The 71831-nt window shown below is 39.6% G+C and overlaps 4 protein-coding genes and 1 pseudogene across 4 annotated transcripts; 4 read left to right on the top strand and 1 right to left on the bottom strand.

The window, feature by feature from the left end:
- Window positions 1-13555: 13555 nt before the first annotated feature.
- Window positions 13556-19599, bottom strand: pck1 (phosphoenolpyruvate carboxykinase 1 (soluble)). The gene is made up of 10 exons (XM_063911684.1): window positions 19487-19599; window positions 18622-18904; window positions 17405-17589; window positions 16911-17114; window positions 16551-16738; window positions 16288-16450; window positions 15700-15924; window positions 15223-15354; window positions 15004-15099; window positions 13556-14787 (listed from the first exon to the last, which is right to left on the bottom strand). Exons 2-10 carry the CDS (start codon window positions 18843-18845, stop codon window positions 14327-14329), a joined length of 1878 nt encoding a protein of 625 aa, XP_063767754.1. The 5' UTR covers window positions 18846-18904; window positions 19487-19599; the 3' UTR covers window positions 13556-14326.
- Window positions 19600-27404: 7805 nt separating this feature from the next.
- On the top strand, window positions 27405-29235 carry LOC134883207 (rano class II histocompatibility antigen, A beta chain-like; annotated as a pseudogene).
- Window positions 29236-29506: 271 nt separating this feature from the next.
- LOC134882346 (ciliary microtubule inner protein 1-like) lies at window positions 29507-33105 on the top strand. The gene is made up of 4 exons (XM_063909986.1): window positions 29507-30712; window positions 31326-31407; window positions 31914-32012; window positions 32844-33105. Exons 1-4 carry the CDS (start codon window positions 30429-30431, stop codon window positions 32997-32999), a joined length of 621 nt encoding a protein of 206 aa, XP_063766056.1. The 5' UTR covers window positions 29507-30428; the 3' UTR covers window positions 33000-33105.
- A 3993-nt stretch (window positions 33106-37098) lies between these two features.
- On the top strand, window positions 37099-49359 carry LOC134882345 (charged multivesicular body protein 4c). Its single transcript, XM_063909985.1, has 5 exons — window positions 37099-37461; window positions 43551-43728; window positions 45736-45850; window positions 46273-46399; window positions 47188-49359. The coding sequence occupies exons 1-5, from the start codon at window positions 37278-37280 to the stop codon at window positions 47247-47249; spliced, it is 666 nt and encodes a 221-aa protein (XP_063766055.1). The 5' UTR covers window positions 37099-37277; the 3' UTR covers window positions 47250-49359.
- Window positions 49360-55426: 6067 nt separating this feature from the next.
- ahcy (adenosylhomocysteinase) lies at window positions 55427-70779 on the top strand. Its single transcript, XM_063910774.1, has 11 exons — window positions 55427-55605; window positions 58852-59042; window positions 61208-61283; window positions 62474-62626; window positions 63983-64095; window positions 64826-65033; window positions 66681-66768; window positions 66883-67000; window positions 67110-67232; window positions 67661-67732; window positions 69702-70779. Exons 1-11 carry the CDS (start codon window positions 55578-55580, stop codon window positions 69831-69833), a joined length of 1302 nt encoding a protein of 433 aa, XP_063766844.1. The 5' UTR covers window positions 55427-55577; the 3' UTR covers window positions 69834-70779.
- Window positions 70780-71831: the final 1052 nt, after the last annotated feature.

The following is a 71831-nucleotide window of genomic DNA, read 5'->3' as shown; positions in this document are numbered from 1 at the left end:
GATGAAAAGGATTCTGAGTTAATGCTGAGTCGTAAAATGACAAATGATGAGGTGATGAAAAGAATCTGGTGTGATAACCGCTGGTAACCTACTGTACCTGTGGGTTCAAATACTTTTGGTCATTTCCTACATTTCAACTTCACAATTTTGCTGACCATTTCCCAAAGCAGATCATTTCTCTATTTTTCTCTACTATTTTACTTTTTCACTTGGGACTCAAGTTTGTCTTTCATTTTTGAAATGTTGGCTTTATTCTCCAACATTTTTTCCTTCGATTGACTAACAGAGTAGTTGAAGCGTGAATGCAATTGTCAGAGGGCGCTAATGGTCTGAGTGATGACGTTTATTATTCTCAATTAGAAACTTGACACCCAAACATTACGTTTTTCTGTCATTTTAAATTTGTCAAAATGCAAAACAAAGTAAACTTCTGATTTCTATTAATACTGAAAAGTAAAACATCTAGACTTTATTCTCAAGGTTTTCTTTTAACATGTTGACCTTATACTACAGTAGAAATACAGGAAACATCTTCTTCCTTTTATTTTGTGTCCAATTTTTAATATTCCTACACTTGCGTAAACAGACATTACACATCTTTGCAAGCCACTTAAACCTAAAGGTCAGGTGTTGTCTTCAGTGTGACTTTCTTTAGATCAGAGATTAATCACAGTATTATCTTTCCTACATTCCTGAGTGTCACAAAAACCTTTTATGGTGCATTCAACGACGCATTGTACTGCATGAAATAATGTGTGCACAGCAGGATAATGTACATTTTGTTGTTTTGTGTTGGTCCTCAGGTTGTTTAGTGTCCTTGTACGTCTCTGTCCACATTGATAGGTGTCGAGCACTTTGGTTCACACTGGATATCTCAACAAATGTGTTATGGATTGCAATAAGCACGGATAAATGTGGACAGATGTAAATGCAGTAAAGCTGTATTTGCAAAATCCCATATTTTAATCACTCACTAATACTTGTAAAATACACACTATAAAAAGTGTGCTCTTATGTCATCCTTTTGCATCAGGAGGTTTTACCCCACATCACCTTAAATTCCTTATTAGCATCGACCAATCACAGAACAGCGTCACTGCTGATGTCAAATAGTGGGTGAGTATGCAACCGGAGCCTCCTTGATGTCACTGTGTCAACTCCTATAGCTGTGTAGCCCACTACGCAAGAACACACACACACACACACACACACACACACACACACACACACACACACACACACACACACACACACACACACACACACACACACACACACACCTGATAAGACCTTGCACAACATGACGCAGCTGCAGAGTATTGGTCATATTGGTAATATTTTCAGAGCGCTCTGTGCTTTATGTTGCAGTCTAAGCCCATTCAGTGAACACATTTCCCTTTAAAATAAACAATCATTTGTTTAATTTTGCATAATTAACATAAGATAAGATAAGAACTTTATTGATCTCCCAGAGAAATTCAGCAGCAACAGAATAAAAGTCAAACACAAGTCAGTGTAAATGTCACATGGCAGTATATTGTATTGATTGTATTGCCAATTTCTATGTGCATGTTTTATAATATTCTGTCTGATTTTATGGTGGAAGTGATGCATTGTGTGACTTAAATGGTTTTACTTCCCGTTACATGCTTTTATTTTGAAATGTTTAGACTGATTTTAACCTTTACTTCCACCATGCTGATTGACACTGAGTTGCCACAATTAGAAGCACATGGAGCCAATTTGCAGGTAAAGGCCCCGCCTACAAACACAAGGAGAAGAGCAGCGTGGAGCTCTGCACTTATTCAGTGAGTATCTGAACACTGAAGCAAAAGACCTGACCTGACCTGTTGATATACTGTGTATGATCAGTGACTGCTGCTTGTCTCCGTCATAGTGGGCGTGAAGTTGGAGGAAATTACGCCGTAAAAAAGAAGTGTGCCGGGTCAGGGGGCTGGAAGCACGGCTGCTGGGGCCCTGGCCTTGCGTCTTCTTCCATGAGGCCTGTGAGTCTGGTTTAGGCTCCGAGGACCTCCACAGAGGCAGAAGGCGGGACTGGAGCTGGGGAATGTTCGCAATCAGGAGTATTAGCAGGCTGGTTGCAAGCCTGCCTCAGGTTGGCAAGCTGGAAACCATGTGTCTGTCTGTAGGAAGTCTTTAGTCCAGCCAGGAAAGTATATTAAAACGCCTGACTTTTTGTCTGCTTCCTCCACTGCCAGAGCAGCCCCCTGTAATTGTGTTTTCCCTCCCCAATGTGATATCTCCATCGGATTTTGGAGAAAACTGCAGAAAATAACATTGGTGGCAAATAATAATAATTTCCACATAGATTTTTGAAGCAGAAACAAAAAAAAGTTAACGCTAGGCTATAAACGGATAGCATCACGGTCACATGTCTAGATAGAAGAATCGGAGGATGAAACCTTCTTTATTAGTCACATACATGCACACAGCAGAGCACACACAGTGAAATTGGTCCTCTGCATTTAACCCATCCTAGTACTAGGAGCAGTGGGCAGCTATTGTGCAGCGCCCGGGGAGCAATGGGGAGCAATGGGGAGCAATGGGGAGGGGGGATTGGAGGTGTCCGGTGCCTTGCTCAAGGGCACCACAGCAGGGCATAGGAGGTGAACTGGGACCTCTCCAAGTAGCAGTCCACTTTCCATATTTCAAGTCTGTTCGGGGACCGGCGACCCAATGATTCCCAGTCCAAGCCCCTACTGACTGAGCCACTGCTGGACTGACTGAGCCACTGCTGGACATGTCTGTGCATCATCTCGGCTAAGCTAAAGGCGGCTAATGTTCAGCGTGTTGAAGTTTAGCAGTCTCATTCAGACACTTGTCGTTTACATTCAGCAGCTTCAGATATTCAACAGTTCGGTATACTGAAGAATTGTATGTTGCAAAACAAAACATTAAAATCCTTTTCAGGTTTTTTTTAACCACAGATCTTATTTCAAGCCTTAAACCAAGACTTTGATGTTGAGACAAGCAAACCTTGTACTGCTTAAATGTTATCGTTCCTGCAGCACTAGCAACAATTCCATTTGAAAATCAGTAGGCAGGGATTAAGAAAATATTTAAAATAAAGGGTAATAAACTAAATTCTGAGGGAAAGGAGCAAGGAGATAGGAAAGGAATATATGGAGGGTGAATGGATAAAAGGACAAAAATAGCAAAGAATGAAAAAAAAAGGGAACACGGTACGCAGGAAAAATACCAACCCTAAATAAAGAAATAATACAACTTTGACCTTTTGTTATCAATTCTATTTCTTCAATGTTTAATTGACTGCCATTAGAACAGTACACTAACACCTTAACAGCGAGAACCGTTATCAACTAGACTGATAAATACTGCAGAGTCAGCAGCTACGCAGATAAAAGCGCCTGTTCTTCTTAGAAGAAGCTGGACATGTAGTGTGTGTTCAGAGCGACAAACAACTTCCACACTGATATTATCTGTGGGGTTAACAAAGAAACCTGACTAGCCTAGTGCTTTCATATCACGGACACATGGAGATCAGATGAACATGAGCTGTGTCACCACACTTCATATCTGTAGTTAGTTAATTGTATTAAAAAGAGACACTGCAGACAAAAACAATGTTTTCTGGTTTTGTTTTTCATGCAGTAGTATCATTTTAGTGTATCTGTTTTTGCTTCCATTACATAACGTTTAGCTAAGGCTTTTATTCAAATCCACTCACAATTATTGAATACACAGATCAGCCATAACATTGGGAGCCCTGACAGGTGAAGTGAGGATCAGAGATTATCTAGTTAGAATGGAACCTGTCAGTGGGGGGGATATGTTAGGGGGGAAGTGAACACTTTGTTCTCAAAGTTGATGTGATGAAAGCAGGCTGGCCCTTGTAGTCCGATCCAACAGAAGAGCTACTGCAGCTCAAATTGCTGAGACGGTTAAAGCTTGTTCTGTTAGAAAGGTATGATTTAAATCTCCTAACGATGTTGTCCATGTTAGAAATAGCCACGCTGTGCTTAGTGGCTCATTACATTTACAGCCTGAATAACGTTTGTTTTCTGGGCTCTATATGTGTCTGAGCTGTTTTCATTGTGATCACAATGAACCAGCCTGAATTCACCTCCTTCTCCCATGTTTAGAATATTATCATCGTTCCTTCAACCAGATACTGTGGTGCTTCAATGCAAGCGTATTTCAGCATGCGAGAGCTTTTGTTTTTCAACAACCCTGTCCCTCGCTCCAATGACCATTTCACCGTTTAGAAAGGTAAAAAGCTTCTCAGACGATCTAACTTTAACCGTTTCAAGAAAGAAAAACAAATGGTCCGTAGAAACACAGATTTGGCAGAGTTGGGGAGTAACTGATTACATGAAATTGGATAAAATAATCAGAAAACAAAACAAGCTAACTGTATTCCCTTACAGTTCTATAACACCAGATGTAATCAGATGACTTTTTTATTTCTAAATTTTATTTCTGGATTACCAGCAGGATTATTGATAACCTCTCTGAGCAGAGACTAAATATCTTTTAGAAAGTAATCATGTTACATAATTCTATATTTTGATTCTCAGTTATTGCTCAGATATTTGCTACAAAGGTAATTGCTCTAATATCCCCTACATGAAGTATTTTTAAAATTGTGCAAGTGTTTATTCTTTATAACAGTTTATTTATGTGCATATAGACTGGCTAATGTGCCATTAGCTGTATTGCTCTGCCTGTATCGTTTGTGTTGTAACAGTGTTCATGCTGCCCTCTTGGCCAGGTCACTCTTGAAAAAGAGATTTGAATCTCAATGAGACTTTTACCTGGTTAAATAAAGAATATATACAGTGGTATGCAAAAGTTTGGGCACCCCTTAGGAAAACCACTGCATCAGTTTGTCACTTGCTGAGCTTTTGAAGCAGCAACTTCATTTTAACATATGTTATACCTTATGGTAACAGAAACATCTCAGTAGTGAAATAACTTTTATTGGTCAAACAGAAACATGTTTATGTGCATTCAAACAAAAATAGGCCTGTGCATAAATTTGGGCACCCCTAAGAAATAATTCCATTAATATTTAGTATTGCCTCCTTTTGCTGCAATAACGGCCTGTAGACGCCTCCTGTAGCCACAGACAAGTCCCTTAAGCCTGGCAGGTGGTATTTTGGCCCATTCTTCCACACAAAACGTCTCCAGTTCAGTCAGGTTTCTTGGCCTCCGTGCATGGACAGCCTTCTTCAAATAAATCCATACATTTTCAATGATGTTAAGGTCTGGGGACTGGGATGGCCATTCCAGAACATTGTACCTGTGCTTCTGCATGAATTCCTTGGTGGATTTTGATCGGTGCTTAGGATCATTGTCCTGCTGAAAAATCCAACCCCGGCGTAGCTTCAACTTTGTGACTGACTCTAGAACATTCTTGTCAAGAATCTCCTGGTACTGTAAGGAATTCATGTGGCCCTCAACTTTAACAAGTTTTCCAGTACCTGTGCTAGCCACACAGCCCCATAACATGATAGATCCTCCACCAAATTTTACAGTGGGCAACAAGTTCTTTTCATTGAATGCAGTGTGTTTTTTTCGCCATGCATACCTGTTCATGTTATGACCAAATAACTCAATCTTGGTCTCATCTGACCACAGTATTTTGTTCCAAAATGCTTCTGGCTTGTCCAGATGTGCTTTTGCATACCTCATGCGACTCTTCTTGTGATTAACACTCAGGAAAGGCTTTTTGCACATCACCCTTCCAATGAGCTCTTCCTGGTGCAAAGTACGCTGGATTGTGGAACGGTGAACAACTACACCATCAGCAGCCAGATGTTGTTGTAGTTCTCTGGAGGTGGTCTGTGGCTTCTCTGTGACCATTTTCACCATCCTTCGCCTGTGCCTTTCCCCTATTTTTGTCGGCCTACCACATCTTTCCTTCACACGGACTGTTCCTGTGGCCTTCCATTTCACAACTACGTTTCTGACTGTGGAGACAGACAGTTTAAACCTGTCAGATAATTTTTTGTACCCTTCTCCTAATTTATAATGTTGGATTATCTTAGCTTTCAGGTCAGTGGAGAGTTGTTTTGAGGTCCCCATCTTGCCACTCCCTAAGAAAGAACCTAGGCCAGGCACAGCCAGCTATTACCTATGTTAAATAGCCTTTTTCATGATTGGTTCCACCTGTCTTTGTAATTGAAGGTCTAATGAGCTAATCAAAGCAATTTTGTGCAGCAACCTGTCAGCTATAAATCCGTACAGGTGTTGAAATGAATGCTATTTATAAGGGTGCCCAAACTTTTGCACATCCCATTTTTGCATTTTATTTTATTATAATAAAACTATGTAATGCTACCCTAAGAATTTTGGTCTGGAAAACACTAAAACGTCTACATCTTTGTAGGAAAACAAATGTTGTTGCTGTGATCTTCTATTATAAAGGAAAAGCAAATTGTCATGAAATCTCAGAGGGGTGCCCAAACTTTTGCATACCACTGTATATATATATATATATATAGCTTTTTATAGCTAAAAATATTTTGCAAGCAACTATTTGTTGTACTCTTAGCCTGATTTCCTAATGTTCATTGTATCTAATGCATGTTATATTGTATTATAAATATTATACAAATTACTTCCATGTAATAAAACAACCTTAAATATTACAAAAAAGGTTTCATACTGTATAAGCTGATGTCTGTAATGTATTTGTGAATGAGCAAACAGCCGTTACAGTTAGATAAAAGCAGAAGACGGGCAGTTTGAGACACAAAGTAATAATCTATTTCTGCATGAGGTAATTATTTCCACGCCGCTGAAAAACAAGAACATTCAGCAGCTCTGTGGAAAACACCAGGAGTAAATCATTATCTCACAGAGGAAGGATTTCTAACAACAGTCAGAAAAACAATCCTAAAAACAAGTTACATATGAGGGTTTCTTCACTGCAGTTACACATTGAGCGGAGAGCAGTTTACAGAAACATATTGTACGAGGTTGAAGCAGCAACACAGGGAACAAGACCTTCTGCCAACAGCAAGCGTGACATACCACAGCATAAACATATATTTAAAGAGGAAGTTTAGTTGTAAGGACTTCACGTCCCGTGATTCATAATGGGACTTCTATAGGAAACAGTTTACGCAAGTTCAAATATGTTTTACTTGATTTGTGAAGTTGAAATTTTCTTGATTTTCTAGACGTGAATTTAAAAAAAAATGTTTATCATATATTACGGTGGCCGACAGGTGAAAACGTGATAAAACCAATACTTACATTTTAGGTACGTCTACAACAACAGTGACTGTTGCCCAACTTTATAATCCCGAACGTCAACAAGGGGTACAGTCGTATAGTCCAACAATCAGCTCCCATCGACTATTCCTATGCTCTATTCCTTGACCTTTGCGTGAAACGTCACGGGGTTAAGGAATAGTGGATAGGATAAACAAAAGGAGTTAGGAAAGGAGACTGCGGTGCTTTGAGAATCCGCCTGCACTTACACTGTCCCACGTATTCATGATGAAGGACGTTATTAATGTGCGTCTGCAGTTGGAACTACAGTCATTATAAAGCGGACTGCTGAAAGTGCATCTACTCTGCACCGTGCTCTCTGATGATGCTGTTTTATGCTTTAAGAACGAGGACAACAGAGAGACATATATTCATTACCTAGGTTGGAATTGAAATAAAAACTTATGCTCGCGCAAGACACACACAACACAGTTAGTCACCCTCACCCTCCGGTCCACACGTATTAACCCAGATGAATCCCAATACGTATGATTATATGAAAATATTTAAATATAAATACAAATTTGTTTATTATAAACTAGTTATGCCTTGACCTATCACTTTGTATATCAATATTCAAGGTGGGCAGGCGGCCCGGGGGCAAGACAGAGGACGTGATGGGTGTCTCGGGAGGACGCCCCGGGGGCAAGGCAGAGGATGAGACAGAGCATGGACAGGAATTTTGGCTGGGGAACCGAGGGGGGCGGAGACATGGGCGTAGACCATGGCGAGGGAACTTTGGGGGCCTGAGACAGGGATGGAGACAGGGGCGTAGACCACGGCGAGGGAACTTTGGAGACGACCTTGAGAACAGTGGAATAGCTCCGGAAGGCGGCGAGACAGCTTCGGAGGACGACCTGGAAGCCGGCGAGACAGCTCCGGAGGATAGCCTGGAGGACGGCGAGACAGCTCCGGGGGTCGGCCTGGAAGGCGGCGAGATGCCTCTGGAGGACGGGTTGGAGGTCTTCGAGACGCCTCTGGACGACGGGCTGTGGGACGGCGAGACGCCTCTGAACGATGGGCTGGAGGACGGGTTGGAGGCCGACGGGCTGCAGGCCGACGGGCTGGAGGACGACAGGACCATGCTCGAGGATGGTGTAGGCAGTGGTGGGACCCCTCTGGAAGGTTGTGGGACCGCTCCGGAGGACCTGGAGCAGGAACAGGTGTTGGCGGGACCCCCATCGGAACAGGTGACGTCAGGTCCCCCAACGGAACAGGAGCAGACGTTGGCAGGACCCCCATCGGAACAGGTGACGGCGGGACCCCCGAAGAGGCAGGAGATGGCTTCTGCGGGAACCCGGGTGGAACTGGCATCGGTGGGGCCCCCAGTAGTACTGGCGTCAGTAGGACAGGAGTTTGAGACGGCGGGGTCCCCAACTGGAAAGGGACATGAATTGGCGGGACCCCCATCGGAACAGGTGAAGGCTTGACCCCCAACAGAGCAGGAACAGGCAAGACGGGAGGCGACGGGGCAAGAGTGGCTGGAGTGGGCTGGACTGCAAATGAGAGCGTGGCGGCCAGAGCTTGGCCTGGAAACATGGCTTCTAGGGCCGGGACTGCAGCCGGGAACGTGGCTGCCAGGGCCAAAACTTAAGCCGGAGGCGTGGCTGCAGGGGGCTTGGCTGCAGGGTGCTTGGCTGCAGGGGGCTCGGCTGCAGGGGGCTCGGCTGCTGGAAGCTTGGCTGCAAGCCTGGCCTTGCGTCCCTTTTGAGCCTGTTGAATGCTCCGCGGGCCTCCAAAGGCCAGGCGGGATCCCAAAAAGGGGTCCACAAGAGGGGCTTCGTTGGGAACGGCCAGAGGGCTAGCATGCCTGGAATCGGGTGTGGTCTCATAATCACCTATAAAGTCTTTTTCCCAATCTGGAAATGAGCCCCTTAACCAGGGCCTTGACGTCACTTCTTGGTGCGCCATGGCCAAGATACACTGCCTCTCCTCTTTACTTGAGGCATATCAAGACCAATTCTTTAGGCAAAGTAATCTGTATTTCACCTCATGTAGCTCAGCTGCTGGGTCCATCTTTGGTCAGTTCGTTCTGTCAGGGTTTGGGGAAATAGGGCCCAAGTGCAGCAAAAAGGGAGGCAGGTATGGGTACAAACAAAAGGCGAGCTTTATTCCAAAGCTGGAAAACAGGAAACAGACACAAAACAAGGATCATGACATTTCTCGTCACGATCGGCTGTTTCCGTGAACGACCGAATGTTGAGTTAAGGTAAATATTGCGGCCGCAAGGCATTGTGGGACAGCATTTTGTCTTTTCCTTTCGTAAAGGAAGGTCCAGTGTTTCCTAATTTAAAGGAGGTTATAAAGGAAGTTTCAGAGCTCCTTTCCTATCATAGAGAGAATTCAAACAGCTCTTATCATGGCGGCCACTGAGGGACTTAGGGTCATTTCGCTCCGTTAGGAACTGTCCTAAGATAAACTGACTATTCGACCGTACCCCTGGTCTCCGATCAAAGCTGTGTGCGTCACTTTTTAGTGTCCTCGCTTCCGTTGTGTTTTGAGCTTCTTGCAGCATTTTGTTTTTGCAGCATTGGTTTTATGCAGCATGTGTGCCATCAGGTATGTCTTCTAAACCTGCGCATGTTACAAGTTGGTGGAGATGTTTCTTCATTTACATTTGTTTTGGCACATTTGTATTGCATTTCTTTTGGGGTTTCTTTCACAATCACACACTGTGATATATTGACAGTTGGGGTTAATAGATCGTAAAACACATTGGTGGCTTAAAATGGGTAAGTACGATCTTTTGTCATTCACAGTAACCTGTTTTAAAGTCAAAGTCTCCATGCATAACAAATTCCTGCACTATCTGCCGCTGTGGTATTAATCAGTAAAGTGGAGTTGAGATCCTCCTCTGACGTAAACAGTTCCCAGCCTGAGTTTTTTGTTTTGTCGGCACAGCAGTGTTCTCTGCAGCTTTCAATAAAAACATTACAACAGTAACATGGTTCATGGTATAGGAACGCACCGCATCCTGGTTCCAGATAGTCAAAAACAAGTCAGTGATGATTAACTTCCTCTTTATCTGCACGTCTTACACAACCGCTGCAGTGGACCAGAGCACAAACACATGAGGCCTCAGCCACGTACAGACAGCGAACAGCAGCATTCAACGTAAATGTAATGTTTGTTTGGCATGTGTGGCACTTTTCGTGTATAAACTTATAATATATGTGTTAAAACTGAATTTAGTAGTTGAGGTAGCATTGTAGCCAGATGAGACATGTTAAACTATCAAACCAGAGGCTTAAAATGATCATATTTTGAGGAAACCTTTGAATGCGAACCATAACCACAAGATGAAATAGGTATGCTTTTGGGGGTTTTCCCTTTACTGTGGGTTATTTATGTTTGTGTGCATGTAATAGGTCTGCAAAAGCTAAAATCCCAAAGTTCAGGCCAGAGGGAGATTCTTTGCCATATCCCTCCCCCCTGCCTGAAACGCCTCGATTGATTCCTTTCTTTACTGCCTGGTTCAGTTCCGTATCAGACTGACATCACCGTGATACGGAAATGAATTCTAGCCAATAGCAGTGCGAACCGCTCCGTAAAGCCGACCCGAGCAGAGGAGCCATGGCAAGAAGAAGCTGCTACTTTCGCTGCAAACCAAAACATTCTTTGTTTGCCATACCTAAGGAAGAAGATGTGAAGAACAAGTGGCTTGCATTTATTTTTACCATTATTCCCTCGGAGCAAAAACCCAAATTATGGTTGTGTTCTCGACATTTCACTGAATTGTGGAGCTGTTGTTGCAAGCTAACGCTATCAACGCTATGCTACCAAGCTTTTAGGCTGTATTAGATCAGAAATACTTTATTTATCTCAAACTGGGAACATTTTTCTTTTTTGTAATGCACACTAACTTTACCTGAACTGTGCAGAAATACGGAGCTGGTTTTTCATTCACAACACGTTAACCTCTTGAGCCCAGACGCAGCAACCTGTAAGAAACAGTGTCTCAGGGCATGTTAACATTTATCAACCTATTAATGTGGCATACCCACTTAACGGGAAGAAACTCAGCTACCAGACCATATTAACCATTTTTACCAAAACAAAACACAATTCCAACACCAAGCGTCTAAATCAGCACTTATCGAAAACGAGCTAACGCTACATAGCAGCGAGTGATCTATGGCGATTTTTTAACTTCATGCGATCTGCACACACCACATATCATATGAAACCTTAGATTCCATAGATTCATCACTGTATAAACAAAACTCACTGAACTAGCAGCCAAGAAAGAGCAAGACAACTGCTTCACTTTACAGAGTCATAGCTATAAACAGTCTTTGCTGTTTGGGATCAAAAGTTGTGTTCAAGGTCATACAAACGCTGCTGAAGGTCATACAGACGCTGCTGAAGGTTAATCAGGTGTCTTAGCCTGGGTGCCAGCCGAACTTAGCCCCGCCCATAACATTTTCGGTTGGGAAGTTCGGTCTGGCTCTGCTCCGTTGGGGAAACATTATCTCCAATCTTGCGACAGTCGAACCAATCAGATTGCCAGGGCGGGCTTTATACGATGATGGACAGATGATCAACAGGGCGAGGATGTTTAGATTCTGCCATCGAGTCTGTTCTACAGGATCTCAACATTGCATTCATTTTGAAAGACGAACAGAGCAACGCGATAAAGGCTTTTATCGATAGAAAAGATGTTTTTGCCGTGCTTCCTACATGAGTTCCATTGACAACAAGTGTGTGTCGCTTAATCTACGTCACATACTACGTTGCTCTGATTGGTTGTAGGTCACTTTGACCTTGTAGGAGGTCCGCGCTCTATGAGTACCCTTTTAGTTTTTATTGTAATCTTATCATCGCTAAGGGGAAAAATTAGCTTCCCAAAGCCTTGAGTCCCTCACCTTGGTCGTCAAACTTCATCCAGGCGATGTCATCTCCCACACACTCCACCTTCCAGCCGGGCAGCGTGGGGTTGAGCATGGCCAGGTTGGTCTTCCCGCAGGCGCTTGGAAAGGCTGCTGCCATGTACTTTTTCTGCCCTGCGGGGTTGGTGACACCTAGGGTCATATAGCTATAAACAGTCTCTGCTGTTTGGGATCAAAAGTTGTGTTCAAGGTCATACAAACGCTGCTGAAGGTCATACAGACGCTGCTGAAGGTTAATCAGGTGTCTTAGCCTGGGTGCCAGCCGAACTTAGCCCCGCCCATAACATTTTCGGTTGGGAAGTTCGGTCTGGCTCTGCTCCGTTGGGGAAACATTATCTCCAATCTTGCGACAGTCGAACCAATCAGATTGCCAGGGCGGGCTTTATACGATGATGGACAGATGATCAACAGGGCGAGGATGTTTAGATTCTGCCATCGAGTCTGTTCTACAGGATCTCAACATTGCATTCATTTTGAAAGACGAACAGAGCAACGCGATAAAGGCTTTTATCGATAGAAAAGATGTTTTTGCCGTGCTTCCTACATGAGTTCCATTGACAACAAGTGTGTGTCGCTTAATCTACGTCACATACTACGTTGCTCTGATTGGTTGTAGGTCTATCCAATTGAGCGAAGAGGCATTTTTTTTCCTGGTTAGGTTGAAACACGCCCCATAATCAAAGCTCTATGGATCAGTTTCAGACTCACTTTCTGAATAGAATCGTGAGTATGACGTAGTCAGGCTACAGGTGTCTCTGTGTCACTGTGAAATGATTACTGATAATCCATCATTTTTTCAGGGGCGGGACATTTGACAAATCTCTCTGCGGTTGACCAATCACAGCAGAGTCGCCAGCTAACCAATCAGAGCAGAGTGCGCTTTTGCAAAGGTGGGGGCATGGGCTCTTCAGAGCGTTTTCAGACGGAGTGAAAAGTGATCATTTATGCACAGGCAGTGTGAGGAAAATAAAGCGCTTTTTCAACATTGAAGCATGTAAACATGTCATAGTGGAGCAACAAAAAACATATATGGGCCTGAAAAGTAGCATAATAGGGGACCTTTTTTGTTCAAAAAGCTCTTTATTTTTCTCATACTGCCTGTGCTGCAGCACCTTTTTTCACCCTCTGTCTGAAACCAGAGCCCAGTCTGCTCTGATTGGTTAGCTGGCCGGCTCTGTTGTGATTATTTAATACAAACTAAACTCAGCTGAGAAGAATGAGTGGATTAGGAGAACTCTGGGAGCAGGAAAAGAGTAACGAGGCTGATGTAGAGCAGGTGTGGAAGGGAAACGCAGCTCAGGAACACAATAGGAAGATCCGCAAAAAAAGTCGACAAAGCAGTTCAATCTTAACAAAATGTCTGACGTCAGCGACACATGAAATAATGACAACAGCAACATGACTTAATACTTGACAATACTTTTAATGTCTTCTAACTTCTTTGGGTCTCAAGATTGCAACAAAACAGAACCAAAATAAGCCAACAGTGTATAAAAATAAAATAAGAATAAAACAGGAACACAAAACATACATTTACCCTTTGTTAGAGGGTTTAACAACACTGGAGCTAACATGGACTCATTTCTCTATACAAGTCCTCATGGCAATGACAGTGTGATGTGCGCGCTCATAATAAGTTACTATTAAATAGTAGAATTCAGAAATACAGTAGGGCAATACATTAGAACAACAGTTTAAAACATAGAGCTGTTAAATCAGCAAATTAATCAATGGAGAGGAGACATTTCACTTGATTCTCTCATGCTGTTAGCATAGTGAGTACACTACAATTTCTGCAAGTTCATAGAATTTACCCTATCATCCCCATATCAACAAGTCCTTCTGTCTCCTGTCTACAACATTCGATGTACTGTAATGTTTCTGTGCACTGTTACTGCTGCTGGGGGGAAAGGTTAGAAGATTTCTAGCTTACGAAAACATTAAAAACAGTCAAAAGCATTTAAAATTAAAATCAATTATCTGATCACAAACTGTTCCTTTTTTCCTGAAGTTGTAAGACTCGAATGACTGCATGATATGTAGGTCTTGAATAAATAAACGTTTGATCTGGAATGTGTAATAAGTCATTATAGAATTTCTAATTTGTAGTTAATAAAATTGGGTTGTAGAATTCCCAATGTGCTACTCCGGATTTGCTAAAGTGCTAGCCCCCCTCATTCCATCTGCTTTACCCTCTGCTCCAGGAGCTCCAGCTGCCGGGCCACCTCGTTGGGCAGGTCGTCGTTCACCTGCGTGGTGAAGTACTTCCTAACATCTGCCACCTCCCTCTGCCAGAACTCCTGATCCAGGGAGAACAGCTCGTTGAGGTCCACCTCCTCCTTCAGGCCCTGGAGGTTCAGGGAATCGCAGCAGGGCAGGTAGCCCACGACAGAGGGCATGGCGCCGGCCTCGCCATTCAGACGCCTGAACATCCAGTCCAGCACGCGGATGTTGTCACCAAAACCGGGCCAGAGGAATCCGGTGGTGGGGCTCTTGCGGAACCAGTTGACGTGAAAGATCTTGGGGAGCTTGGCACCGGGGCGGTCGGCCATGCTCAGCCAGTGAGAGAGGTACTGGCCGAAATTGTAGCCGAAGAAGGGGCGCATGGCGAAGGGGTCGTGCATGATCATCTTGCCTGCAGAAAGGAAGGGGGACAAAGAGTAGAGATTGGTATATGTCTCGCACATCAATGCATCCAGTGTATGCAGTTTCTAGGCAGGCTACTCAAACATAGATTTAATCTCTTTTTAAGGCTAATCAATGTCCAATCAAGCAACATTTAATGTCCTCAGGGTGAGTAAACTCCCTAAAATGCATTGAATAGTGGTCATTAGAACGTTTGGATACTGACCTCTGTGTTCGGCTGCAGCGGTGGCCTCTGACCTCATGGCTGCTCCAACAAAAACACCGTGCTGCCAGCTGAAAGCCTCGTATACCAGAGGGACACCTGAACGGAGGAATAGTCAATTATTAGATTCATATTATGTAGATATATCATTGCATCTTCTTTCAATCCTTCCCTTTTATTAATTCATTCATCCCACCGCGTACTTTCTCTGTCTTTGCTCACCTTCTGGCCGACGTCCTCCGAAAATGATGGCCTCAATGGGGACTCCCTCCGGGGATTCCCACATTGGGTCGATAATGGGACACTGCCCAGCTGGAGTGCAGAAACGAGAGTTGGGATGAGCGCAAGGTTCGCCTGGAAAGAGAAAGAGTGACAGGAGGGTAAACTTTATTTCCCAACATTCTTACATCCTTGCCCTTTAACGTGTGTGATGTTCTCTAGCTTGTCTTGTTGATCTTTCAAACACCAGTTTGCTAACTACTCCTGCATCTCTTCAGTGATTTCTTTGAAAAACACAAAAGCTATCTTAGACCTTTGGTCGACAGGAGTGCACTTCTACAGATTGGATCATCTAAACAATGGCCCTGCTCATTAACATCCTTGTTAGTGTTGACTTTCCTAATCCTACCTACAGTATTTGCAATGCTTGTGTTTTCTGCAAGCACAGAAGAAAAAAATGAGTAAGTTAAAAACTCTTACCATCCTCTGAGCTCCAAGGCTTGTTTTTCCAGGAAGTGATGGTGACTCCTTCAGGAATTTCCTGGTCCATTCCCTCCCAGTACACGCCACCATCGCTAGTCTCTGCTACATTAGTGAACACTGTGTTCTTGATGATGGTCTCCATGGCGTTGGGGTTGGTTTTGGCTGAGGTGCCGGGCGCAACTCCAAAAAAGCCATTCTCAGGGTTGATGGCACGTAGGTTTCCTAGTGACAGGGACAGGGAAGAATGCAAATAATGAGTATCAGAATTGTGGGTTTGTTTTATTATTATATTTGCCAAGGAGGTTATCTTTCTGGTTCAGTGTGTTGGTTTGTTTGTATCTTAGGCAGGATCAGGAAAAATCTACTAGTCCGACTTTTATTACATTTGGTGGAATGGTACAACATTGGCCAAGAAAGAACCCATTACATTTCGAAGTGGATCCAAATTACAGGGAGGGAAACACATCAGAGATTCACTTTGACCTTGTAGGAGGTCCGCGCTCTATGAGTACCCTTTTAGTTTTTATTGTAATCTTATCATCGCTAAGGGGAAAAATTAGCTTCCCAAAGCCTTGAGTCCCTCACCTTGGTCGTCAAACTTCATCCAGGCGATGTCATCTCCCACACACTCCACCTTCCAGCCGGGCAGCGTGGGGTTGAGCATGGCCAGGTTGGTCTTCCCGCAGGCGCTTGGAAAGGCTGCTGCCATGTACTTTTTCTGCCCTGCGGGGTTGGTGACACCTAGGATCTGAGCAGGAGAAACATTCGGATTATCAGACTGTTGTGAGATGTTATATATATATATATATATATATATATATATTTGTGAGGTTTTTTTCAGGTCTTACCAGCATGTGTTCGGCCAGCCAGCCCTCTTCCTTGGCAATGCGTGATGCGATGCGCAGAGCAAAGCATTTCTTCCCCAGAAGGGAGTTTCCTCCATAACCACTGCCGAATGAGACAATCTGCCTGCTGTCCTGGACATGGGCGATCAACGTCTGCTCGGGGTTACACGGCCAGTTGTTCACCAAGGGCTCTGGAAGACAAAGGGGTTTATTTTAATCAGGGGATAGCATCAATAGAGGAAAGCTTAATTTAGTGTACTGGTGGAACTTCAACGATACAACTTTAATGTTAATCAATTTGTTAATTTCAATTTCATGCAAAAATGCAAAAAAACGTATGTTGTTTTGGTGATGTGGACGTACTTTTAAGTGGCAGAGGACAGCCGACGGAGTGCAGACAGCGGACAAACTCGCCGCTCCCCAGAGCGGACAACACCGACTTCCCCATGCGGGTCATCACTCTCATACTGGCGACCACGTAGGGGGAGTCTGTTAGCTCCACTCCGATCTTAGAGAGGGGGGACCCCACTGGACCCATGCTGAAGGGGATCACATACATGGTACGACCTGAGGAGAGAAGAAATATTTCTTTTAGTTTCACTTCTGTGCTACAGCTGAAATATAAAATGTTGAGTTTCAGGATCCAAATCATCCAGATTAACAGTAAAATACTCTTCTCTAATCATCAATTTCCAAATTTACACACATATTAAAGCATATAGAAACAGGTTGTGCTTTGTTCTACCTTGGGTAGGGGTATCTTAAACATTTAGGCCTGTCTGTGAGATCTGTGCCTCTATTCACTCGTTCATCCTGTCTGGTTAAAATGTATGCTTAAACGTTGTTCTCCGTGTTACCTTTCATGCAGCCGGGGAACCTTTGAGCCACGGCTTTGTCGAACTCTTCAGGGGACATCCAGCGTCCAAGTTGGCTGACCCCTCCGTCCACAGGGGTGGGCACTGTGTCCTTCTGCTCCTGGGTCACAATCACCGTCTTACTCTCCACACGAGCCACGTCCCTCGGGTCGGTCCTTGCCAACCAGCTGCAGGAGGAGGAAGAGGAATAAGAGAGAAGGGTGAGACTTTTAACTTACTTTCATATGTTCGCAAGATTGATACATTGATTGATGTATTGTATGTTGTTCTTTTGTTTGAATAAGAACTTGTAGCTCAGGAGGTAGATTTGTTGTCCACAAGTCAACATGTGGAAGTGTCCTTGGTTGTTTTAACCACTGTGTTGTTAACTTATTTTTGTGTGCTTGCCTCTATATTCATTGTTTTAGTTTACCTTTCATCTGCCTTCTCCATGCGTTTTTTAAATCTTCCTCGAAAGGATTATTATTCCAGATGGATCACATTTTGGATTCAATCTTTTTGCAGTATGATGAAACAGAATTGCTTCATTAACCTGACTCCTCTTCCACCTGAATGTTTGTCTGACAGCTGCTGCTCGTCCTGAAGGATCTGGATTTACTGGTTTGTCAGAATTCCGACCTTTCACACCTACTCTACATTTGTTGTTTATTTCCACAGCTGCTGACGACTTACTCATGCACTTTCTGTAGCAGCAACAAGACCAGGCTAACTGCCAACTGCATTGGGTTCACACTGTCTTTGTTACAAAAGCCACCACAGCTGTAAAATCCATATTTTGTATTACTTATCAGTGTCTTTAAAGTAAACAAAGCTATACAAATACATTATCTTCATGTGGAGTATAAATCAACATAAAATAGAAAGTACCTCAAAAGGAAATAGTTTTCTTAGTAACACTACTGAACACATATATTACAAATACAAGCTGTTTTTCTAATTAGAAAAAATAAATAATGTATAAAAGAGTATTCCCGGTACATGAAGTTTAAGATATAAGTAACATCTTTTAGAATGAGAGCTCAATTCAACTACTAAATGATGTTATTGTTACTTTACAAGTAAGTGTTGTTTTGTTAATATTTTTGGTATCCACTGTGATAAATTAATAATTAAAAATTGCTGATGTTTTGGCGTTGTGGCCCCCATTGAAAAGCTTTTAAAAGACCCCTTCAGAAGCACCTGTATTTAATCCGACCTACCAGTTCTCGTATTTGCAGAGCTTCTTGATCATGCCCTGCTCCTCCAGCTGGGTCAGGATAGCCCGGTTCTCCTCCTCGGAGCCGTCACAGATGTGCAGGGCGTCAGGCTGACACAGATTCACGTTCACATCCACAAACTCCTTCAGGGCCGGGCTGAGGGCGCTGAGGTCGCCCTGCAGGACCCGTGGGCTGCTCTGGTTCTGAGAGGGGAGCTGAGGAGGCATGGTGCCGGATTCTGGAGAGCTAGAAGCTAGACTATAGAGAGAAGAGGAATAGTAGAAGTCTGGGGAGAAGATTATAGAGGTAGAAAATGTAAAGCAGAGGAAGAGTTGACATGAGGAAGAGTCAGGGAAAAGTTAGCAACATGTGACGTGGAGAAGAACAGAGAGGAGAGGTGATGGAAGAGGTGAGAGAAGGAGAAAAAAGAATGGAATAAATATGGATATAGAAAAATAAAAGGATGGAAGAGAATATGTTAATACAATAAAACATGCTTAAAACGTTTAATCTGTACATTGTTTTTTGTCTTTCCTGTCCTTTTTTGAGTATTATAGTGCACTTTACTACAGTCCTGGTAACAATTAGGTGATATATTATTTTTTATACTGAACATTGTTTGAATAAAATAAATCAATTGTACATTTTATCTATAGAGCATTCTTCAGTGTACACACAGGTCAACATTATCATAAAAAAAGCAAATAAAAATGAAAAATAACCCTGAGATCTGAGATCACAGTCTGCTTCACTAAAAGTTGAATTAAACGTTAATTTAAAAAAACTGCTGCCCCCCCCCCCCCCACATCCCCAATCATCAGATGCCCTCCTCACATTACCCACAGTGGAAACACAGGCGTCAGGTTACCTTCAGCGGTCTGTACAGCAGAGACTCTTCAGCTGAGCCTCAGCAGAAGAAGTTGTTCAGAAGAGCTGAGGACTGTTTCTCCTGAGCTAGTTGTATCTGCTGAGAGAGTTTCTCTCTTTATACGCGGGATGTCCCTCAAGAGGAGGGGGAGATGTTTGTGTGGGGTGTAGGAGGTGGCTTGTCCTCTTAGCTATTTGCATGAACCTGTTGTTCCATGCTGATCTAAAAACCACAGTGTCACAATGAATCTTTTATCAGCGTGACGTAACGTCTTTGTCATAGAACCGGTTCTGCCCAGCGCTGCAGAGTAGCCGGTCATCACCATCAGAATACTTTATTGTCCCTGAGGAAATGTAGTTTCGGGACAGTTGCATCTATTTTAGAATGAAATAATAAATAAAGATAAATGAAAATATTTATATAAACATTAAAGTTACAATTAGATGTGCAATAAAAAGACAATTACATTAACACAAAAATGTAAGTAACATTTTCAGTAAAGGAATATTAAGTAAAATATTTAAAAAATATTTATAAAAAAAATAGAGGACACCTCAATATAAATAAAAAAGTTAATTTGCAGAATTATATCCCTTTTTATCGGAACTGTATTGCTATTTTCTAACCTGTGACATCTCTAATATGCTGCGCAGCATCAAGACTCATTTTAGTATCAGAGTATTTCTGCTGTGGTTTTTCTACTTTGCTTAAGATCTGAGTACTTGTTCAAGACAGACAGACAGTTTTTACCTCAGCACTAAGGCCACTATGCCCCTCCGTAATACAATCAGTCATGCAAGGAAATGCCAGAGTGATCGTGTGTGTGTGTGTGTGTGTGTGTGTGTGTGTGTGTGTGTGTGTGTGTGTGTGTGTGTGTGTGTGTGTGTGTGTGTGTGTGTGTGTGTGTGTGTGTGTGTAAGGACAGTGTGGTTTTATTTCATCCAAATCTTCAATGCTTCCTTTTTGATTCATAGTGGTATTAATACACCACTGATATTTGGTAATATGCCCATTTATAAATATATATATAATTATATATATATATATATATATATATATATATATATATATATAATGTGCAATATATATATATATATATATATATATTATATATAAATATATTGCACATTTTTATACTTCACTTTTTTATGTTTATATGTATTTTTTCATTAAATTTTTTTATTATCTGTTATTTTATTTCATCGTTTAACTTTGCTTTTCCCTCGTGGATTAGTAAAGCAATAATTAATTTATTAAATATTCTGAATCTGAATATTGCACGTTTGATGAATTCATGCAGTATAATCTCTGACCATCAATTTTGAAATATGAATTCTTATTTTTATGAATTATCTCTCACTCTTTGAACTTTGACCGTCATCACTCTCTGATGTAAGTTCGGGGTTGATGTGTGATGTGGTCAGCGCCTCGTTCTGATTGGCTGATCATCGGGGGCTCGCCTTGTGACAAAGGTCATACAGGGGAATGTGCGTGTGTGTGTGTAAACAGTTAAGTTAACAGTATTGAATTTAGTAGTAGTAAAAAGTAGTAGGGATAATGCCAACTGTAGTTTTAAATCATGTATTTATTCTGTTAAGTGGCTGATGATATGCTTAATATCCAGAGAAATAATGTGTGTTTTAATGAAAAAAATCATAAAATAAGACTGTATTCTGTCTGAAAGGAAACTAGTCAAAACATATTATGTCAAAACAAAAAATTAGGAAATATTTCTCCAAATGATGGTTTTGAAAGATGATGCATTTCTCCTGAATAGTTTTTTGTTTTCCTTTTACAGCCATGCTTTGAAACACTGATCAGGGGATGTTTAAGTGCCTCGTTACGCCTTAACTCGACCTCAGCCCCGATGCAGCAGCCAATCCCGATCTGGATTCAGACTCGATGCTGCACAACACAAAGAACCGACAAGAGCCTGCATGGTACCGTCGTGGCACCTCCAGTTACATAACGCCCTCTGCTTCAGTGTTTTATGAACAATATACTGTACAGACACTTGTGCCACAGTCAGCAGTCATAAACAGCCTGAGGATCTTTAACCCCCCCCGCTAAACTTCAAACACTCTCTTGTTTTTCTCACATTTGTCTTTACGTTAAAGAGAGACTTATAGAGGTCAGGTTAGCTTTGTCTTTTATAAAAGGTAACAGATTTATGGTGACATTTGTTTTTAAATCCAAGTTAAACTACAACATTGCAAACAAGTTTTCAGCTGCAAGTAAATGCAATGAGGGGTGCAATCTAAAGAAAATAAGGAAAATCCAAGTAGCTGGTGTGGTATTTTCTGAAATAAAGTGACTAAGCTTGATCCCTAAAATGTTATATTAATATTCCTTTAAGAAGTTTTAAAGTAAGTTTCAAGTTATCTAGACAGCAAAGCTTATCTTTTTGCTTTGAAATAAGGCTGACATGGTATAAATTGGTCCATTTCCATATATCTGTACAGTATATACATGTATAGCCCATTTCTTCCACATTCACACACTAACTAATACCAATGTCGTAAATTATCAGCCAGTGATCTGCCATTGGATGAAACTGATGTTTACAGGTTAACCTAGGGTTATCTAATCATATTTATTGATTTATTTTATACGCTCCCAAAGTTGAATAAATTGTTCAGATATAGAGTAAGGTTTTGTTAATGTCGCTAACTTCATCCGTAAGCCCTGCCATTTTAAACTTGTAAAGGCCTTGTGTTTATCAAACGATAAAGACGACAATCCAAACTGAATACAGCCTCTCTGTACTCTCCCTGTCTGCTGAGGACATTTTCAGGAACAGATTACTGGAACATCAGTGTGTCATTTGTGATATAATTTAAGAAGCACATGGTAAAGAGTTTAACATGTCAGGTATAATTACTGTTCTGTCAAAGCAAATGTATCCAGGTCTGAAATATGTATCGTACATGTTGGTTATTTAGCAAGGTGTAAAACCATGTGAATCATTGAGCTAAAGATTAGCATAAATGGCTCAGCCAGACAGTTTCTTTCCCCAAAAAGTGATTGTGGGGCTAAGTGAGCCACATGCTGTGGGGTCAATTTAACCAGTGGTTCAACTTAACCCCCCATGAGGCACTGAAGTTGAGTTAAGTCTCTTCAGTATAAAATACTATTTCAATGTAGTTTTTCTTTCTTTTTTCGGGGGCTTTTTGCCTTTATTCGGATAGGACAGTGGAGAGTGACAGGAAAGTGGGAGAGATTCGGGGAGGGATCCGGAAAGGACCACGGGTCGGGAATCGAACCCGGGTCACTGGCGTACGGTGCAGGTGCCCCAGCCAGTTGCGCCACGGCCGGGGCCCAATGTAGTTTTTCTGGAAAAATCCATCAGAGCAGTGGCTAAAAACTGAAATACTGACAGGTCAACCCTGCGTAGATACATGAAGAAGAAAAGGAAAGGAAGTGAAACCCGTAGGTAAAGCGGAGAGGGTCTTCACTCGGAAGAGAGAAGAAGCTTCAGACCACATCAAAAAACTGGCTGACCAGAACCATGGCCTTACTCCAGAGAAAGGTTGTGAACTGGCTCAGGTATAAACTTGAAGAAGTCCATCGGTCAATGTACCTGCAGATGGCTCAATTTACCCCTTAAATGGGGCAAGTTAAGCCACAAGACCAGTTTTTTTCAGAAGTCATATTTTCATGGCCCTTTGTGATAGATGCATTATTTCATTGTGATGAACATCCTGAAGTAAAGGTTGACTTCTCATTGTTCGTTGCCTTGAGGACACCATAACTAAAAGTTGCCTCATCTTACCCCACTCTCCCCTACAGAATCCTTGTACTACAGTTAATTGCATTTTGCCATAGTTTACAATGTAACTGCATTTAAAATGACAAGGGTCAGTACAGTTGTATGCGAAACAGCATTGTTGTGTGCAACATGTGTGAAAGGAAAACTCCAAACAATGTGCAAACCTGATTTTTCAGACATTATCCAGAGTCCATATGAGAACATGGCTTGAGTTTAGAGGTGCAAGAGTCCTTTTGTAGTCTGTGTCATATCTAGAGATAATCTCGTATCACTGGTATACGGTGGGAGGAAGGAAGAGTTGAACAGTTATCTCTGTGATGAGATAACACTCAGGATGTTTATATGTAGTACAGACAGGCACCGAAGCCTCAAAGTACAGTACAGTGGGTCCATAAAAATTACAGTGGACTTCAGCGTGATGGCGTTTGGTCGTGTCCTTTAGCCATTTGTTAGTAACTTCTGTATCATAATGGATGCTTTAGAGATTCACCAGTGGGGTATTTACTGACGTGTTTTAGGTTGAACAACTACACTTAATATTCTCTACAGACCTATTTCAGGCATCTAACCAATAACGAATTAAAAAATCAATAACTTTGAAACGAGGGAACCAGAAGTGGTAAAATGCTGATTCATTTCCAGGTTTTAGGATTCCTGAACCACTCTATAGTGGCATAATATTAGCCATGTCACTTTGGAGAATAGTATTAAGTTGGACTAGTCATATAGGTGTCCTTGGGTGTTTTGAAAGGTGCCTCTAAATAAAACGTATTATTATTATTATTATTATTGTTATTATTATTAATAATAATAACAATAATAATAATAATGCCCCCGGTTTTTGGCATTTTATTTTAGATTTGATGTTCTCTGCTATTACAAGGGAAAGCATGTTTCCATTTATCAGTATTCTCATCAGCATTCGTCTGTTTTTTTGGCATTCCTACTGAAATTACCTGCATGATTAATTGATTATGTAAAGAGATTATGTGTAGAGATTTTCAGCAGTTTATGACGAATAAAAATAAATGTGTCAGTGCAGATTAGGACAGAAAAAACAACAATTTGGATTCCACTCCTACATTGAAATATAACAGAGTATTGTTATTGTTATTCTTGCAAAATGTAATTCTCTGAGAGAAAAAAAGGTCATGCAGTATTTGCGATACTTCAGGTTTAGTGAACTCTCTTTGTGAAATGTTTCCTTGAGTGACGTGAGCAGCGGAGTGAAGTCTGTCATGCAGCGTCAGGGCAGAGCGTGATTCAAAGCCTGAAGCAAACAGCAGCTGCAGCAGGAGAGGTTAAAGTACCAAGTACACTGACGTAGAACCTGATAACAATGCAGGGGGGCTTTGTCGCAACAGTAATAATGTAATGACAAGCTGGACTTTAGCATGGACATCAAAAGTGGAAAATCACAATTCCCAGTAAGCAGAGATCCAGGATTTTTTATAATTAAGAATTCCTCTTCAAGAACGCTGAACATGATCTCTACATTTTTGGAAAAAAACACTATTTATTTATATTTTTAAAGTCAGCTAATGTGACAGTGATCGTGCTCCCGTGAATGACATAAGAACACGTTTCTCAAGTGATGATTGATAATGAATAATATTTCTTAAAATATTACTACTTTTATGACTTCATAGGACATTCTCGTGTGTCAAGTGTCTTCTTGATTTATATCATTTATGTTTACAGGACCGCAACAACTTTTTTTTAGATGGTAATAAAATAAGTTTAGCAACAATAGAAAATAAGGAAAGATATTAATGCAGCGTACAAACAACTTCAACTCTTTTCATCATGTCATTTTTGCAGTATACACCAACATATAATAAATATACTTATGACTAACAGTCAATCATAATGTTATATGAATACTAATAACCCTGTTATTCTGTACTTTAGTATTTTGATACTTCAGCAATATATTTCTTGAACTGTATGAAGGTCATTATAATTGAGGAACCTGAGAACATAGAGTTTCTGCTCAAATGGTTCTGCAGTGTTCCTGATGGATGAAATTAAATAAACATAGAAAGCACAACAGGGACACCTAATGGACCGAAACAGGAGTGGCATCTCTAAAAGTTTGCTGCTTTAATCCTGTATTCGGAACATACAGGATTAAACAATTAGAAGACTGACATATTCAATAAAAGATCTAGCACACGACAATAAAATAAAGTCAGTTCACCTCCATGTTGAAAACAGCAGCATGGACACTGATGTCATGGACCCGCTGTTCTTAGAATTATTATTATTTCCATTTCCATCTTTATTTCAAAAATAAAAAATAAAACATTTAAAAAACACAGAAACACAGAATCCTGAATTGTTAGAACACCGTATTCATTTTATTTTATAATAGCCAAACTATATTTATATCTTCAACAATATTTAAATATCTAACGCAACGATATTTAAAAACAGTTCTAATAATAGTGTCCGAAAAGGAGCAGGAGGAAGCAAATGCTTATTAATTCCCACCCCTTACTCTACTACTGATAGTCCATAAAACAATTTCTGCCGTTATACAAATAGATGAATATATATATTAACAAAAAACAGTGCAAGAGTAGAAACCAGAGTTATGAACAGTCCATAAAAAAATGATTAAAATGAAGATAATGAAATGAAAAACAACACAAATACTGTTGAAAATATAAAAAACAATACAGGCTAGAAGATAGATAAATAAAAACAGCAAGTTGGAGCTTAAATATTCACCGTGATAGAAAAATGATACCTGTTTAATTGAGAGAAGATGCATGCCCAGTACAGTGTTCTGAACCCCTTTTTATAAACAATATACATAATTCAAAGACTTCAAAGTATGTTAAAAACATATAATTAAATATATGCTTTTGTAGTTGTATTTTAATAAAGCATTTACTGCTGGTTTACTGCCTGAAAATAAATCGTATCTCAACCCACATTGTAATATTATCCTTTTCTCAAGTATTCTACTTAAGTATGTTCTTGAGTTACTTTTATATCTACATTTTATAATATTTTGCGCCTCTTCTACACTACATATTGTACTTTTTATAACACTGCATTTTTTTGACAGATAAAGTCTAAAATAAGTTATGAGTTAGTTTGTAAATGATCTCATGTCTGAAGAACTATATGATGCATTATTATACATTATTAACAATGAAGATAATGTCTACAAAGGAGTTTAAATTAGATCCATGTCAACCAACTTTAGCATTAAATGCTATCTTTTAACCGAAAAATAAAATATAATATAATATTTATTGTTGTAAGATATGTTTTCTCTAGTAGAACGTAGACATGTTGTTAGTAATTGTGCAGATTTAGGGCAACTTATTTCTCCTTTTTTATTCATACTCCAGTGACCTGAATGAGGAACTATAACGTGCGAGCAGCTCTGTGCAGATGGCAGAAATGATAGGAGTGTTTGTGGCTACAGAGTCACGTTATTAAAAGTTGCTTACACAATATTTCAGAAAGTTTCTGTTGGTTGTCCTATATTTAACTTTAAACTGTTTAAGGTCAATTTTACCATGGTTTTATGTCATTCTTAAATCCAAATGTAGGTACACATGATGAAATGTTTCTGTTACTGTGTTCCTACTGCCTGTAAAAAATGTCACAACTCATTCAATTTGTTTCTGAATCGGCTGGAGATACTGACAGTGACAAATGCAGCCAACACGTATGATTTAGCGAATGTGCACAGGCCAAGGGGCCCAAAGCCCAAAGGTGGCCTCCTGACCTTCACTTACTAAGTATTAACCAAAGAGACACGAACCAACCAGGAAAACACTCAAAGTGACAAAATAACACAAAATAAAAGAACAGAAAGTCATTTTTTTCATGTTACAGAGTATGTAGAGACAAAGCATACTACAAAGACCAATACAAAGAACCCAAAAACAGTAACATCATAGGAATACAAACCAACTACACATGACAAAAACACTAAAAGACACAAAAGGAATTCAAAGACCGAAGATGTTATTAATATAGCTTATAGGGAAATGCAGCAAGTGAAGAAAAACCTTCAAAAAATGTTTTAAGCAATCTGTCGACATACCATGGACTTCCTGTATCTGCACATAAAAAACAATCATATTTTGTGCCCTCCCCTGTACTGTTCAGATGGTGCTGCTGATGGCAGTGGATACTTCATGTCTGCTAACTTCTGGTGTGTCGTTTACTCCAAAGAACATGTGGAGTACCTGATCGACTGGTATTTCAACGAAGAGTTCACCATGCAGTACAACAGCACGGTGGGGAAGTGGACGGGCCTCACTGCAGCCGGGTTGATATCTGCTTCCAGGCTGAATGCTGACTAGCACGACGTTCTGCAGAGGATAGTGGAGAGGCAGCTCATATGTGTCGACAACGTCAGTTTAATATACAGAATTGCTGAGGACAACATTGGTGAGTATTCATACATATACATCTTTATTTAATCTCAATAAACTCACAAACTCTGTGTAAAGAAAAGCAGTATAAGAAGCCTCCCCGCTTGTATACAGTGAAGTTTTGTTAAAGAGGATGTTCATTTTCAGGTTCATACTTGTATTATGGTGCATAGGCCTAATTACTTTAATGTTCCTAAAGCTTTTTAATTTTCCCATACAGCACCTCTTTTCACCCTCTGTCTGAAACCAGAGCCAAATCAGCTCTGTTGTGATTGGTCAAGCGCTTAGAGATGTATCATGTGTCCTGCTGCTTAGCCTATCACGTACAATGTGTTGGAGCGCTAGCTAATAGAAGCACTTGTGTTACACACTGATGTCACTATGTAACAGAAGCAAACAAAGGAGTCCAATGGAGGCGTTTCAGGCAAGGGGAAGCATATGGGAGAGAAACCCCCCCTGAAGGGAACACAGGTATGTTAGCCTTTGCAGACCATTTACATGAACAAAAACCTATGTAACACTCTACAGGAAAGGGAGCATCCCCATGAGCAATGTTGGGCCTCTTTAAGGTTGTAAGCAAAGAGTAAAAATGGCTAAATTTATTGGCCAAAATCACCCAGTTCTCAGTCCTTAATGTCCAGACATGACATTGGTTTCTAACCCCCTCTCAAAAAGGAAGCAAATGATCAGTAATGTCTCCAACTGTCTCAAAAGACATATCTCTAGTTTGATATAGTAGATGCAAAAACATTTATTTGGATTGGTGTAAAGTCTTAAAATAATTAGTACAGCTTACACTAACATTATGTTTCTTAAATGTGTTCCATATATGTGAAAATCTCAAGTATTTAGTGTATCTGTTATGACACTTTTCCTATTATTATATATTAAATTCAGTCCCTGGGGAAATGGAACTTCAATTGTTTCCTAAAATACCATGAAATGTGTAGAAGAAAACGTAGTTTCACCTCCCAAAGACTATATATGCACATTGTTGTAAGGATAGAATCATTCACCTCTCAGTTGTAGACCAAATAAAGTTGGTATTTAAAAGGGTAAAGTAGCAAGGAGCAGTTATCCATTGTACATGTCTAAACGAGAAGCTCTCTGGATTAATGATACAATCTCAGCACAGTACTCAGGATGCCATATTTCAGTAAAACTCTCTGATTTCAGCCGAACCCAGCGTCACTCTTGCAGACACCACAAGCTCCAATAATGAAACCATGTTGGTCTGCAGTGCTTATGACTTCTTCCCCAAACATATCTGGCTAACTTGGCTCCGCAACGGAGAGAAAGTGACCTCGGGTGTGACCTTTAGCGAGTTGATGACAAATGGAGACTGGACGTAACAGGTCCAATCTTTCCTGGAGATCACACCAGGGCCGAAGGACAAAATCAGATGCATGGTGGAGCAGGCCAGCCTCAAGGAGCCCACCATTATTGAATGGGGTAAGGATCAGGGGGTTATATATCGAACTGGATACAGCATTGGAGGCGGGCTCATAGAGCATGCGCACTTGCATTTCCTCAAAATCCGCCTCCTTTCTGTTCGGTCCCAGCCAGTCTCACACTAAACAATATCCTATTTTATTTCAAATGCAGCATTATGTTGTCATTAACAGATACATGTACATTCAGCACATTTAATAATATTGGTTCTGGTCTTTTTATTGCAGACTCTTCCTTAAATAAGTCTAAGAGGAGCTACCTGATTGGTGGATTCTGTTCTCTGCTGTTGGGAGCAGTGGTTCTGTCCTTGGGAGTGGTCCAGTACAGAAGGCAAATCTGCAATTACCACATTTAAAACACTTTATAATTCAGCTAGTAGTAGCTAGTACTGCCAGATACTTTTATTGGAAAAGGGGTTGCACTGGGCTGGGTTTTTGTGTTTGGATTATTTCCAAAGGTGTTGCAGGTTTCTCCAGACTTCCAACCCAATCTTTAAACCTTTTAAAAATGGAAATTGGAAATAATCTTTCATAAAATTCAAGATAAGATAAAATAAGATAAATCCTGATCTAATCAATCCTGGGAAATGAAGGTGTCAGAACAGTGAAAAACTAAAAAGAAAAATAGGACATTTAAGTTCAAGTATTAATAAAAATGATAAGTAAAACACAGAGAAGCTAAATGTACATGTACAGACACAAATGAAGATTATAATGAAGATGAAATGATATAGTATATGTGAATGTCTATGTGCAAGTATAAGTCCAAACACTTCTTGTTGAAGTTGGTTTTGCTTTGTACAGCTGAGGGGAAATAAACTGGCTGTGTCCAACAGTTATAAGAGAGATTAAAGGATGATCAGAAGCCCATTTCAGAATCTGTGGTGGTACAACGACATCATTTTTCAGGGCAATTCTGAGATTATTTTGTTTATCTTGGAATATTAAAGAAAATATGATCTGTGGCAAACAAACGTTTATGACACTGAGATGTTTGTTCAGCAGGATAATCTCAACTTTATACAGTCTTTTAAGTGTAAATGCAACCTCCGTAATGCTTTAAACAAACTAAATAGCAAACACTATGGCTACTGTTTTTTTTTTTACATATATACGATTCAGTCACTCTAGAGTGGGGTGTTCACTGACGTATTTTATGTTGTAGATTTTGTTAACCACAGACATTATTTCCGTTGACAAGTCCCAGAAGTGTTAAAATGCTCACTCATTCCCAGGTTTAAGGACTCATTCCTCCACCACTCTATTTCAGTAGAGTATGTACTATGATTTGCTGAGATATTTCAGTGGACACCTCTCTAATGTTTGAGTTCCCCTCCAGTGCTTCCATCCTATCATCGCCACGGTTACACAGAGATATATGTGTTGTGAGTGTCATGGAACTCGGTCCCCATGGCGACGGTAAACAGTTGTGTCAGTGTAACTTACACACAGGTGAAACATTAGCAGGACAAAACGAAGGAGCCACACACACAAACACATACACACACACATACATAAACACACACACACACTGGTCAGGACAGATGGCGGATCCACAGGGAACATCTAAGCCCATCAACTTTGTGCATCAAGATGAAATCTGGTAAACCTGCTCTCTGTTATTTGATTTAATGTTGCTTATGATTGGTATTTATTTGATCACTCTTTGTGAAAAGTGATTCACAAAGATGTATTTTATTAGTTTTGGTGGTGGGATATAAAGTTGACTGAATGTTCAAAAGATGTGTGTTCCTGTGTGATTATTTGACGTATTGTTGTTATTGTGAACACTTTAATATTGTTGTAATTGTTCATATTATTTTCTCTATGTGGTATAGTTCCTAATCTTAATGTGTTTTCCACTCGGTTTGAAATCTGCTCTAACACAGCTTTAATGTTAATTTCAAACTCAAAGTAAAACACATTTTGGATTATCCTTAGGGCACCATATTGTTGATATGGTATGTCATTAAGATGAAAAGCATAACTGGTTTTAATCTAACAAGAATTGTGTATACATTTAAATATTTGGCATCCAGTACCAACCAGAAAATGTTATCAGTACAGCATTAATAAGTGTGTGTGTGTGTGTGTGTGTGTGTGTGTGTGTGTGTGTGTGTGTGTGTGTGTGTGTGTGTGTGTGTGTGTGTGTGTGTGTGTGTGTGTGTATGTGTGTGTGTGTGTGTGTGTGTGTGTGTGTGTGTTTGCATGTGTAGGAAAGCACATGTAAAAGTTGAGAAGGATTCGGCAGCCATTTGGCCCAAGAAGTGGGGTTCCCTGACCGAGGCATACAAGGAGGTACACACACACACACACACAAGCAATACCATATTCAATTCCTGCATGCAAAACGTTAGTACAAGTACAAAGTATTAACATCTAAATATATTCAGAGAACAAAATAATTGAACAATCTACATTATATTTCAAATTCTAATTCGATACATGTTTACCACTTTAATGTTGCAGTTATGTTCTACTATGACTCCTGCTGGGTAAGTTTAATAGTAGTGAAGTAGTATTCTAAATTAGCAGGGAAAGGAAATACTCAAGTGAATACAATTACCTTAAAAGTGTACTTAAATACTTTACTTCCAGTCATCAGCCACACACTGCCCTCTGCTGTTGAAAAGTAGTTTCCTGCCTATATTGTGCAGTAACCGCATATTATAGGCAGGCAAACAAATTGCACATAAAAGACACAACAAAGATACACACATTGTTTCAAGTGTTTGCATTAATTCACACAATAGTGAAGATCGCACAAGCTCACCAGTTGATTATATGTGTAATATGTATTTCAGTACGAGCGGGAGAGTGTGAAGCTCAAGGAGGTCCTTAGAGCGGAGCTTCCCAGTGACCTGGCCGCACGACCTTTGACCCCCACAGAAAAAATAATCCAAGTAAACTATCTTTATTTATACTTACAGCATATTTTTAATGGACATACTGTGCATAATGTACACTTCATTCACTTTTCAAAATCTAGAGACAGCTACTATAGTTTTTGTATGGAGTCTTTTTTTAATGTCATGTAAGCTTTTACTCGTCCCGATGTTGTTGCAATGATATGATACCACCCATCAAAATCTAACTTCATAAAATAACAAGAGTATTATCATCAAAGTATACTAAAATAACAAAAACTAAAAGTACTATTTGGCAGAATGCTTAATGTGTAATAATAATCATCATTATTATATGTGTGCACCACTTTAATATCAACACTGGTAAAGGGGGAGCTCATTCAAACACTTTCATATTGCTTTGTAATTTTGATTTGATCAATCAACTTGTCAATTAATTTAACCATATATTGTATTCATCGTTTATTTGTAGATATCAAAAATATGAATACAATTCTGACATGTAAAAACTAACAAAAGTATTAAATAAATCTAGCGGAGTGAAAAGTCAATGATTTGCCTCTTTGTTTAGATTAAGTATAAGTTTAATACTGAAAAATGCAAATACTCAAGTAAAGTACAACTACCTCTAAATTGTACTTTAGAAAAAACAGACATACAGTGTAAAAATACAAGTAAAAACCCAACATTCTTACTCAGTAAACATTTAATGTAATATTTGCATACAAAAGGTAGAGGGGTGAAAGCATAAACCAGCATAAAATACTCAAGTAAAGTACAAGTGCCTTAAATGTTTACTTTGTACAGTCCTTAGTTTCTTTCCACCCCTGTTTACATCTATTTCCCCCCCATGTTTCTGGGCTCCAGGTGGCTGCCTCTCCTCCTGTCCCTCAAACAACGCAGGCTCTGATTGGCTGGCGCTCAGGTCACTCGTATCTTCAACTGAAAAAGTACGCCACGGTGAATCATGCGAGGCATAGTTTTCTGAAGGACCTAGGCTGGCCTTTGGACGCTTGCAGCTGATTGGAAGATGTGACGTTTACCGACAAATGACTGACTGACTGATTGACTGAATTATTAGTGAGTTACGAGGATGTAGCATTTTAGAAATTAAAAACATCAATCACAATATTGGTGTTACTTCCAGATGGGAATGTTGTTTCAATGCAGTAACATCCAGCAGCAGTTGTTTCCCTCCTGAATTCTTACCTGATATTTTTTATCGTGGTTTATTGGACATATCATTAACAGGGTTTAAATTGGGGCGGAGCGCTCCGGAGCGCAGCTCCGCCTCCTCACTTCGGACGGACCGGCAAACGGAGCTCCGCTCCGCCTGCTCCAGTGATCATATTTTAATTTTTTTTAATTTTTTAATGTGATTAAATTAATTTTTCAAGTCTTCTAAAAAATATTAAAATTGTAAGGAAGGTTTGTCAATAATAACGCTGAAAATAAAAGCAAGTTTAGGTGAATTACAGCACTGTGCAGAGCCATGACATCACAGCATTATTCAATCCAGCCAGTCAGTGCAACATGCGAGATTTTTGGCGGTAATGCACCATTCACGTTAGTTTGCCAACCGCCATAAAACCCAAAAATAAGAAGAACATGCGAGATGTCATTCTGAGTGAAACGAGTTTGCAGTTGGTCGCTGTCTGTGCTGTATCTTCGTGCTATGAATTTGCAAATACATTATCAACATAGGAACAATTCTTTAGCAAGACAGGGGTAAGTTGTTCTTCTTTCGTGTATTTTAGCTTCTCAGGCAATGAATGTCCTTTTGTATCATTAACAGACGTCTCTCAGTTGAGAAATAAAAATCACCCTCAAGTTCGTATTTCAGGCTGTATTTCTGTCAGATTGTTCATTTACCAAGTTAGTTATTCTGTGGGTTCTAGCCTGCTAGTTAAATATCACATCAGAATGTTTTAAAAAAGAAAGAGTTGGCTAACTGATTGAGCGAATGCCTGCTGCAACGTTGCTTTGCGTATGGAAACTAGCAAACGTCTCTCTTGCTAGTGAGACAACCACCAGCCTGGATAGCGTGCTCGACTCCCAATCCTATGAGTTTGGCCAAAGTTATGAGGTCGCTAAACTTCGTTATTCGTTACAAATTAGTTATTTCTAATGGAAAGGATGAGTGGTAACCTACTTCAGCACACATGGTAAATGGCAGTGTTGGTAGGGTAGGCTTTTGAAAGACTTATTGTTGCTTCGCTTGTTACAGTAATAACATCAGATGGATTCAGTGCCACAATGTCTTTAGGTAGCTCGATTCTTTTTCATTCTGTACTGTAGCTCATGTTGATTTTAACTACATTCAAGTTTGTGAGCCTGTGCGTAGTGGACCACCCCCACATACATTGGTATTTAACTTGATTTTTCTGTTCAGACGCTGTAACTCTGACAATGAAGCGGACACTGAGGGACTTTTTCAGTGGGTATGTTGAGGTCATTTTGGCAACAAAAAAAACAACAACAACAAAAAACCCAGCCTTATTTAATACAGTGTTTAGAATTGGTAACCATCATATTTTATGCATTTAACAGTACCACTCAATGGGCTCAACATGGGCAGAGTCCTCCACAGTAATGTGGTATGCACTGACATTGTTCATTTTATTGCTGAAGAGATGAAGAAATCCCTAATGTCCAGTATCAGGCGTACAAAGCCCAAGGTGTCTATCCTGATGGATGAAAGCACTACAGTGAGTAAGAAATCCTGTCTTGTTATATACTTACGAGCATCTGTGGCAAATGCAGACCCACTTACATTTTTCTTAAATGTCATTGAGCTGGAAAAAACTACAGCAGATGGCATTACTGATGCATTGATCCAGTGCCTTGTGGACAATGGACTAGATGATGACTTTCTGAAGGACTGTTTTGTTGGATTTTGCTCAGATGGGGCATCAGTGATGCTGGGTAAAAAGGCAGGCGTATATGCAAAACTCAAAGCAAAATACCCTGACATTGTGGGATGGCACTGTCTCAATCATAGGTTGGAACTCTCAGTTGGTGATGCAGTAAAGTGCTGTGTTGAGACTAACCACTTTACAAGCTTCCTCGACAAATTGTTCAGTCTTTACAGCCAATCACCCAAAAACATCAGAGAACTTAACAGTGCTGCAGCATCAGTGGGAACACAATTGCGGAGGATAGGTCGGGTTTTAGGTGTGAGGTGGGTAGCTTCCTCCTACAGAACTGTTGAGGCTGTGTGGAACATGTATAGTGCCCTGCACAAGCACTTCACAAGTGCTAGTCAAGATTCGGCTAGAACCTCTTTAGAGAGGTGTATGTATGAAGGCCTGGGAGATAAACTGTCATCTGCAGACTTCATTAAAAATCTTGGACTTATGTATGATGCTTTGGAGGAACTAAAAGATTTATCAGAAGCATTACAAAGCAGAGACATCCGTCTCTCTGAAGCGATGAAAAAAATAAAAAGACAGGCTGAGATTTTTTCAGCAATGGGGGAGGAAAAAGGGGCATACTATAAACTTGCTTGTCAGGGTGTTGAAGAAGGTGTTTTCAAAGGGGTGCCAGTGAGAACAGGTGAGAGGCAAACAATGATTCCACCTCAGAAATTCTTTCACACTTTGAGCAATAGCATGCTGTCCAGGATGGTCACAGAGGGTGAACTAGAACTTTATGAGCTGCTGAATATTCTTAATCCCGAAACCTGGCCAACTCCAGTGCCAGTCTTATTTGGAGAGGCCGAATTAAGGCTGCTTTGTACCCGTCTTAAAATCCACTTCTCAAATGTCAAGCAAGATTTCAGAGACCTTAAGGACAGTGGCTTGCCACTGAAAGGAGGACTGATACAGTTGAAACATGCAGGAGACACACTGGCCGTCAGTACTGCAGAGTGTGAAAGAGGGTTCTCCCTAATGAACAACATAATTTCACCCATTCGCAATCAACTAAAAGTTGAGAATTTGTCATATTTAATGTTCATTAACTTAGTGGGCCCACCACTGGAGTTGTGGAACCCCACTAAATACGTTAAAAAGTGGGTTATGACCCGGCGGTCTGCAGACCATATGTCTTGTAAAGTGAGGCATGAAAGCCACCACAAGCTTGACATGAGTGCCATTTGGAATGTCATGAATTGAAGGTGCACTGTGTAGGATGGTGGCCACAGTATGTATTGCAACTAAACTGCTCATTAAAACTGCTGCCTATTGCCAAACAAAATGACTTGTCAAAGGACAAATGGGTTATGTTATTGTTGTGATATGTGCATATGAGATAAATAACTAACAAAGAACACAATGTGAATTAACGGTGTGTTAGTAGCAGTGTATTCATATAGTAGAAATGTTTCGCGACATTGACCACTGCGAGTGAAGGGCTCCCCCACTTTACAAAAGCCAATTTAAACACTGATCATTAAGTTACACCAAACATGATCATCTTAAGGGGATTTTTTAGTATTGGACAGTTTTCCTGCATACAGCTCCGGAAAAAATGAAGAGACCACTTCAAATGATTCTTAAATCTTATCTACATGTATGGCAGCCATTACAGTGTCTGTTAAATTCCAACACAGTCACTCCTTTAGAGAATACATTTAAACAAAATGTATTTATTTTTAACTCAAAGCCATACCTATTACAAATAAAACAAGAGAAAATGATAATGCTGAAGTGGTCTCATTTTTTTCCCGCTGCTGTATTTAGAGAAGATAAATTATACCACCTTATAAATTCTGAAAGAGGTACATTTAAACGAGGATAAATGTTCAGGTTGTTATACAATAAAAAGACTGTAGGTGCTAAAATATATAACTTATATAAAATTAAATTAAACTATACCATTTGGAAATAAAATAATTTGGAATAATTATAATTAGAGAAAAAGTAAACTATAGGCTACACAAATAGTCAGAATGACACAGGTATTAATCAGCTACAAATAGTAAATAATAATACCTCGAATAATAATGAATAAACCAACAATTCACAATAGTAATATTTCTGACGGTAAACGATGACTAAACATAGAGGTCTTTTATGGCAGATATTGAACAGCTCATTTGTGAATTCCCCTGAACGCATGACATGCATGAGTCACGTAACAGCGCTGACGTAATGACATCACGGGGCCTTTCTGGAAGAGGCGGAAGAAGAGACAAAAACAACAACAGCAGCGGCAGCAGCAGCCCTCCGTTGGGTGTCTAATCGTATAGTTACCTAGAAAGACAACCGAGCAATTTAACAACATTCTGTCCGGCACCACAAAGGGCCGGCTGTTGGTGTGCGGTTAAATCAGCCGCTATTGTTTACATTTACTAACAAAATGTCGGTGTTTGGTAAGTTATTCGGCGGCGGGGGTAAGGGTGGTAAAGCGCCGACACCCCAGGAGGCTATCCAGAAACTCCGAGAAACCGAGGAGATGTTGGCCAAAAAACAGGACTTTTTAGAAAAGAAAATCGACCACGAGCTCCTTACGGCGAAGAAGAATGGCACGAAAAATAAACGAGGTGAGAAAGAAGCTCCTGAAGTTGTCTGGTTAGTCAAACTGCTGGTTAGTTTGTTAGTTAGCCCGCAGGCCAACGTCAGAGAAGGGACCGGGAAGTTGACAGGCTTTCATGTTAACAGCACCTGAACACGGTCACCTGACTCCATGTTTAAATGTGTCTTTAAAAGGCAGCACAGTGTTTTACTATTTCTGTAGAATGAAGCAAAGAGAAAGGGACACATCAAACAACAAGTGAAAGTTACTAACCTACAAACTTTGCTATATTGTTTCATTCACTGTGTGGTGTTGTAACTTTAAGTTTAACTGTCTGTTTTCTACAAAGATCATGATTTTGATAATGGATTAAAACAAATCTTAGTTATCAGACGGATTAATATGTGTAGTCCTTTAAATGTCACCGTATAAAACACGGTTTCAACTGCAGATCCATTCACTGACAGAAGTATCACAAAAGGTGCCTTAATGAATTATGTGCTTTAACATTGGCAGCTTTCCATCTGTCAAATACTGCTTACAGGGAGCGGCCAGGACTTTAAGTTAGTCAATGATCCTTATCAACTGCAGTATGATCTGTTTTATATTCTATTTTTGGAAGCAATGGCACTGACGTAGTGTTGGTTAGGCCAGTAGTTGATGTGCTCATTCATAACCCCACTCAGAAGCTTTTTGTAAAGCCACTGAGGTTATCTGAGGGCTTTGAAAAACCCTTCACAGCAATTTAAACTTTCCAGAGTTGTGACGCAAACTATGGAAAGTTTGCAATAATATGCTCCTCTAAAAAGAAATGAAAGTAACAAAATAATTAGCACAATATTAAATAGTACACTCAGCTGCTTATTATTTTGACTATGCACATAAACGTGTTATTGAGCAACAAGTGGTGCTAAAGTACTGAAACATGCTGAGCACAATACATTTTCAGTAGTATGTGTATAAAAAGTCACTGCTTAAAAATGAGTCAAATGAAAAAAGATTACTGTATTCTATATTTTGCACACATTTAATAGTGTTATATTATTATTTGTATTTTGGCATCCTTGCAATCACTGTTTCTAGAGCATAAGGACTCAGTTTAAAGCTCGTATTAACCTCAAAGCTGTAACAGTTTTATACTTAAACTGGACAAAAAGTGTCTGTTTTGTTGACCTGCGCTGCTACAAGTTGGCTCTACTAAAGTCATTTGTATTCTACTATCAGATCCTATTGCCTGAAAGTAGGTCTGGGCCATAGGACAGAAAACTCACATCAGTCTAAATGAAAAGGGTATCAGGGTGTCACGTTTTGGCCCAACAGAAAAGCACCTGGTCAGTGGTGGCCTTCATGAGTCGTATGTGGTGAAGGAATCAGAATGCATGAAACAGCAAAATGTATACCATTTTATAGTGCACACTTTGCGTACCATATGTCAACATAACAAGCTTGAGCGCCCTTTGCAACTTTTTCAAAGGTATATGAAAAATAATATCATACGGTATTCGGTGTGAAGCGGTATACCGCCCAGCACTACCAGTAAGATTGAGTTAATGACAACACACTTTAATACCAGGTATAAACTCAAAGTCCTGTGATGTCATCATCCAGATGCAGACTGCGTGTTATAACCTGCTGGACATGTCGTCAGACCACTTTGGACATAATATCCATCAAGAAATGATTTTTCATGTTGGAGAAGATCCTAGCAAACATTTTTATAACTTTCTCCAGTTAGCTGTGGAGGTGGAACTGGTGTAACCAGCAATGACAGCAGAGCTGCAGTGAACCCAAAACTGCTTTTAAACTATATAGTATAATCCAAAAAGAAAACAATTCAAATGAACTTCCTGTCATATTAGATCAATTTGTAATTCATAATGAAGTTATCAGCTGCTTCTCTGGTTAAAAATGTTAAGTTACTTGCTTAAAGTACAATGTGCAAGTATACTGAAATGACTATAATGACTGATGCTTTGTTAATAATATATAATAACAGTCAGAAATATAACAATATAACTCTGCACGGTCTGTGTGCATTTACAAATGTTTTGTCTTTCTAAAAAGTAAATGAGAAAAACAGTTTAAGACATGCATTCAAGTCATTGAAAGTAAACTCAATGCTTTTAACAGCATGGTTGTCTTATAAGTTAAAGTATATTTATTTTTGTGCTTTTGCAGAGTCCCATTAAGTTGCATCATATAATTCAATATGTGTTAGGTTGGATAAAATCCAAGGCAAACAGGTTATGGAGCAATTCTATTATACATCAGCTCCATCACACACATTGTCATAACACCATTTACCCTGGTGTTTTTGGCTACAGTAATCATGGCAGGAAAATATAATTTGGCACCCCCCTCCGGACATACAGACATATTTCCAGCTGTGGTTGCTATGAGATCTCAGATGCAACAACAAGTCATTTCGAGGAACTCATTTGTACTGCTAGCTCATTTACAACTGGTCCTGTTCCTCATTAAACACTGCGAGCTTTAAACCCTGAAACCTGATTTTCAACATCTAATCACTAAACCTCCCTCTAGCAAAGTGAAAAGTAACCACACACACAATCCATAAATTCTACAAAGTAAGCATAATAAACCTACAGTGATAACCGCATCTGCACCGCGGTTCTAGCAGGTTTAACCGCTTGGTGTTCACCTGTTTTCCTGCTCTACCTCATCACTCTTTGTGTTCTTTCTCATCAGGTATTTCAAAAATCCCCTTTGGCTTTGTCAAACATTTTCCACTTGGGTTATTCCTTCAAGCTATAGAGGGTTGACAAAACCGTATAACTGAAGTATGATATGAGGGTGGTTATGTAACGGCTACTAATGCAGGACGTCAGAATGAAATTAGCATCTCCCTCCTGCCAAGGGAAATGTTGGTCGTGATATGAAATTCATTCAGTCCACGTGTCACCATGGCAAATACAATGTCCTTTTGTAATGAAATAGTATTTAAGTTACTAATAAAACAATTGTCAGTAATTAAGGTTGCATACTATTTTCCATATTTTCGGGTAGGGACAAAACTTAAAGCCAGACGCCGACTTCATCAGCATCTGCCTAAAAATGTTTTACAGAAATAAAACATCTTTGAAAGACGGCCCCTTCTCTAGTTACAGCAGAATAGCCCCTCACTGACATTAGACTGTCGCAATAACTTTATTGAGGTACATTTTCTTTGCAATTGTTATTGCAATGCCAACTCAAGCAATAAATACTGCAATTTGGCGCCTTTTGTGTGTAAAAGAGTGTTGGAAACAAATGATTTCCAGTTCTATGACAACCTTTATTATAGCTTTTGAAATGCATTTTTCTAAAACACATTTTATATATTACTACCACCCACATATATTATGTTTTAAATGATTTGTTTCCTTTCTTTTTCCATGTTATATTGTCACTTTCAAATGACATATGGGACTTCATATTTGAAAAATGTATATCTTTTTGAATTGATCAATAGGTTTGAGCGTTATACTGAAATCAGCAGCACTGTGTACACTTGAATATCTGTTAGTTTATCACAAGTCATAGTAATAACTTTATCACATATAGCATTTTTCCTGTGCAGCCATACTTTACACAAATGGGAAGGCTACATCTGAAGGGTGCCAGGAACAGGAGAAGGGTCACACAACTAAAGTGACCTGAAATCCAAGAGTGCAGGCTGAGTGCAGCTCTGCATCCGATAATTGAATAATGATTTGTGTGATGTAGGTAATATTGTTATCAGTCCAGAAAAAGAGCTGGGTGCTGAAATAACACAATGAAAAATATAATCTGCTGCTGTCTGGCTCCTGGTGGACCAAACCAGCCACATACAGTACAGGAATAAAGGTTTATATGTCATAAAATCCATTGGGGTTCAGTGTTTCACAGTTGTTTAGCTACATGTAACTGTGGATTCCTTTTTGACATGAAAAAAAACTGCTGTTTGCAATCTGTGAAGCTGTACTTAGGCACAGCAGGGCTCTGAGCCTAATGCTAACAGCATGCTAACATGTTTGCTATCACATAACTAATACGCTGATGTTCGATATTGTTTATGTTAACCAATTTAGTTTAGTGTGCTGGCAGATATGAAGATAATACAATGAAGTATTTTAAAGAAACTATTTAGCATTAAAAAAGAAAATGCTAAAGACACGTATTTACCCCAAATTGAAATGTAAATATACAAAGAACCAAGGAACACTTGGAAGTATGGCAATATATGGCACATATATTGGTGAGCATTGCAATGGCAGCAACAAAGCACGATAAAAACAATGATATTGCTAATAGCTGTGCATCTTTAAAATAACATAATGATAATATATATAAACGGGCTGCCTTCCGCAGAATAAAATACCAGTTGCTGCTCAAGAGGGCGACATGAACTTTAAACGCTAGACCTAAATCTTATCTGGATTCCTTTTGAAGGCAAACCTTATGTAACTTCTTAAAGCTGTGGTTCAGACAAACACCAGTGTGTGCGCACACACACACACACACACACACACACACACACACACACACACACACACACACACACACACACACACACACACACACTCAATCACTTATCTCGCCCTACTCCCTCCTTACATGACTCAGCAAGTTTAAGGCACCGCTCCCATTACAAGGTGATTTCTCATGTCAGCACCAGACTGTGAATCTCTGTTCTGGTGGCAGAGATGCCAAACATGGATTTCTTAAAGCCTAAATTGTTATGTATATCTCATCAATTAACAATAGAAAACCCAATATTAGATTTGTTTCAACTTACGGATCATATAATAGTAAACTGGATTGAGTATAAATTATGGTACATAGGGCACCAACTAAGGATTATATTCAGGTTTAAATTGCAATGATCAGTTTAGTATATTAAATATCAGGAAATAGTTAAACCGGGCCCATCACAATTTCCTAGACAATTTATCAGTCTGACCCACAGTTAAAAAAACTAAATCTAATGAGCAGTAATCTATTAAATATAATGTATACTAAGTATAGGTAATAAATAATAACAAACTATGATCAAATTAAAGAATGTTGTGTTTTAGAAGCTGGAACCAGTGAATCTTTGGCATCTTTTAATGGCTTTACCAATCAATTACTTGTCAAATGAGTTGTTTTTCTAACATTCATTGTTTGACCACTAAATGCTTCAAATATTACTTTTCCAGTCTGAGATCATCCCAGTTATTATAGGTTGATACTGTGAGCTGGAGGATAGCGAGGGGACAAACCGGCAGCCTGATGTCACACCGTCAGAGATTTGGCTCAGCCAGGATTTGATCAGATTATCAGAGTCCTGTTTCATTAAGACAAACACTTTATTTCAACATCTCACAGCAGCGCAACTTTCCCCTTCTGCTCGTGTTTTGCCAAAGGTCCAAACGTTTCCGTCTGCTTGAGCTGCTATCACTGAGTCCTCAATCTGACCTCAGCTATTAGTGCTACTGAATCCTCTGTTTCTGTCTCTTCCTTAGACTTCTGGACATGGATGTTCCTCTTAAGGCAAAATCTTAAATTTTTAAATAAACAAAACAGACGGGGAAAAAACCAAGATAAGATAACAATGACTTTATTAATCTCAAACTGGGAATATGTTGTGTTGTAGCAGCATAATACAATATAGGGCAAAGAAAGACATAAACAATGCTAAAGTGTAGACAAAGAAGAAATAGAAATAAACATGGCATTAGAGAAAAGATATATATACAGTTTACTCTGAAGATAAATAATCCTTAAACTGTCAGACAAGTAAACACTATTGTAATTAACAAAAAACTAAGAGCTAACTTACTATTTCTAATGTTCATAGGCTTATATTACAACATTAAGGAGACAATGAGTAAAGTACAGTAGGATACATTTCCATACTGTTCTATTTGCCATGGGGTTGTTACAATTGTATCCTGGGAAAAAAAGTCCTTATTTTATTTGTATAATTTTCTGATTCCTTCCTAAGAAGCATCGCATTTTAAACCCTACCTTTGGACCTTCTAAAAGTAATACCCCAATATAGTTTAGTTTTACTGTGACAGCATTAGCAGGTTTCTGTTGCCGCTTCAATAAGAAATGTTCTCCTGGACTAACTTTGAGTCTGTTTGTGTGCAGCTGCTCTACAGGCCTTGAAAAGGAAAAAGCGTTATGAGCAGCAGCTGGGTCAGATCGACGGCACGTTGTCCACCATCGAGTTCCAGAGGGAGGCACTAGAGAACGCCAACACCAACACAGAAGTGCTCAAGAACATGGGCTACGCCGCCAAGGCCATGAAGGCTGCACATGAAAACATGTAAGAGACATTTAGAAAGAAATGACAGGTTCCATTTACCCATTGTTATTGTGAGTATGTGATAGAGTGGAGCAGGGATGACGTGCTCGGTTGGCCAAAGTTTGAAGCATCTCTTCGACACAAAGCCAAGGACATTTCACCACAGATTTGAGATTATGGAGAACTCGTCGTTTATCATACACACAGGTTTTGTTCAGCAGGATACTCTCCACATATTAGAACCGTGTTTATGATTTTTTTAAAGCGTACGTGTAATCAGCAGAAGTAAAAAGCTAACATTAGGCTTTAAAGGTCTCCTATTCTGCTATATTTGAACAATATATTATAGGGCAATATCTGTACAAAACATGTATGTGAAGTGTTTTGCTCAAAATAGCAAACAGATCATCCATTGTAGCATGCCTCATCCCCCTCTATTTCCCTGTTCCTGAAGTGCTGATTCTGTAACTGGCTTTAAATTTCAGCTGAGCTGAAGCTGGCAACGCCCCTTTGCAGCGTCATGATCTCTGTCTGAAGAGAGACGTTTCTAAACGCTGCTGTGATTAAACCCCATATGATGTTCCAAACCACATCCAGCATTATTTCTGAAACACTTCTCAGTGTTACCTCTAGAACAGAGACATTATATGTATTATATAAACAACAACTCTAAGTCCCTCCTGCAGACATCCTGCTGAACACACAGACACACAGAGGTGCTGCGGAGGGGATTCAACTCGCGACTGTATATGGGGGACGATAGGTTGGGACGTGACACGTGGGCGAGATGTTGCCAGGAGTTCAATGTAAAGCCATTCCACATTTCGGTTATGACGTCATATCGGCAGCAAATCAGGATCAGCTCGTTTGTACCCCCGTTTTTTAGAGATGTGGGTAAGGAGGAAAAGAGAGAGGGTTGTATTTTCTGACACTTTGTGAGTCTCCTTACACACCAGGGACCAGTGTTGCCACAGTTACCTTGAAAAAATAATCTGATTACTGATTACTCCTTTAAAAAGTAAGTAATTACGTGATTTTAAAAGTAATGGAGTTAGATTACAAGTTACTTTATTAGTTACATTCAGCAGCTGCCTCCCCCTGCCTCAACCTCAACATAACAATGAGTCCAACATGCTGCCCGACCAACTTCTTCAACTCTCCCCCACTTACTGGTTTTGCACCGAAGTCCAGCTTTTGTTGTTTGGGTGGTGGGGGACATCCTGCTCGGCTTCGCACCACCTGGTGGGACCTGCTCTGTAGTTTGACTGTGCGTGCTGCGACTCCAAATGTTTCTTTAAATTTGACGTAGTGTTTTTGGTCCTAGATAGCACTTTGTCTCCAGCAGAGAGAACATCAAACCTTAATGTCTCATCTTTAGCTGACACAAACTCAAAGTAGTGACTGTATTTCCAGCTAGAAAACGCGCATCTCTCTCCTCCCTCCATTGTTGTTTACGTTTGTGTCTCTGCGTGGTATTACACGTGAGTGGTCCTCGTGCTGAAAACGTGACTTGATTGTCGCATAGACGTCACTCCCCGAGACGCAAGAAGAAAGCAAACATATATCTTTTTACTAAGGCAAAAATAGTAACGCACAGTGACTTGGATAAGTAACTTTAATCTGAGTACTGGTTTGGAAATAGTAACGCGTTAGATTAGTCGTTACTGAAAAAGGTGGTCAGAATAGAGTAACGCGTTACTAAGTCGTTACCGACATCACTGCGGGGCACACATAAAAGACAGCAAAAAGTGCATTTTGCATAATAGGGGACCTTTAAACAAACTACTGCGTCACATGACTTTAGCTCACAAGAGCTACGCTAAGGGTGGCTGATTTTCACCATTATGATGTTTACTAGTCTCATAAGACATTTGAATTCCAGTTGTGGAATCAAATGTGGAACTTTTCTAAGTCATTTAAAATGTTTCGCGGCTCATTCCTGCACCACTTTATCCTGGTTTATTTTGAGACATGTTTGTATTCCTGCTTTCATCTTCACATCCTCACATCTGTCTTGGTGTTTCACAGGGACATAGACAAGGTAGATGATCTGATGGCCGACATCACGGAACAACAGGAAGTAGCTCAAGAAATCTCAGATGTCATTTCCAGGCCGATCGGTTTCGGAGAAGAGTTTGACGAGGTAAGAACATCGCTGAACACGTCTCAAATAATTTGCTACAGTTCTATTCTTCATGATAGTAATGAAAAAAATAAATGTTCTACTTAAATACAAAGTAAATGAAGAAGTGCTGCATAAGAAAGAGCAGGAATATTTCATAATTTCAGGATTTACTGACCGAATAGACATGACTTGTTGACACAACAAGGGAAGGGAAAATGTGATATTGTGTGAGTGTGAGCCTTTTGGAGGCCCTGCTAAACTCTCAGGACTATTTAAGAATATCACCAGGGTTTATCATGTCTCCGTAAATGTATAAACTCTTGTTGCTGGCATGAAGATAAAATGGATAAAACCTAAGATGAGAGGAATTAGCCTTTCATTATGAAATGAATTGGTTTTATCTGTGGTTGTTTTATTGCTCACTTTTTGTGTGTGTTCAGGACGAGCTTATGGCTGAGCTGGAGGAACTGGAACAGGAAGAGCTGGACCAAAATCTTCTTGAAATCCAAGGAACAGAAGACGTTCCTCTACCCAGCGTACCATCCACATCACTACCAGCTAGACCAGGTATTATTATAAATACTAATGATTTGTCATACTCACACAAACAGCACACTCATCAGCAGCCAAACCCTTTTAAACTGAGCAATCTGCATCTTAATAATACTACTACTAATACACCACTGTATACATTACAATATACATGTTACTATATATCAGGGCTGCACAACATGTGCCACTGCAGGATTCAAATCACAGGAGGCAAATTGTGTGAAAATGTTATTCTGAATAAAGTAAGATGGTAATGCAGAAAGGTTCCGTCAAACAGATTCAGTGTTCTACAGACTTATTGTAATATAAAATATCTTTGTTTTTACTTCCGATCATCTTAAAGATTACACCATGATCATTTTAATATATCTTGATATTTAATATAATTAAAATCATTTCAAATATCGTGAAACAATTTCAATATCAGTCAAACCTATTCTTATTTGTTATTTTTAAATCTTTTTATTGGACATTCTTATTTTAACTTATTATATTTATATAAATATTTGTATTCTATTTAATTGTATTTAATCTTTTCACTGGATGATATAATTTAACTTGTGTTTTTATAAATATTTCGCTTTTAATTAACCTTTTATTTTATTCTAAAATGGAGCAAATGTTTCAAAACCCATTTTCCCTGATGTTTAATAATAACAATAATAATAATACTTTTATTTAGTATAGCACCTTTCATAGAAAAATTCACAAAGTGCTTCTCAAGAACATAATAAATATTCTGCTTGTGTGATGAATTAAATTATTCAATGTGAGCTTTTATTTCCCTTTTCTCCTGTTTTTAGACAAGAAGGTGGAAGAAGACGAGGACGACATGGCGGACCTAGAGGCGTGGGCGGCTAACTAAGCTAGCTCGCCCTGCTAGCTAGCTAATGCCCCTCTCCTGTCTGTGCTGCAGGCTGCTTCTACACACATCTGGAAGAGAGGCATGGACTCTGCTGCTGCTTTGTCTTCAAGCCAACAGCATATATCTAAAACACACCCCAACCCTTAAGTATGCTCTTGCACACTGACTTTAAACAAAATGAACCGGGGCTTTTCTCCTCTCTTTGATGTGACCTCTTTGCTTCAGCTGTGCACTCCGTAAGGGGCAGGTGCATACTTCTAGGTGATGGGTGTGTGGAGGACGAGTTTCTGGGAGGAATGTGAAGAACAAACAGATGTGTAAGGGGAGACAAAAAAAGCAAAAACAGGTCATGATTCAGCCCTTTTTCTGCTTCCTGCGTGATCGTCTCTCTGCTCCTTTACAACGATGACGACAACCCTTTAGCTGCTAAATGTCAGCAGCTGCAAAATAAAAATATGAATGATAAAAATGTAGGACTTTCTCACTGAATGTCGATGTTACAGCAGTGGATACGTCTTACAAAGGGAGGATCGGGGGTTTGATCCCTCCGTCAGCCATATCTCCTTCCGAAGGTTAGCTCATAGCTAACCGAAGAGTTAGCTCATAGCTAACTCTGGAGCTAATCATAAGATGTCATGTGAGGGGAACACACCTAAAAGGGCTTTTACTTGCTTGAACATTTAAAGAGGCCACTGTTTAATTATCATAAGGTTTCTTTTTGGAAATCAAATGTTCGCAGCTACATTTCCCAAACGTTCAATTTCAGAGACCCCATAAGAACCACCTGTCCCCAGTAGTGGAGGAAGATATCACACGTTTTACTTTAGTCAGTGTAGCAAAACTAAAAGGTACAAATACTCTGTTTCTAAAGTCCTCCAATCAAATTCTTACTTTAGCAAAAGTGCAAAAGCATTGGCACAATCTACTTGTGCTCATTTAATTACTTTATACCCTCTGCTGGATAACATAACCTATAATTCTATGTCCATTTTTATTCATTAGTTGATTTAAATGTAATATTAGCTATTATTCTGAATCATGGCTGTCAGATAAAGGTAGTGGAGTAAAAGGTACTATATTGCTTTCCCAAGTGATGTGGAGTAGAAGTATAAAGTAGCTTAAAATATATAAAGTACCAATTAGTGATATTTAGCACTTGGCTATCATTGTAATTTACTGTTTGATTAAAGTGTTTCAGTGGTGGATTAAACTACCGGTACTGTTATTGAGTGTACTTTTGCTATTCTTGTACTTTCCTGTACATTTTTCGGTAACTATGCAACAAATTTAGTCAATTTAGACTGACATTCTGAGAAGGATTTTGAAGAACTTGTACTTTCATTAAGTAATCTCATGTTACACTCCACTATATCATAAGGTAGGAAACATTTTACTTTTACTCCCCTATTTTCTTTCACCTCTCAGAGAAAGCAAGCCTTTATTTGTCATATGCACAATAGCTAGTTTTGACATATGAATATAAAGTCTCAGGTTCCTCCAATAATTGAAAATACGATATAATTAACATTAAAAAGGAAAGAAAATGTATGACAAATTTAATTGAGTATTTGTGGATTGTGGTATCAGGCTCCTTTTTTTTTCCCCACTGTTCCACTTGTTTTTACGTGTGCCCTTTAATATGCCTGCCAGAGGGAACATGAAACACCTCCAGCCCCGTCTGTAACTGTGATCCTCTGAGAAAATCCTACAGTGGTTGAATTTGAAGATGTGTGTGAATGTGTGGTGTTTTTCAGCCTTTTGACACAGTGACCTCTTGTGAATACTTAGTCAAACTGAGCTGGATTCTTTGTCTTCAATCTGCTCCTGTAGAGTAAAACAGATTTGAACGCTGACAGGCAACATGTTTGTCCTCGTGATAAACCCTCTGCTCACTTCCCCTTCTCTCATGTCTGCTCTTCCGTTTGTCAGCACACACGGTTAGGGATTGGGGTCGATCCAAATTCAAAGCAAGGCTTTAAGTAAAAGGAGAAGCGATTCAAACACATTTCTGTTGCGCAGAATCACCTTGTTTGTCGTTGGGTCGACCCCAATCCTAAATCAAAACTATTGAAAGATGAATCTAGCATATGCCAATAAACGTTGTTTTCCATTTCTTTATTTTCACTGAAAACACTCATGGTCTTAACAGAAACCGGGTGAAAAAACGGGTTATTTCCCCTTTTTGGGGGGGCCTTTTTGCCAATGGGGGTATACGTTTTCTTTAAAGTTGGGTTTGGTGCAAAGTTACGTTTTGTTAAAATTTTGCCAACTCGGACCTTCTTACGTATTCCCCGTCACCATTAAATACTGAAGGGAAAATAGTTTTCTTTTTATGCTTTTTTATTTGAAATTAACAATATCCCCAAAAACTACAAGGGCCCCGACCCAAAAATTCCCTTCACCCCAAAGAAATTTCTTTCCCCCCCCAAAGAATTTTATTTTAAAACTTGAGGTCAAAAATGGGGACGAAATGGTTCCTCAATTTCTTTAACTTTTCAGAAGAAATTTTTTTAAAAAAGTATTAACTTATTCTATTCCTTTTCAAAACAAGTTTTCCCCCGACAGGGAAACCCCCTTGCCTGGGTTCTGAGCCTTTCCTTAAACAAATGTTAAAACCCCTTGATTGGTTTGGGGGTCTGAGAGGTTTGATCCCCGCAGGGCTTTCTTTTGTTTGGTTCGTCCAAACCCCGGTTTCCCCCACAATCCGCTTGACTTCACGCCCTGAAAAACCAAATCTTAAAAAAAAATTTTTTCCTTGCCCCTTAAAAACTTAATAGTAACTTAAAATTGGGTAACACAATATTTTTAAATTGAACCTGTATGTCCAACCCGGCCCCCCTCAAATGCTGTAAAAAAAAAGGAAAATATAAATCTTTGTTATTTAACATTGATTTGGATTTTAGCGTTGGCAGTGGGGTTTGTAACATTAATATTGTACGCGCGCTTCTTATTGCTTTTTGTTTTTTTCTAAAAGGGTATTTCGGGGTTTAAGTTTTTAACTTTTTAACCATTTCAGGGCAAAACAACACGAAATTTAATTTTTTTTAAATTTAAAACACAAATCTTTGGAAGCGACTGTTAAAAATTACAAAAGTTTTTAAAAATTAAGTCATACCCGGGGAATGTTTGGGGAAAAAATTGGGTTTTTAAACCCAAAATATTCATGCGGGAAAGTGGGTAAAAATTAAAAGGGGTTTTTTTTTGGGGGGGGGGGGTGACTAAATTTAGAACACGGGATAACACGGTTAATGAGCAAAAAACAAGTTTGCTTTTTCAAAAAATAAATCTTTGTTAAAATTGTTCCCCACGACCACGCCCAAATCTAAGCAGAAAAACCCGCGCGGCTTTACCCATGGTCCCTCTTGGATGGGTGCTCAGTCGTCAGCGAGTGGTTTTTGGACAATTTTTGGGATACTTTACAGATACAATTTTTGAGGAAAATTAGTGCAGAAATCGGGGCCCAAAAACATTGTTGCTGTATCATTTTAACGGTGAAGTAAAATTTTTTTTCCCAAATAAAGGTTTTAAAATGCTTAAAGTTAAAAAGCTTGTTAGGTTGCTGCTAACCCGTAAATTTGTTTTAAAAATTAGCCTAGTAGACCTTCTACGTCACCTCGTTCAAGGGAACAGAATGCGTTTTGTAAAAGGCAAATCTCCCAGATCCGTCCTGTTATGTATTCTGGGGGCTGTCTTTGTGGTCAGTTGGGGGGAGGGAAAACAAAACATTTAATGAAAAAAATACCATCCGTGTGTGGTTTGTGAGTAGTTAGTGTGGTGCAACGGATCTTCTTTGTTCCGTTCGGATAAATTTTTTCGGTTTCGTTTCATCAATTTTTTTGTGGACGAAAGTTTGGAGTTACGAACAAAATCTACAAACGGGGGCGACGGTGTGAGTTTTTTAAGTAAGCACATTAAGCTTCATTTTGGGAAATGCGTATTCATTTTGCGTGTGTTAGTACAAAAGACGCGATCCCCTTTGAACACGCGATCAAAAAACGAAAAAATATTTTTTGTGTAAAAATTTGTTGGAATTTTGGCGGGTTTAAAGTTTTCCGTTGGGTTCATGGTTGTGAAATTTTGAAAATGGGACTTATAGTTTACACGTTTTTTACATGTTGAATGATGATAGGTAAAAAAAATTAGGTTAAACAATAAAAAAAACTCCCGTGGGATATTTTATCCGTACCCTTTTGGGTTAAAATTATTGTGAAATGCTCTTGAAAAAGGAACAACAAAACGGGCATTAAAAATGGCCCAATGCGACACTTCAAGGGCCCCGGGACGATAAAACTAAGTACCGTCGCCCCCCCCCCCCGGCTTTTTCGTGTTTAAACCCCCGTTTTTTAAACCTGGCGTTACCGCCGTTTACTTAAATAATGAAAAAATTTTTTTAAATTTTCGATTGGCCGAGTCTTAAGGCTGTTCATGCGTTTCCATAAAATTCCCCTTACTATACTGTGTTGGGGGAGGGGTGGAGGAAACCCCCTGTTTTGGCCCCGAAAAGAGGACAGGGAGCAGCGAAAAAATTGAAGGCTTTTCCGGCCCAAAAAAGGAACAAGGAAAAAAATTGTTTTGTTTCCAATTTTTCAATGGGGGGTTTTCGTGTGGGGGTGCTTTTCAAGTTTATGGGTCAATAAAAGGTGCCATTTTCCCTGAAAAAGTTGCTTTTTCCTTTTTTTCTTATGGGGGTCCCACAATGTTTATTTTCATTTAAAAAAGTAAAATTTGGGGGGGGGGGGGGGGGGGGGGGGGGGGGGGGTGATGCCCCCAGACCCCCTACAACAGTTTAGTTTGTCACCTTTTTCAGCCCTTCTGAGTTTGCAGGTATGTAAGTAATGCTCCTACATGTATGTGTTAGTGATAAAAAACAGGATAATATAATAGCCATAATAATATAATACTGTGAAGATATCCATTCTGTATGACGACTACTTTTACCTTTCATACCTGAAGTACATTTAGCTGATATTACTTCTATACTTTATATGAATCTGAATTAGGTCATTATGCAGAATGAGTACTTTTTTTGCACTTTATGTACATTATGATGCCAATACTTTTGTACTTTTACAGAATAAAATAACTTTTACTTGTAGTGTAGTTTTTTAAGACTAAAGTATTGTACTTTTACTCAAGTAAAGCTTCCAAGTACTTGAAAATGAAATCTGCTCTTTTTACAACAGATGCTTTATGCTCTTTTTTGTTTTTTATAGTATTGTAATCCTGCTAGTAATCCCCAATTTATTTTAAACGAAACAGTAATCTGATTAGCTATGTTTTTTTTCATGTAACTGTACATAAAAGAGTACTGTTCATTTTTCTGTATAACCTCATACGTTATCCTGTGACATGTAATTTGTTGCTCCCGCTGTATTTTATGTCAACAGATAAACAATGGAGAATTTAAGAAGGGATTTTTCTTACCTCCCTAAAGAAGATCTTGAACATCTTTTTTTTTGTGAGATACTTTACATTATAGATATTTATTTTAACTATTATACTTTAGTAGTCTATGGCAGTTTTTGCTTGCCTTCTTGATATTCCTGTGATTTAAATATAATTAACTACAGTTATTTGGTGACAGCCGTTTGTTTTACAGATATGAGTTCCCTCCCTGCAGCCTCTGGGTGATAAACATCCTTTAACCTTTGACCTGCAACACCTGAAAGATATAGGGTGACCCTCTGCTGCTTGAAACTGGCTCCTAAATATAGCATGTATAATGTTTCTACCAGTGGGCTCAGTATAGCCCCTTGCTTTCCTTCCCTGCATTTCTGCCTCAGCGTAGTCACCACAGCGACCAGCTTTACTTAATATACTGATTTTATTTGTATTTTTTCTCTTACTTACATGTTTAGTTTGTTTTAACCTTGTGTGAACTCTTCCCCGTCCTGTCCTGTGTTTCACTCACTCTGACACCTTTCACTTCCCTGTTATAATGCGTATATAATAAAAAAAATACTGTACAGTTTAACATATAATAATATACAATAACAAGAACTTGAGACTTTTTTATTGTAATTTTTTCAGCAACACCAGTTTAATGCTTCCTTTGTTGTTACAAAGCATTGCAATAGAATAAAAATTAGGGGAAAGGAGAAGTCGAAAAAAGAGAATGATAAACATCAATTCAGAAACATAACATATGTTTAACAGATCATTTAAACATTATTCATCACATCTAATTTGAGGGTCCTTGTTTTGTGTGTTCTATATCTGAGCCATTTCCCCCATTTTTCCTCAAAGATTTACACTTTATTTCTAATTCTTGTGGTCATTTTTTCCATTCCCTGTTTTTCATTCCTTCCTTTTTGAGTTCATAAAGTTATCAACCAATTTATTATCAAGTCCATTTTAACCAATTTCTTTTCATTTGTTTACTGGTGATATTTATTCTTCTTAACGGTTGAAACGCAGCTCTGGTTCTTCTTGTACGGTGCATATTTGTGTATGCTTATGTGTGTTTGGAGCACGTATTAAAATATAAGCTTGAGGAGGAAACATGAAAAATGACTAGTTCCCTTTCTGAGTGAAGAAAAAGTGAGGTGCTGTCCATACAAAGAAGGGCAAAATAAAATATCACAATATTTCTAATTAAATATCGTATATTAATAATGCGACAATATTGGAGGGTGCTTTCAGGAACTATTAACACAATTATTTTTTAGAAATAATGAGAAGTTAAGCAGGTATAATGGCTCAGTGGGTAAAAGTGAGTAATGCCACAGCTTTAACGGACTTGTAACTCCTGTAAATGACATCGCTTCACTGTATTGATGCCTTTGAAACACGAATAAGACACTTATGTTATGTAACCATGTCACATCTCTAAAGTCTCTGTAACCATATTGATGTAATATTGTACTATTGCCCAGCCCTAAGATAAACAAATAACACTATTCAGTGAGTAATCTTTACACATTGCATTTCAACCGTTATTTTTGTTCATTCCACAATGAATATATATATATTCAATGTGGAATGAACACACATTATAGTTCAGTCAAAATAACAGTATTTCAATTCAAAATTCAGAGGTGGATGAATAAATCCGATCTTTAGCTTAAGTAAAAGTTGCATTACTAATTTGTAGAATTTATCTGGTAAATGTAAAAGTATTTATGCTCTTACTTTAGCAGCAGTGCAAATGTATTGACATCCAAATATATTTTTGTACCAAAAGTATGAGCATTCGTTATGGCCGATTTCAGAATCATATATATTTAAATACTGGATGTTTATGCATTATTATCTATCACAGCTGGTAGGGTGGAGTTCATTTTAATTACTTTGTATACTGATGCTGGATACCTTAAACTATAATTATAATATGTTGAATATATTATGTGTATTTATTTGTAGATTTATTGTATTACCTAATAATAAGTAAATGAGTAAATAACAGAATATTGGCTTTTAAAATGGGGAAAAGAATAGAGGTGCAGTAAAGGAAAATACTCTAGTCAAGTACAAGTGCCTCATAATTGTACTTAAGTACCATACTTGGGTACATGTACTTTCCACCACTGCTGAAAGGATACTTACAAATACTTTCCTCTATATTTAGTGCAGAGTTTTAAGTGTGTAAATCCACTGATAATGGTGGAAATATTCCTGTGCACTGCCTCCGAAAACCCACAACAATTGAGTTTAATTGAAGTATTAAGAGTCAAGATGAAATGTTGTTGTGAAATAATGTGTGAGGACCTTTATTGCCCTCAGTGAAACTAAAACAGGGTCCAGTGTGGATCAAAGGCCGGGTTAGAGTTGAGGTTAGGCAATGGCTATTATTAGTACTTAGGAGTACAACACAGTGTATGATTTTAATGTTGCATCTGTAGCTACTATAACACTCAGCATTAATATCTTTATTCATGCTTATTCATCATGGCATACAAAACATTGTGGTACTTCCAAAAATCTTCATGAAAACATATATTTTTCAATGAAATACATTTTAAAGTCCTAGAATGAGGACTAGATTCATTTATATATATTTTTTAAAACAGACAAACGTTATACCCGTTTCCAGCATTTAGACCCCCCCCCCCCCCCCCCCGCCCACACACTGGAACTCGAGCTATGATTGGCTGTCTTTTCTACATACACCCTCATCCAATAAGATCACCAACACGCGGGGCGGGAGCTTCGGCAGCCAATAGAAAGCAAGAGTAGATCCGGGTTCGAGCCATCCCCTCGCGTTAGCCGGTTTGAATGTGGCCTCGACAATAAAAAGCGAGCCGTCATGTGTCTGTCCCTCCCTCTCTGACTCTGTTCGTCGGCTAGGCTGCACTAAACCTTCCCAAAACAACACACCAGAAAACAACCATGTCTGACAAACTTAACTACAAAGTTGGTAAGTGTCAGTTTCATTGACTTTTACTTAAAGCTACTAAACATACGTTTCGTTTGGTAACACGTACGGTTAGCTAGCTAGCTTGTTGTGGAGTTTGTGGTACCGTGCATGTCAAGCAGCCGGTTGAGCCAAAAAGATAATCGTTAAACGAAATCAATTAGATGTTTAAAACTGTTAACTGCTATTCCAGGGTTTACGTTGTAGTTATTTCCTGCATTTGTTATTACTAAAATAACCTGCTACCATGTGTTTAAATTCTTATGTTTTCTTATCGAATTGTTTATCATATTTGTTGTTGGTGTTCTAGCGTCTTGTATGTTCGTTTCCATTGTTCTATACTCTCAATATTCAGTTTGTTTAAATCTGAGAATGAATAGAAATTAAACCGTCGTACTACCGCCGAGCATGCTTTTTTCTGTGAACAGAAACGACGTCCTGTCTCTGGATATTGTAGTTTATTAGGTATCTTCGTAATGCCATAGCTGTGTTTGCAAACTACACTTCCCATGAAGCCTGGCAACCCGCCGCCCGTTTCTGCATGAGTGACAGCAGCAGGCAGAGACTGATTTGCACTGTATGCAGTTTACGTGCCGTAGTAAAGCTGGGACTACACGTGGTGCAACTGTGTAGCAGCTTTATAAGCTAAATGATTTAAAAATGCATATTGTTTCGAATATGTCACTTTGAATCTCTTTTGAAAATCCACTTGTATATAATTGTTCATAATTAATGTTTAACTTTTTTTTTTTTTTACTCTTTGTGTTTCAAAATTGTTCAGTTGCCGTTCTTTGAGTACGACACATCTTCTTTGATTTTCCAGTGTGTTCATTAAGTTCCTGAAATGAAGAAGCAGTGCACACAATCAGAAAAAAACAAACAAACAAAGAAATACATTTCAAGGCAACAGTGCAGAGGAAAGAAATGCACTACAGACTTTTAATATTAACTTTGGGTGAAATCCCTGGTAATGTATGTACAGTTGGAGTTAATGCGAGTTATTATACATGAAAATAACTCCAGCAGTTGTAACATGGCACTCATTGAGTGTCAAACAACACACTTGTTGGCCTGCTGTGAAGCAGCTGGTTAGAAGCAGATGCAGTTGCACAATGTCCTGATCACAGATAAGCCTGGGGCAAAGTCTAAACAGTCTCTATTGACTACATTTAGTCAAGACTCAACTAGTTTCTCAGAGACTGTTAGTCGAATCCTGATGTGTAAATTGATGCAACATCTCTTTTTAATTCAAACATTTTGTCTGTAGACAAGCATTGTCCCATCGCCATTGAAATGTACATTTTGTACTTTTCTGAGGATTAAAGAGGGGGGAGGGCTCTCAATGCTGGAGTGTGTTATTCCATTATAGTTGGTGATAAGATTTATAGGCAGCTCTGGTAAGATAAAATTGGATTTTCTGCAATATTTATAGGATAATGAATGAATAAATGAATTAGTTTAAAATGTTTTCAAATAATTGACTTCATTTGATCTCTGGGCACATAGACAACTTCAGTAAGTAAGCCACATGTACCATGATACCTGCACTTCAAATACACTGTTCTGTTTATAAGTGGCTTAGTATGGGATTCAAACACAAATTCCAGCCAATTTTGTTGCCCTACTCGGCTATACAGAACCACACAATGATTCACACCTGATGATGGTAGTTCAAGTTTAGTTTACTCACTCCCCTCGACCTCGGGGTCAACTCGGGTTACTAATCCTGTCTCTGGCTGGTCATTCAGGCCAGTGCCGGTTTGGTGCAGCTACCCCAGAAGTGTGTTTGCATCATAGACTGTATATATAAAGGGTTTGCACAGGCTGCGACTGGTGGAGGAGGGTGGGTTGAACTCGAGAACCTTCATCCTGTGCTCTGAAACTATAGAGCCTGCAGCTTAGAACCGGGCGCTTTATTTCCTGTTCAATCTTGTTGCTTTCTGTTATATCATGATTTTAAAAAATTAAGCCCAAAATACAATATATGCCAACCTGTCTATGACTCATGAAGACATACAAGTTGTATTGACCCCATAAAAAACGTGCAACCACACAGACTGCCCTAGCTTATAATGCTTTGTGTCATTGTGCTGCATTGTAATTGAATGTCCTGTCCTACAAATTGTATTCTTAGGACTCCATAAAATCTTTGTTTGGTACAGATCATGTTTTTAAAAAATCACGCTATGATCATATGAAACGTTTCTTTAAGTGATAATGATGCGAAAATGATTACTCCATCGTGATTCATATTGTAAAATCTGTGGCAATAACTGCAGCCAGTCATCAGGGTTTTTTTCCTGTGTTAGCTGCTGTCTGGAGAAATGATAAACCCAACAACCAATGAACATGAATGTGAGATCCTTCAATTCTTACACACAGCCGCCTATAGGGTTACATCAAAACAATACATTGTAGTGCCCACTATGTATGTATACACATACATACTCTGCAGAAAATTCCTCAATATGATAAATTAAAATTCCTTTTGCATTTTGTTTGTCTTCAACCTCCTGCAGTAAGAAAACACTCCATCTGAATCACTAAAACAAATGATAAATACATCAAAGGATCTGTTATCTCAAAGGATAACATTTGTTTAAAGTTGCATTGAATAAGGATTACGATTTAAAACCATCATTTCCATTACAACTCTTAAAGTAACACAGAACTGCACATGTACAGAAGCCGCCGTCTGAAAGGAGAGCAGCGACTGCTCAGACAGCTGCGGCTGTGTGGATTTTCCCAGTAAGCGACTTGGTTAGCAGGGACAATACTATATTCTCACACATTCATAAATGACATATTTCTTTAGCATGCATCTTGTGAACCTTAGCAGATAACCTTAAATATATTGGTTTGGTCAAGACTTCATTATTTTTTTGTAGTGGAGCAATTTTCATGATTAGTTTTCAGGAAGAGATTTAAGAAATGCAAAGGGACCTGGGATGAATCTTTTCCATGTTGTGTCTTTTTGAAAATTGTGTCCTTTGCAAACATTCATATAATGGTTTTTGTTTAATTAGAATGTAAATATAAACTTGAGTCTGTTTGTAATAAGCTTGAGGTGACAGATCTGCCTTTTTTTCTTGCATTTTTGGCGGGGCATGGGACTTGAGATTTCCGTTGCCACCTACACTGTAGCTTTTGTGATACGACGATAAACCCCTGTAATCTTGAGTGCAGGATGAGGAGGCTTTGTAAGAATGTATCAGTATGTTGTGTTTTAACGTCCTCTTCTCTCCTCAGCTGACATCAGCCTGGCCGACTGGGGGCGTAAGGCCATCGACATCGCAGAGAACGAGATGCCTGGCCTGATGAAGATGAGGGAGATGTACGGTCAGACTAAGCCGCTGAAGGGTGCCCGCATCGCCGGCTGCCTCCACATGACCCTGCAGACCGCCGTGCTCATCGAGACCCTCACCGTCCTCGGAGCTGAGGTGACTTTTACCGTCTGATTATTCATATTTATTCTTCGAGAGAGCGTCTTATCAGCATTCAAGACTCTCAGAAAATATTAGATGCTAATCACAACTGCAGGAAGAGTTTGCTTGCAAGAGTTTATTCGAACAGTTGCGACTCTAAATGGAAAAGTACTTTTTATATTGACTCAAAAATACAAACAGAAATCTAACTATTAATGAACCAACATGTATCCACATCTAGACTTATTCTTTTTCACCAATGCAGTCCAAACAATATCCAAAAGATGCTTTATTTTAAATGAAAGAGCTGCACTGACAGATGGAACACAGAAATGAAATGGGTTTAATCAGTTTACTTTTTTTTTTTATATATCGGTGAGCTTATCCTGTTTGGATTGTGGTGTCAGCGACTCACTCCTTGAGTTGGTGTTCTAAAAAGACATGTGCCTTTGTTACCATACATGGCAAAGCCCCGTCTTTATATTTTAATGTGGACTTTGATTCCGCTCAGAACTTTTGGTTGAACATTTCCAAGCCCAGTTAAACATTTTTCAAGGAACAAAACACTCACTGCAAGATCTGTTTGTCCCAGTTAGTCTTTATCAGGCTTGTTTCATGTGATGTATCATTTGTACATTTATCCCAATACCTGTGTGAAGACAATCCTTTGAAAAATGTACCCGTATAAAGAAAACAGGGAATAGGTTCAGGCCACGTTATTAAGGAATCAAGAAACTAAACATTAAAAATCATCATTGTGTATAAGAAGCGACGCTGTAGCAATACTCTGCGCAGCCCTAACTACAACACGTACAGTGTAAATATGGCCACATTTGATCAGAAGATTCAAAGGATTAATTGTCATACGCACAAAAGCCAGAGTACTTGTTTGCAAGAATGGTAAGTCTCAGTCTCATGGAATGGTAAGTCTCAGTCTCATCCAACAGTGCAAGTCCAAATGAAAATGCAGAAATAAGGAGAAGGCAGTTTATAGTTGGCAGAAAAAGCGTCTGGTTCATAGCACTAGCTGCCTGCGCCTGTCATCTTCTGCCTTGATAAGGGCACCACAGCAGTGGTTCCTAAGGGGTCAAGTTATCGACCCATTTATCTGAACAACCTCACTCAGACAGGGGAAGAGGGATCCCAGACTGACTGCCCCAAGGCCGCTGTTCTGTTATCATGTTGTTGTTTTATCAGCGCAGGACTGGTTCCATCCTGCAGGAACCTGCACCAGACAACCAACAGAGAATGAATAACCTGCTCTCAGCTCTCTCTGCTGGAGTATGCAGGTTGCAAATTGAGCTTCCACAATAGTTTCTGATCTTTATTTTGTCTTTTTATATTCTAAATGTTCAAGATTTTGTTTCCGTTTGTCATAATGAAGGATATGTTTGTTAAAATTCATATTTATTGCAGTTTAAAATGAAGGCATATTTAAAGGTGGTGTGATTGTATTTAAAGAAAATGTTTGGCAGATACAACAAAATGCTTGCTGTCCAAAAATGGACAGCAATGGTCCAAATTTAGATGAATGTTTTATAACATCTGCTGCCTTAAACTGTTGTCACAGATATAAACTTTTGTGTAGTGTCAGTCTCATTAGATACCTGTGGACCTCTAGAAAATGCACTAAAGTAAAACAATGTTTTGAACACCAAACGGATAACTTCGAAACATGACGACCATTCCAGCACTAAATCCCATTGAGAGGGCAAACTATCAGTAATCGCAGCAACCATTAACTGATTATTCATGTTATTTGTGTTTATTGCCCCTTGAGGCGTTGCAGCTCAACTGTTGTCACAGGGAGGCAGAGACAGAGTGGAAGTCTGCCGTGAGACTCAGGAACACACTGCAGGCTCGGCGTGATTCTCACCACCAATCATCATATACATATACATTATTTTCTTATTATCATTACCCCTCAATCAATTTATTGGTTTTCAATTTCTAAATGTTTTTTTATGATTATTTGGGCTGGGATTCTAAAAAATGTATTTATTTTTCCTAAAACTTTAAGAAACTGATTTTGGATTGTAGTCATGAAATTCACTGCCTCAAAAGCCCTTTCCTTAGAACACGACCTGACTAATGGAATCTGGAGAAATGAATACAAATCTCAACTATAGCAATAGTCTAATCTGTTTTTGAGACTTTGCTTTTCTCTTGTGCCTCCTTAGGTTCAGTGGTCCAGCTGTAACATCTTCTCCACTCAGGATCACGCCGCTGCCGCCATCGCCAAGACTGGCGTTCCAGGTAACCCCCCCCCCCCACCTGTAGATACTTGATTAGAATTGTAAAATGACCTGATTATGACTTTCTAGCTCCCTCTGCAAATAAAATCACTTTGCATAGCAAGTTACACAGGTAGAAATAAAGCAGGTGTGCTAAACACATATTTTTTGTTAATTCGTTTTAAAAAGGGATTTCAAATATTAGTCACTCACCCTAAATTTGACGGTTTAATTGCCTTGAACACACATTCAAACCATACTGGCTAATGCTGCCTTTCTCTCCACACTAACATACCTAATCCTGCACAAAAGGGCAGTCGTTGAGTTGGGAACAGCTGCACTTTGACTGTATAAAAGCACAGCAGGAGGGGCCAAAAGGGAGATTAAACCAGCCGAGCCTGATTGTCCATTAAGAATTTTTTTTCCCAAACGCCAGCAAGTATTTTCAATTGTTCCCAGTGCGCGCTACACACACTGGTGATGCCCCTCTTTCATGCCATTGATCATATATTAAATCCAGTTGGTGTCCTGCCAGATAAATGCACTGTATGCACACTCCCTCTGGAGCTCTGATTCCTCTTCATCACGCAACATGGTGTTGTAGCCAAGAGAAGACAATAGAGAAGATTAACATAACCTGAAGAAACAGAAGCCAGCTTGGTGTGGAATCAATCACAAGTTCATTTGGGAAGATTAAAAAAGACATTTTTGTGAAACTGCATTGTTCACATTTGCCTGTTTAGGCAAAATAAATCATGTCATTTATGAATGGCCTCCACTGTGAATGTGGAGGAAACAAGTTTTGATATGAATAAAATACTGCATAGTCTGTTAATCTTTTCTGTGTGGTAATTTAAAAACTGAGTGCCCATGATATGCCTTTTTTGTAATTAAGTGTCAAATTATTACCAATGTATATGTCAGTATACCAGTAAAGGAGTCTAGCTCAACCCCTGCTACAGGAAGGCACTTTCAGATTGCATTTAAAAGGATATTTATTAGCGGATGTTGTGTGTGTGTGAGTGATGTACTGCCCCTTGAGGTGTCACAGGGAGGCAGAAACAGACAGGGGTGGTCCACACTGAGACTCAGGAACTCACTGAGCTCAGAGTGATTCTCAACACCTGCACTTCAGATCCGCTGCCACAGGTCGGGTGTTATCCCCCGGCTCTGCAGAGAGAGATGAGTGACTCTATCCCTGTGTTTGTGCAGTGTACGCGTGGAAGGGAGAGACTGACGAGGAGTACGTGTGGTGCATCGAGCAGACGCTGTACTTCAAGGACGGTCAGCCCCTCAACATGATCCTGGACGACGGAGGAGACCTCACCAACATGGTCCACACCAAATACCCCAAACTGCTCGCAGGTGGGTTTACAGGGTTATTATGATGTTCGTTTATCCCTAGAAATAAGTGGTTGCTCACAATACAGTCCGGCTGTTATACCTCTCGTTGGCACGTTTGTTGTGGTCATCTAAAATGTCACTTTAATATGTAGTTTAATCTTTAAAATGCAAAGAGATGGGACACTGGATTTTAATTTATAATGGGTGGCATTAAAAAGTCTCAGAGATTTTAGTCTATTTTGACTGTAGGAACCCTGTTTTTCACCACCAGTCATCTCGTTCTGGTAGTTGTTTTTGGAGTTATTGTTATTAGATAGACGGTCTTGTTTCAGAGGCTGGAAATGGATTTCCCACTCTGAACCGCATTAATGAAATGTGGAGTTTTGGACACTAGATGGCGCCAGTGGTCCGGCACAAGCTGTTCTGTTAGAGTGCATTCATGTTACACAATGTTAGCTTTCATTCACAGCCAGTATTTCTATAAAAACCCCTTTAATGTTGTTTTTACTCTTTACCAGCAATCATTTGTTCTTTATCTTGTCATTTGAAAGAAACATAACAAATAAAACAAAGCTCCAAGATAGTCTCCTCCACACTGATGCATGTCAAGGTGATAACGTGATGTACTGCCCTTGAGGTGTTACAGCCAACACTGAGCCCCGGTATGATTCTCACCACCAACACTTTGACACTTTCTGTTAATTTGCATTTGCATTAATAAAGCCAGTTTTTTTTAAACCAGCACAACTGTTGAAGACAACCTTACAGATGTCAGACCAGAATAACACTATCTGTAGTTAGAGACAGTTTTTCATCGTTTTTATGACATGAAACATCTTCTGATGATTGCAGAGGGTCATAATTACTAATATTTAGAAAAGTAACTTAAAAACCTTGCTCACTGGGGTAAAGACTAATGGTCAATATCAACACATTGCTGTGATTCAAGATACTAAACCGACATCATGATTTAAAAAATGAAACTATAAATCCTGAGTGCTACAACATACATTTCTTGTAAATACGATGGTCTTAAAATTCTCATCTATTTAATATTTCTGTGAAAACCTTTCCTTCAGAATCTTACTACACATTTGAACGCATCTACAGAACTTAATACTTAACATTAGCCAAAAAAATAGTTTATTTGTCATATAACTTGAAGGCATCTCATTGCAACCTTTAAAGGTTATCCTTTTGCTCTGTTATTTCGACACAAGGACTCTGCTGCACACTTGCTAACGTTAACTAGCTCTTCTGTGTCGTGTTTCTACTTAAATCGCTGTCCTCACTATCAGGGTGATTCCCTCACTTGTTCATCAGGATAGGTGTATCTCCAAAGATGTTTCTCATTAACTCTGGGACCCTGTGTTGTAGGTATCCGTGGTGTGTCCGAGGAGACGACTACTGGTGTACACAACCTGTACAAGATGATGAAGAATGGCGAGCTGAAGATGCCTGCAATCAACGTCAACGACTCCGTCACAAAGGTACACAGCCTCCACCTTTTGATCCTCTAAAGCTGCATTCTGTAGTGCAAATTAGAAGATGGAACAAATGGCTAATGACTGTTACGCATCTGAGTATATCTTCGTTAAGGATAAGTTTAGGAAATACTACATTTCAAGCAATGAGTTTATGGGAACTTTTCTGATTGCAGTCTTCTATTCATTCAAACTACTCGTATCTTGATAACTACTCTTTTTACAATCATTTGAAGTGACTTTATTTCTAGTGTTGCACAGTTTCTGAATGTTTATTTTTCCGTTGGTCTTATTCATTTAACACATTGAAGGCAACATAAAAACAGAAGTGACAGCAATTCTAAAAGGATTATAAAATGCATACAAATTCATGAAAAAAATGATAATAAAACGTAACTATAGTACATGAGTACATGACTGTATTATTTGTGCTGTTCAATGCTTAAGACGCATTCTTATTTCTCATAAATACGTGAATGGCCCCGAGATTGAACGATCTGTGTTTCTTGTGAAGCACATTGGTAATGAATTTAATGCTTACAGCTCAATAATGTTGTTCTGACAAAGTATTATCGTATGGTAATTATACAGCTTTAGTGACTTTGGATTAGAGGACAGCGTAGAATAAACAGATTGTGACACCGGGCGCTCGATTAGAACTGGTGTATCCATCTGATATTAAACTTAACATCCAGTTGAAAGATGTGCAATATATTTTTCTCCCTCCCTCCCGCAGAGTAAGTTTGACAACCTGTACGGCTGCAGGGAGAGTCTGATCGACGGCATCAAGAGAGCCACGGATGTGATGATTGCCGGTAAGGTGGCGGTGGTGGCTGGATACGGTGACGTCGGTAAGGGCTGCGTTCAGGCTCTGCGCGGCTTCGGAGCTCGTGTCATCGTCACCGAGGTCGACCCCATCAACGCCCTGCAGGCCGCCATGGAAGGTAAAGGATGCCTCCCAAATCAACAATAGATTAATGCTGCAAACACAGAGTTCAAAGTTGTTGTTGTTGTTATTTGCACAACCCCTGCATAATGGAAGTTATTGGCAATTAAAATCTCAACTTCAAAGCTCCTCCAACAATACAGTATACTAAAGTCTTAGAAGGAATATACTTAAATATTGCACACCCTCCGTTACCTTTTTTAGAATTAACTGTTACCTTTTCTAAGGGTTAACTCCTAGCAATACACCCAGTTTAGTGTTTAGGGTTGGATAAGAAGCTCAATAGCATTTGCCATAGAGAGGTGATGTACATCATGTGAAAGCTAGGAACAGGGTCATTAATTTAAGATGAAGCTCTGTTCTTTTTATCCCATTGCTTAGTCTTGAATTTAAGCTAAACAGTAATGAATTAAGTAAGTTGTGCTGGGCCGTTTGAGAATTGATTAACAGATAGTCCAAAATGCCCACAATAAGAGACTAAGACCTTGAGGAACACCCATAACAAAATGTGGCTGTGTAGTTTTGAAAAATGTTGGACCACTGGAGAATCTCTAAGCCATGCTGTCAATATACCGTGAAGAGCCTAAATCCCCTGAATGCCCCCAGCCTCTCCTTTTGTGGTTGTAAAGTTTCATGAGGCTGTGATTTACCCTTGAGCTCATCAGCTCATTTTACACAACAAGGTTGTGTTCCAAAAATGGCTCCATGGGGTATAACAACACATGAATACAATTGGGCGCACTGGATCCTCAAGGGTCTCGGCTTTCCTCAGTGGTTCCCAATTCATGCAATTCCAGGATTGTTAAGGGAGCCAAGCACGCAGCAACTGTTTTTAGAAAGCTGAGAGTAACGCATGTGGGCATGTCTGCTCAGGAGAGTTTCCTGGGTCTCCAGAGCAGTTATTCTCATTCACATGTCTCGAGGGGAGAGGTCAAGAATCCCCTGACAGCAGTTTTCCTTCTTGACAAGGTTGGCGCCAATAGATTCTTATATTTTCTACCTTTTTCAACCTTGAGCCTGCTACAGCCTGTCAAGGACAGAAAGTTGGCTGGACCTTTGAGGACGATAAGATTTAAATTCTCTCCTCAGGTTTCATATCTGTCAAGATTGCATCAAACATCTGCCGAAGTCATTTAATAAGAACAAGTAAAACTAATTCTATAGTGAATTTAACCTTTGATTCTAAAGAAAGACAGGGGTTTTGCTTCAAAATAAATGAAGAACAATATTTTCCCAAGACACGATACACTGAGTCGAGGTCCCAACAGATATTTATTTTGCGTCCGAAAAAGACTTTGTTGGCACATGCCCATACCAAAGTTATTAAGCTAAAGGCGGCTAACGTTTGGCTTGCTGACGTTTAGCCTTCTAATGTAGCCACTTGTTAGTGAAAGCTGTTGTTGACACATTCACCAGTGGAAATTTACTGAGTGATTTTATGTGGTAGGACAAAACGTGTACTTTTCTTCAGCTAGTGTTTAACACAGGCCTTATTTCAGGCAGCTTACCAAAACGCATTCAATGAACAGTTGACTGTGAGACAAGGGAACAGGAGGTGCTAAAATGCTGACTGATTTCCAGTTTTTAGGACTGCACCACTCCAGTGGGCTGAAATAAAACCCTCTCCTCCTGTGTTGCTCTCTAGGTTACGAGGTGACCACCATGGAGGAAGCCTCAAAGGAAGGAAACATCTTCGTCACCACCACCGGCTGCGAGGACATCATCCTGGGACAGTACGTACCTAGTTCAACTCCAAATGATAAAAATGTCCTACAACTTAGTGTCTAATGATGCTCACTGCTGCAGTCTAATAAGCTGATTGCTCATTATCTTGTGTTTCCCTTCAGTCACTTTGAGAACATGAAGGACGACGCCATCGTGTGCAACATCGGACACTTTGACTGTGAGATCGACATGGGCTGGCTCACCAAGAACGCTGCAGAGAAGATCAACATCAAGCCTCAGGTAGGAACGTTTAGATATGAGAGGCTTATCTTCAGTGTGGCTTCTGCTCTCTTGCAATTCTTATATCCTTTAGTAACATGTCTCTGTGTCTCCTCCTCCTCGCCCTCAGGTGGATCGTTACCGGATGAAGAGCGGCCGTCACATCATCATCCTGGCTGAGGGCCGGCTGGTGAACCTGGGCTGCGCCATGGGACACCCGTCCTTCGTCATGAGCAACTCCTTCACCAACCAGGTACTGAGAGCCGCAGGAGAGATAATAAAAGAACGCCTGGCAGCAGAACAGAGTGATAAACAGTCATTGTTACAGTTTTAAGTAAAAATAGTGAACAGAATTGGAGTGAATCAATATTGAAAATAACCACACTACCAAATTAATAATAGGACAAAAATGTGCAATTTATGCAAGTGATGCTCACGTTTCGCAATGGTTATGTAATAATTGTCACTTACAAATGAGGTTGTTGTGCAAATGAACATCAATGCAACAACTTGGTCAAAGAAAAAGATTTGTAGTTATGTCCACACTGTAATCCTTGTGAAAGCCATGCTCCCAAGTCTCCAGCCAACACAATATAAATGTACAGCTTTGATACAGTGTCACTTCGTCCTGCTTCATTGAACCGTTTGTGTGCGAGTCTGACCCCCTGTGCCTTCCTGCAGGTTCTGGCTCAGATCGAGCTGTGGAAGCACACCGACCAATACCCCATCGGCGTCTACTTCCTGCCCAAGAAGGTCAGTGGCCCCACTTTGATCATGCTTTTAATTTTAGGCAAGTCATCACTTGGGAGATGTAGACATTCTTGATGTACTGCAGCTTGACCTGCATGGGAATTGGTCCATGTATATACCTTGATTACAAACTCTCTTTGCTGCTTAACTTGAAAAAATCCAAGTGTACTTTTAACAAAACATGTATTTTCCATGTACTGCAAAAGGAGCGTATTAAAACTGATTTCAAAATAAGACCGGCCTTGCGGTGAACGTGACGGTGAATTTGACAATAATTCCATATATTGGTCTTAAAATGTAAAAAAAATGATTATAAGAAATGGATCGATCCAATTTCAAACCTGTATTCAAGTTTCAATTGTTCGAAAATCAGGCAAACTTAAAATAAATTAGAAGATGCATGTGAGTTTAAGATGACCGAGTGTTCAGACTTGACAGCTTTGCGATTATAGCTGTAAAATAAAGAGAATCCATCTGTGATGTGCAAGATAAAAAGAACTGACATCCTGAGCCAAAAGCTACAGGAGGATTATTTTCCTGTTGGAGCGCCTGTCGTACTGTGGAGGCTCGGCATCCACATTAAATTTCAACCCCAGATAATGATCTCACACCTGCAGCGTTTGCAAGCAGGAAGGAAAGGGAAGGTTCGAAAGATAAGATAAGTTTGAGGCTGAAGGGGAATCCTCTTTTGTTATGCAAGAAGACAAAACAAGATGAGTATTCAGGATGAAAGGAAAAGAGGGATCTCGATGTCTTCAAATCTGTTTGTTTTGAGGGCGGGCTCGGATGTCTGTCAGTGATTTGGCAAAAGGTGAGCCTGAGTAAACGAGAGCTGTAAATTCCAGATGTGATGAACAGGGAACCTCAACGGGGGCAGGACTCACAATAACATTTTTGGACGAGATGCAAATATGAAACTGAAAGAGGGAGCTGCTTTTGGAGAGGAATGTTTACCCCCAAAAGCATTATGTAGAGCTTTAGGGAGCGGGGTTATGCCAACACACACTTTAATGTCCTGCTGCTGCTGCTGGAAGGGATGGAACGTATTTTAATACACAAACAGATCCCTTACAAATCTGTTGACTCGTCCTTGTTTGAGTCCTATCTGCTTAATCCTCTGTGGACTCTTAGGCTCATTGTTATTGACCATTACATTTGTTATGAATTCTGATCTCTACCTCACCCTCTGTAAACCAGCGGGAAGAATTCCAGTTTGTAAATGTTAAGAGAAGACTTGTAGTTGTTTTGAGTCTTAGTGCAGATTGTAGTACAATAATTTGAGGGTGTAAAGTTAATGCAAGTTTTCACAAAGGTTACCAGACACTTAACCTGTGTTTTACTTTTAATTTCACAAGCTCAAAACCCAGTTGGGCCAGCTTTTATCAAACAGTAATGGCACACAGTATTTAATTAGATCTTCTTATCATAGGAGACTTGATGTTTAGACTTTGGTTAAACACAATCATCAATTTCACTAAACTGCCCTTTTCATAATGTTTTTAAAGTAAAAAAACAGGAAAACTAAAAGACACTCAAAAAAACCAACTGTCACACATAGAAGAAACAGGCTTGTGGGTGAAATCTAAATAAAGTTGTATCCACACATAAAAAAAAACCATATGTTCAAAACTAACTAAAGAATGAGAAGCCTTTTAAGGTCCTGCTTGTATCTTAAATGATTCGCCTTTCTTCTGTTAAAAAAACGTTAGGGACTCAAACGTCTTCCACACAGGAGGCCCATGACTGTTTTGTAAGAGGCTGGCATCGTGGGTGTTGTAGTCTTTTATGCCTCAAACAAAAGCTGGCTCAAACGGGCCTTTTTATTTCAAAGCAGCTTTATTGCCATGAGCATCGAAAACAATGTTGAACAACAGTACACCATTATCTAATGTCCAATAAAAGAACCTCATAACTGTTTATGAGCAACCAAATCCACCCTATAATAATGCAACATTTCTCTCTCTCTCTGCAGCTGGATGAGCAGGTGGCTGCCGCCCACCTGGACAAACTGGGGGTGAAGCTGACCAAGCTGACAGACAAACAGGCCAAATACCTGGGTCTGCCCACCGAGGGGCCCTTCAAGCCAGACCACTACCGCTACTGAGCGCCCTACCCCTTTGGAGGAGGAGAGGAGGAGGAAGTGTGGATGGATTGGTATTTGTGTAGCTGGGTGTAGTTTGGGGGGCTGCACATTTTGGACCTCGTATGTCAACTTGAGACCGTTGTGTTTGTTTCCTCACCTTTTTAATATACTGTGGATCCAAGAAGTTTAGAAACACCTAGTTCTGCTTTATGAGATCAAACGGCTCGGACTTGATTAAAGAGGCTTTATATAGGAACACATATTCAGCCTTGTGCTTCCTGCAATTAAATATTGCATCAGTCTGTTACAATTTTGATTACGTTTCCATTGATGTGCAGCTCTAATCAGGAGCAGGCAAAGGGTGTTGAAACCTCTAAATCCATCTTTTTTTAACATTAAAAGGCCACTATCTGCAGACCTCCTCTTTCCTCCTCATCATTACTCTTCTGAAACATTTATACAGTGGCTGTTAGAAACTTCCTCTGTTTGTCATTCCCTGTCCTTTATGGAAAAAAACACACCCTGATGCTTTTCTATCTGAGCGCTTCTGTCTCGAGGTGGAAGGTGATTAAAACTTAAACGGTTAAGTGTACAGCGGCCTTCTTCCAAGTATGTGCATTAGTGCTGCCCTCTGTTAGCACTTACAGAAAGCTGAAGATGCTCTCTGTTTCTGGATGTGTTTACTGAAAGTCCGGCGTAAAGAGAAGCACTGCTGCCAAAATATCCACCAAAGCACGTCATGTTCTGCCTGATTCCAAAAAAAAAAAGTCTTAATAGTTTTTGAATGTATTTAATTTGATGCAGAGGGCTTAAACGCCCCGACCTCCACTTCTGTCATTTCTCACTGTCAGCGTGACGTTAAAGTGGCGGCTCATTTCTCAGCGGTTACAGCCGGGGTTCAACTGCCTGTAAACGATGGACTGAAAGTGTGACAAATGAGAATAATAAAAAACATGTTGAATCTGAATCGTTTCTCTTGTGCTTGGGCTGTAAAATGTATTTCACGACTCAGGAGTCCTTCGACCGTTCATAATGAGGATTTCACACTGAAACACACGTGTGTCTTAAAAGACACACAGAAAGTAGAGTGTAATTTGAAACATGGATTAAAACACTTTTTTTTGGGGGGGGGGGGACAGAACCCCAGAACAAGCGAGTGTTTTAGAAAAGAACACGCACTTTAAACGTTTTGTTTTCCTTTCTATAAACTGCCTTCAGTTAAAATGCCAGCTTCATGGTCCAACTCTTACAACACACTCTTGCAGCGTGGCTTATAGTCACTGTAACAAAGCATTATGGGTCGTTTGACTTAGTTTTGAAAGTAGTGTCAATCATTGGAACAAACCATTACATGGGAAAGGGCTGTGTTTAGTTGTGGCAGGGTTCTGGGACCGCTGCAGGTTTCAGGCCTCTGTATGACTGCGCCTCTCTCTGCCCTAATGTCTGGTATCCTCTCTGCCGTCTGTGGGAGAATAACACATACTATAATAATCCCAAAGGGGAATTCACTTTTCACTCTGTTAGTATCCAGAGCAAGTTCACACGGGACTAAAACATGAGCGTTACACAGAAGGGCTGACATACTCAACATACGCAATCGCATGCATTTTTTAACGGGTTTCTAAACGAATGGGCTGCCAGGTTTCAGTGCCCGGGATCAGTTAGGGGTTCAGTTCCTTGCTCAAGGATCCCTCAGAAGTGCTGAGGAGGTGAACTAGCAACTCTCCAGCTTTTGTTCTTTTTTTATCCAGACCGTACCAGGTATCAAACCAATGACCATCCGGCTCCAAAGTCAAGTCCCTGCAGACTGAGCTACAGCTGTAAAAGTTGGGATTCTGCAGGGGTGAAGCGTATAGAATCAAATGTTGTTTATCCTTTGGGGGAATTAAATTTGACAGATGCTCCTTTTTATATATATATTAAAAAAAAGAATCCATAAGAAGTCAAAGTAAAAATGTGCAATAATTTGCAAGATTTGATTTTAAGATGTGCACATTGTACTAAAATGTATAATGATAC

The sequence above is a fragment of the Eleginops maclovinus genome, chromosome 20 (genome assembly GCF_036324505.1).
Source record: "Eleginops maclovinus isolate JMC-PN-2008 ecotype Puerto Natales chromosome 20, JC_Emac_rtc_rv5, whole genome shotgun sequence".
Classification (NCBI taxonomy): Eukaryota; Metazoa; Chordata; class Actinopteri; order Perciformes; family Eleginopidae; genus Eleginops; species Eleginops maclovinus.
Note: the sequence above shows the minus strand (reverse complement) of the source record. Positions and strands in the feature narration are given on the sequence as shown.

What these genes read in the sequence shown, in the direction of transcription:
- LOC134882345 (XM_063909985.1), top strand. Translation starts at nt 37,278, where the DNA reads ATGTCGGTGTTTGGTAAGTTATTCGGCGGCGGGGGTAAGGGTGGTAAA. An exon ending in TGGCACGAAAAATAAACGAG is followed by an intron (nt 37,462 to 43,550) that starts GTGAGAAAGAAG and finishes GTTTGTGTGCAG; the next exon opens with CTGCTCTACAGGCCTTGAAA. An exon ending in AAGGCTGCACATGAAAACAT is followed by an intron (nt 43,729 to 45,735) that starts GTAAGAGACATT and finishes GGTGTTTCACAG; the next exon opens with GGACATAGACAAGGTAGATG.
- pck1 (XM_063911684.1), bottom strand. Translation starts at nt 18,845, where the DNA reads ATGCCTCCTCAGCTCCCCTCTCAGAACCAGAGCAGCCCACGGGTCCTG. An exon ending in GTTCCCCGGCTGCATGAAAG is followed by an intron (nt 17,115 to 17,404) that starts GTAACACGGAGA and finishes TTCTCTCCTCAG; the next exon opens with GTCGTACCATGTATGTGATC. An exon ending in GATGAAGTTTGACGACCAAG is followed by an intron (nt 15,925 to 16,287) that starts GTGAGGGACTCA and finishes CCCTGTCACTAG; the next exon opens with GAAACCTACGTGCCATCAAC.
- LOC134882346 (XM_063909986.1), top strand. Translation starts at nt 30,429, where the DNA reads ATGTTTGAGTTCCCCTCCAGTGCTTCCATCCTATCATCGCCACGGTTA. An exon ending in GTGCATCAAGATGAAATCTG is followed by an intron (nt 30,713 to 31,325) that starts GTAAACCTGCTC and finishes TTGCATGTGTAG; the next exon opens with GAAAGCACATGTAAAAGTTG. An exon ending in CCACAGAAAAAATAATCCAA is followed by an intron (nt 32,013 to 32,843) that starts GTAAACTATCTT and finishes TCTGGGCTCCAG; the next exon opens with GTGGCTGCCTCTCCTCCTGT.
- ahcy (XM_063910774.1), top strand. Translation starts at nt 55,578, where the DNA reads ATGTCTGACAAACTTAACTACAAAGTTG. An exon ending in ATACCCCAAACTGCTCGCAG is followed by an intron (nt 62,627 to 63,982) that starts GTGGGTTTACAG and finishes CCTGTGTTGTAG; the next exon opens with GTATCCGTGGTGTGTCCGAG. An exon ending in CCTGCAGGCCGCCATGGAAG is followed by an intron (nt 65,034 to 66,680) that starts GTAAAGGATGCC and finishes GTTGCTCTCTAG; the next exon opens with GTTACGAGGTGACCACCATG.